This window comes from Alosa alosa, chromosome 21 (assembly GCF_017589495.1).
Source record: "Alosa alosa isolate M-15738 ecotype Scorff River chromosome 21, AALO_Geno_1.1, whole genome shotgun sequence".
NCBI lineage: Eukaryota > Metazoa > Chordata > Actinopteri > Clupeiformes > Clupeidae > Alosa > Alosa alosa.
In genome coordinates, this window is record NC_063209.1 from 1243558 (window position 1) to 1315646 (window position 72089).

Sequence of the window (72089 nt, forward strand, 5' to 3'; positions counted from 1 at the left end):
CGCAACACAAGCACGCACGCACACACACACACACACACACACACTCACTCACACACACACACACACACACACTCACTCACACACACACACACACACACACACACACATAACATAAACATAACACAAACAATCAAGAATTTCTCAGAATTATAAACAGGCAAGATGGAGGTGGGGTTGTATAAAATGAATTTTACATGTGTAATCTATGAACTAATCATGTTTTGGTACTTGTTGTCTAGCAGATACCAGTGAGAATTGAGTGTGGATAATGCAATTTAGTGAGACAGTTAGAATCATATAGGCCTTTCAGCGTGATTTCTTTTTGTGGAAAAAATGTGCTGGACTGGGCGGCGGTCATATTTTGTACCGCTCTGCGGTACATCTAGTTAACCACTGTGTTTGTAATCAGTTAAGCAGTACGTCTCCGGCTAGCCTGTTGTTTGATGAGCCACATGTAAGGGGCTTCAAACAATAAACTCAGAGACATGTCTGGGCACAACACCCCGCCTCTACAAAGTGTGGGGGCTTTTAGACCCCAATACATACATACATAATTAACCACTGTGTTTGTAATCAGTTAAACAGTATGCCTCCGGCTAGCCAACTATATGATAAGACACATGAAAGGGGCTTCAAACATCACACACAGTGACATGCCCGGGCCCAACACCTCCTCCAGGCATAGACCCATTTGGTCACACACACTAACACACCCACCCCACGATTCTAGTTATAAAATTACAGTACATGGGATTTGGCTGACACCTTTTTAACCAAAGCGCCTAGCAAAATGGTAACCAATTTAAACTTTTTATTTTATAAAAAATATTTTTTAGTCCATATCTCTCAACATCTCTAGGACTTATCAAAAAATAAAAGTAAACTTCATACTACTCTCAGCCATTAATATAGTTGCTAGGAGTGGGGGTCAAACCCACGAGGACACAAACATCCATTTGATCTTAAGTCCAACGCCTTAACCACTCGGCCATCCTAGCAGCACACTTTGTATTTAGCCCCATTTACCACTAAACATATACAACTCTTACAAAGTTTATCTGATCCCCCACTATCCACAAAACACACATGTGGGTTTGGGGGCCAATATGGCCGCCCAGGGGTATGACATCAGTCACATGACTGTCACATGACACTACATCCAATATGGATGCCAAGGGGGGGCGTGGCATTGTTTGACAACAGACACATGACTGTCACATGACTTTACATCCAATATGGCTGCCCAGGGGTTTGACACCAGTCACATGACTGTCACATGACTCACAAAACAATAACAATAACAAACAACACGTGGTGACAACCACATGGCTAATTTGCATAAAAATAGGTGTGGTTATGATGTGATTTATGACGTTTCAGGGGGCGGGGCTTATTTTTGACAGATAGTTCATGATAAGGACTACTTTTAGAAGTGGGGTTTGTTTGTTTGTAGTGGACACCTTCTGCTAACCAGTGCCTAACTCTTTTCTGTGAGGATGGGCACTGGTTTTCAGCGGCCCTCACAACCCCACACCACCACCCCACCCCTTCGTGTGAGGATGGACACTGGTTTTCAGCGGCCCTCACAACCCCCCCACACCACCACCCCACCCCTTTCAAGTGTGCATATTGTATATAGTTCTCTGCAAACCTACGGTGGCATCATTCCTTCAGTGTGCATATTGTATATAGTTGTCTGCAAACCTATGGTGGCATCATGCCTTCAGTGTGTCTTAAACAACCACACATAAAATGTATTATATTATATTGATATTTTATTGTATTTCTCTAAATGCATACTTGACTGTAGATAGATTTATGAGTAAAGTTACCAACACAGGAAATGTTCTATTTTGTCAGAATGCACCAGAATGCTTTGTTTGTATGTGAAAATCACAAACCCCACCCCCCTAAAATTAAATGAAATCATATTGGACATATTGTGACTCTCTAACTCTTATCTTATGTAGCTGTAGAAGCAAGTCTCTCTGATGTTTATGTTTCTGTTTCTGCTCTACAATGGGACTGTTACCACACTGCACATAACTGTACTGTACATATCTGTCCATATGGTTCATACCATATTTATTCAGCTTTTATTATAATATATTCTGTTCACCGTTTATACGGTGACGATGAAAAGAGAAGACGCAGAAGTGGCGTCTCGTCTTCATTTTTTTATTCGCGTTTAGACGAGCATTCTCAGGGGGAAATCTTTGTTTATATGAAGACGCAAGAGTATGTGATATTCGATTGGATATGCATTCCAGACCGCTGGGTGGTGGTGTGATAGAACCCCGGTACGTCACGCGCAGACATTCTAATTTGACAGTTTAGCCAGAGAGGTAATCAAGAATCTTTGGTTTAGCCGTTAAGACAGAAACGCAACCCGGGTCGTCTTCAAAACTCTACACTCTGGAAGGAGTCTTCAGATTTGTGCGTCTTCAAGCCCCGGGGTCGCCGTGTAAACGAAAGGCACTTATGATAAAATATTTTGTCGTCTTCCAGTGGCGTCGTTAGACCTGGGCATTCGGGGCTATAGCCCGGGATCCTCTGGGGATAGCCCCGGATCTATGGGCCGTCAACAACAAAAACTCTAATCGTGAATTAAATAAATAGCCCCGTAGAAGAGACTTTTGTGTTTTGTGTCCATTGTGTGCATTAACGGCAGCGCAAGAAAATCTGACGTGATCTGGGCAGGTTTAGAATCATTTGTTGCAAAATGTTGCAATTTCAATTATCCTCTACGCTTATTACGCATTGCTGTTTCGCGTGCTTCTACTAACTAGCCTTAGCTTAAATAAGTGTACAGAAGGACAAATGGATTAGAAGTTTCTTTAGAGAAAAAAAGGGCAGAGCAGGGACAAGAAGTGGAAACTCACAGTGTGTCATCATCTCCCGCAACCCAGGAGGACATTTCGATCAGCTCAGTTTCAATATATCGTGATTTACTATTGAATCACATGCGCAGTAAATATGGTAAACCTGACCTCGTTTGAGGGGGCTTCCAAGCAATGCATTTTGGGCTTGATTTTGACAGAATGGAACTTTTTCTTTGGGCAAAAGTTTGTGATAGCTTACACAACCCAAATGCATTGCTTTCAAGGCACCCATAGCCCATTAATTGAAGGGGATGACGTCCAAATGTTTATCCCGAGACGAACGCTCACACCTGTGCACTTGACAGAGGTGCAAGACGATGTTTATTCTACAGGCTATTTTAATGTCATATTTTGGGTGTTGTGTGTGGTGCACTTTGGCAGAAGAGACGTTCTCTCGTCTTTAAACATCAAAATATTCAGAATGCCGTGACGTGAGTCATTACAATTGGCCTTCCTTTTCATTCTCAAAGTAGGTTAAAATTGCATGTTCATCAGCCCGATTTTCAAAATCTCTAGGGGGAGAAACCCCCGAACCCCCAGACAAAAAGGACTTTAACTTCTGTGCTCTAGCCCCGAATGTTTTAAATAGCTAGCGACGCCCCTGTCGTCTTCCTTCGCAATCGTTCTCGTATAAACGGCCCCTTAGTCCAATCGTTAACAGCTCCATCACAGCAAGTTATGGTCCATCCCCAAAGGGAAATGACAGTGTTCGTTGTGCAATTGAAGCAACTCTTTCACAACGATCCATAAAAATAGTTTTAAAAATAGTTTTCATTTATGACACGGATATCCATGGCTGAGACGTCTTTAATTATAAGTTCTCGTAACACGGGGTAAACTTAAATTTACGTGTCCATATATATTATACTTCTTTGGGACACCCGTGATCATAACTAAACTATTTATTTTGTAATAATAGTATTTCTAACGTGAATTTGGTCACATCACATAAAAGTGATGTTAATGTTCGCAAAATAGCTATTTTTCTTGTTTCCTTTGGAATATCCACGATCGCTTCCTACTTACTGTCCTGAGCGGCGAGATTTCACTATCTGTTACGTAACTTCCGTTCTTAGCTGTATAGAGTGTCCCAGTGATTTCCGTTTTACTTCCGCTACAAGGGACCCATGGAGGCAAATGGAAGTGGCGTCACTGGGACACTCTATAGAGTGGTGAAGTCCCGCCCCTTCTACTTCCGGTCCATGGGACCTATCTTTCAAAAAATTATGAACGGGAGTTAATGGAGAGATAACAATTATGTTTTGGTCCAATTATGTTTTTGGCTCAGTGGACTACATCTCTCGTCTCGAACGGCATGGAGGCAAACGGAAGGGGCGGGACTTCACCACTCTATCCCATCTAGCCACAACCGTCAGACGCAGGTGATCTCGAACAAGCCTATTCTCTGGTTTTGTGCTGAGCAGCCCAGCGGCAAGAACAACAAACTCCTCAAACAAGAACAACCTAGCGGCGAGCGGCTCGCATGCGCGTGCAATGTGACGTCCACTTTACTGGCATTCACATACGGAAGTCGGTGATGTAGCTGCTACTTTTACTGTCTAGAACAGCAATTTCTTGGTACCGCTAACGTTAAAGCGTAACATAGACCTACACGTTCAGTTCGTAATGGTAAGGTGTCTTGTTAAATAACTTATAAATTAACTTGTTTATCAAGTTCAGCCTTTTAAAGCACCTGGTTGGTCATAGTATAGCCTACCTTTTGGAGTAGAATGCATACGTTAACTAACTTTACCTCAGTACTGTAACGTTACGTTAAAGTTAGTCAAACAGATGATGAAGATAGCTTTATCTATTGGCCACCTTACACTAAACAACTTTGACAAGATTTGGGAAAGATTCTTGAAAGATTGTAATAATTTAAGTCAACCCTGTAAAGTAGAACTAACGTTAGCTAACATAACGTAATGTTAACTCAACGTTACATTCGACAAACCACGGGATAACCTGGCGTAGAAGCTATCTGTGTTGCTAGGGGTTGCCAGCTTCTACTAGTTCTAGTCATGTGAACTGTGAAGGTAACTTTCCACTTCAAGTAGAAAAAATGTGTGGAAAAGAGTCAAAAGAAGTGACAATTAATTTATTGTCTATATTGTCTATAACGTATTATAATTAGTTAACGTTGACAGTTTACACCTGATGTGTGTGAATGAAATGCCACCTAACTTAAGCCAAGGTGTGATGTCTAACGTTAGCATTATTAACGTTAACGTTCCATGCAGGCTACTGGTTTTAGAAAAACAAGTGCCACCATAAATCAACGAAAGAAAGGAGGTTCCAAACCGGACATTACGGAGGAGCAGAAACAAGAAATCCGAGAGGCTTTTGATCTGTTTGATACAGATGGTTCTGGGACTATTGATGTGAAGGAACTTAAGGTAAGGTAACAACTAGGCCTACCACAGATGGTTGTCAACAACAACGTTAGACTGCCTGCATTTATGAGAAAATGCAAACCAAAGATTCTTGATTACTGAGCCTCAGTACTTACTTCAACCCTCTCTGTGCAAATTGTTGGCTACATTTTTACCGCCTGCATAGGTAGGACAGGTGAATAGGGTAAATAAATTATCTCATGGCTATCACCACACAACTTCTGCAGTTACTATACTTAGTTGATCACAATTAACCTGGCGTCGCCCACCTATAGTCTCCTTTCAAATGAGATACTAGTCGTAGTCCATGAGCCACAGGGGGTTGTCACTACCACTTGGGGGGGCAAATTCTCACTATATTTTTCTGAAAGCTACATATCTCTGGAGTATAAAATGCTATGATAGCAAGTTGGATCTTGTAGCTTTGTGGCTGTACAGGCCTTCAAAGTTGATCTGATTTGAAAGGAAATTCCGCCTATTGGCTTTTTTTGTTAAAACATTCATAAGAGCCCAGAAAATAATCCAAATCATATTATTACTGATGCATATGTGGTGTTTGATGTTGGCATACATATTTTGACTCATTATGTGATTTTGCTCTTCATTTTGGTTGATAAAATTCAAAATTTATGTGCAAAAAAAAAAGCTAATTTGAGTTTTCAGAGCAACATGTTATGGCAATACCTGAATGCAGACCTTATTGATCAATACTATTCTACCTTCCTTACTTTCAATTGTGAGTTGAAATTAATGTTAAATGATGACATACATAGGTCTGCAGTACAAATGTTTTTTAAATTGTAGCTGAAACGAGTACAAACGATCTTTAATCTATTCATTGAATTCATCGTCAGAACAGGAGCACAGAGGATGCCATCTCTATGGCACTTCACTCTGCCCTGTCCCACCTTGACAATAGCAACACCTGTGTAAGAATGCTGTTCATTGACTTCAGCTCAGCGTTCAACACCATCATCCCCTCCAAACTGATCACCAAACTCAGTGAACTGGGCATCAATACCTCCCTCTGTAACTGGATTTTGGACTACTTGTATTGCATTCATTGTGTCTACACTTGAGATAAATAAGTTTGGTTTTTCTTTTATCACATACACATATATTGGTAGATGTTTTTTCTTTACCTTGACATGTTTCGACGTATACTTCCATCTTCATCAGAAGGTCACACGGTGGAGTAGTGTGACGCGTTTTTGATCAGCTGATGTTGTTACGGAGGTGTGATCCACCTGTCAGTTTTTTGACAGGTGGACCACAAAAAAACATCTACCAATATATGTGTGTGATAAAAGAAAAACCAAACTTATGGATTCCGGACTTCCTAACCAACAGACCTCAGTCTGTTAGGTTAGATAATCGCACCTCCTCAACCATCGAACACCAGTGTACCACAGGGATGTGTGCTGAGCCCTCTCCTCTACTCCCTATTCACCTACGACTGCACACCTGTACATAGCTCCAACGGCATTGTCAAGTTTGTAGATGACACTACGGTGATCAGCAATAACGATGAGACGGCCTACGGGGAGGAGGTCCAGCCCCTTACATCATCGTGGTGCACTGATAACAACCTGGCTCTTAACACCAAGAAGACCAAAGAGCTCATTGTGGACTTCAGGAAGTCTAAAGCTAGCACACACACACCTCATCAACAGGACTGAGGTGGAGCATGTCACCAGCTTCAAGTTTCTGGGTGTCCACATCTCTGAGGACCTCTCTTGGACCCTCAACACCTCTACCCTGATCAAAAAGGCTCACCACCGTCTCTTCTTTCTGAGGTCCATCTGTCTCCTCAGATCCTGGTGAACGTCTACCGCTGCAACATCGAGAGCATCCTCACCAACTGTGTCACAGTTTGGTATGGCAACTGCTCTGCCCATGACCGGAAAGCACTGCAGAGGGTGGTGAAAACTGCCCAACACATCACTGGTTCCTCACTCCCCTCCATCAAGGCCATCCAGGGCAAGCGATGCTTGCGTAAGGCGCGCATCATCAAAGACTGTTCTCACCCCAACCACCAGCAGGTTCAGAGGAAGCTTCTTTCCTGCGGCTGTCACCCTACTGAACTCTAGCTCTGCATCCCGGTGACATCCAACAAACTAAGCCCCCATCACCCCCTGCCCCGCCCCCGCCTGATGCCTCCTTGCCTGTGCCTGTTGAGGTGACCATGGCAACCTTGACAGGTACAACCAGGAGGCAGACATCCCCTAGCCCCCCCCCCCCAACTGCACTACCCTATCCCATCCATCTATCTATTTACAAATGTACATATTGTAATTACACTTATACTGTACATGGCCATATTCTACTGCTTTTCATCCTGCACATACACTTATTATTAATACTATTGTAATGTTACTGTTTCTGCACTACAATGGTACTGTTACCACACTGCACATAGTTGTACATACTGTACATATCTGTCTATATGGTTCATACTAAATATCCATATGTATTCAGTTTTTCTGTAATATATTCTGTTAATACACTGCATATATCTATATTGTTCTTACTACTACTATAATGGTACCGCCACTACATTGCACATACCTGTACTAGGGATCGACCTATATGGGTTTTTCAGGGCCGATACCGATATCAATTATTACCAAAACAGGAGGCCGATAACCGATATGTAAAACCGATATGTCAGTTGTCAAAAAGGGGGGTAGATAGTAAAGGCTATATGCTGCAAAAATTTAATTCAAAATCATTTAATTATGCAAACGTTTCTTTCTTCTTTTGATACACAATTGTCTATCAACTTGCATCACTTTGCAAGTGTAAATCCTGTGTATCATGTTAATCCAAGAGCTGAGTGATAGCAATTATTTTCATAGAGTAGGCCTGCACAATGAGCTATGTGCTTGTTAAGGGACCTGTCACAAAGAGGATGCTTTGACATCGTGTGTGAGTGCACGAGAGGGAGAGGAAGAGGTGCATGCGTGATGGCAAGTGTTACGGTTGAATAGTTTAACAAAACAGTTTTAAAATAGTTCTTAGGCTATTTAAGCATGCAATTTGTGTCCATGTGTAGGCTATAAGCTACACCTTTGAGAGCCTAAAAGGCACGTTAATAGCCAGCTCAGGACGCGATTTTGTTCAGGTCGGATTAAATTACGGTTGGCCCTGGGTGCATGTAGTCTTTTATGACAGTCCGTTTCAAAAGGAGCAATTAGACTTTTGACATTAAGCTATCGCATAATTTAGGACTTGTCTGTACTATGTCCGCCGAGGTGTCCCGTTATTCACAAATAACGAACGAGGCGGAGGCAGAGAACTCCCGACGCGCAGCACCCAAGTTTGTGGGATAACTAGAAAACAGCATCAGTAACGTGCATCAATCGAGAATTTGCTAAATGAAGGAAGTGGGTGCTTTACTTATTGATCCGGATCAAAGAGACAATAGCTTACAAAGTGGTGTTTTTGTAACTTCAGTGTAGACGATTGTGATTCACTGCAACTTCAGCAAAGTAGGCTACCTTCCTTACCTTCGAAAAATAGCTCCGTAGGCTACAGCTGAAGCCCAGTCTGCCTCAGTGAGAATCCTAAACTTTGTCTGTGTTCAGTCTTCGATCCTGATTGGCTGCATTCGTGCTAACTAACAAATCAGACGGTGTAGTGGGCGGGACAATGCTCTTGACCACAGAGTAGCAAATTCAGGGAGTGAGAGACGCTTTACAGACAAAGTAGCGCGTTTCATTCTTTATCCATTTCAATATCGGCTTATCGGTGGAAAAAATGACCGATACAAATTATTATAAAAATGCTAAATATCGGCCCTAATAATCGGCCAGGCCGATAATTGGTCGACCCCTAACCTGTACGTTGTTCATACATTGTTCATATTACAGTACATAGCCATATTTATTCTGCTCTTATAAGGTAACTGCTAATATACTGCACATATTTATATTTAATTTATGCTACTCTAAATCACCTTCTGCAAAACAACTTTATACTACTGTCTACACTGCACTATATTTCTTGTCCTGTCTATGCACCACCTGCCTATACTGTGTATATCACATTGCACTTTTCTGCTTTTTTGCACTTCTGGTTAGAAGCAAACTGCATTTCGTTGTCTCTGTACTTGTTCTCTGCACAATGACAATAAAGTTAAATCTAATCTAATTTAATCTAAAAAATGATCTGCCTCTGCTTTGCCTCTTTACGGATCATGCTATGAATAGCAGCAGCATTGTCTGCATAAGTTGAGACATTGTTATTGACCTTCTGGACCAGAGACATTCCATCAATGATTGTTGCAGTATTATATTCAAATGGAAGATTATCTGATGGTCATAGGGATGTCCCGATCCAGCTTTTTGCACTTCCGATCCGATACCGATATTGTAGCTTTTAGCATCGGCCGATACCGGCCGATCCAAGCATGTATTAAAGATTTAAAGATATTTACTTATTTTGTTGTTATACTCATGTTGAAAAGGGTTTTACCAAAGTCCTTTTAGGCAAGTCCCTCCACTCGGCGGCCATATACCAACGTTTTATGGATACTCATTGGGCACAGTCTTTGGGTCGAACTGCGCGTGCGCAAGGCTTCACGACACCAATCTTGCTCCAGCGGCGAGATCACAACACATGATTGGCACGATGTCTTCACAACACACCATATGATTGGCGCAATGTATTTACATGTCGACGTTTTGCCGAGGAAGGGGTGGGATATGTGTAGACAACGGCCATATTGGCGTGACAAACTAGCCCCATGCATTTCTATGGAGTATTTTTTGAGTGCTGTGTCTCCTCAATAGAAAGTCTCTGGTTTTACTCTTAAGAACAACTAGCCAACTTAATTAGGTTAGTTTGAATAATCCACAGTGGTTGGTAATGAGAAGCTGACCTGTTTATTCTTAACAGGGTTAAATAAACACAAAATTACAAATAGTCAATTAACCACACAAACTGAATTAGCATCAGTGCTCTGCTCTTGAACAACAAGAGTGTAAACCAAGGCTTAGTGCAAAAGCCATTAGTGCAAACAATATTATAAACTGTATAAAAAAAGCAAAACACACAGAAAAGCTGAGTAGAAAATAAATAGTCAATTAACATCAATTGGCATCAGTGCTCTGCTCGAGTGTAAACCAAGGCTTAAAAAAGCCATCAGTGTAAACAATATTGTAAACAATATAAAATTATATATAAAAGTAACACACACAAAACCTGAGTAGAAAATAGTCAAAGTACCACACACACACTGAATTGGCTATAACAACCCAAACAACTGTCACGCCTTCTACAGTATTGCTATCTCCTCCACACTTTACTGCTCCATCTCCATACTCCCTTCAATTTCTACTGTTTGCCCTGGCTGCAGTCTGAGCATGATGGGGAGATTCTTCTTCTATTCACAAAGGTGATCTTTTCAACATGCTCAGGTGTCAGCCTGCTCCTGTGCTCATCAATGATAAGTGAGACTGCGCTAAAAAGCCTCTCACTGTTGCGTTTTAAAAGCGAAACTGATGCCACAACTGGTCTGGGTTTGCTGAAGTAACCTAGGCTACAGGCTGCATTTATTACAGAAAATCAAGCAACATAGCACGTAGGCCTATCTACACTATTTAGAGGAGCTTAAGTTTACCGCGACAACAGCTGTCACTAATTCACATCATTATTAGGGCTGCCCGATGCACAGACTAAACGGTAAAAAAGTTATGATAGCCTACTGGAAGCTTCTACCCTTTTGGATGTGTAGAGTTGTTGGCCTAGGTGCACTTAGTTGTTAGCGATTGACCAGGTTGCTTTTTGAAATGAAATGCGTTTATTAGGCTAGCCGATTGTAAAAATAGGGAAATTAAAGTGCGTGCTGTGCCTATACATTACACAAACAATCTTAAATCGCGGAGATAACATTCGTTAGACAGGCAAAGCTGTCAGCAGCAACATTACATCTCTAGATGGTGATGCAAGTTTCTGCAAGTGCTGCTTTAGAGGTTTTCCTTGGGGTCCCCTCAGGTGTCGCCAATGACCATGGTTAAGGTCCAAGAGGGTGACAAAAGACTTCTCTCATGTCCAGTCTTTAACATGGTCTTGCCATGTGCCTGTGTTTTCTTTTTTGACTCATGCTCGTAAATGTCTTTAATTTTTGCTTTGTCAATGTATCATGGAATTTGTGCTTAGGTGTATCTGACTCCAGCCTCTATGTCATGATCTTTGGCTGTAGTATGAGCCTGAATCAGATCATCCCTAACCTCTTGTGTTGCTTTGCCTGCTGTAGATATGCAAATGAACTCATGTTCCTCTGAAAATGGATTGATCCAATTTCAGTTTCTGTCTCATCAGATGTAACTGTGTAGAATTTTTAAAACTGTTGTAAATGTATGTACTTGTTGACAGGGATGGGCACAAATACATCAAAATGTATTTCCAAATAAAATACCAAATACCCACCTTAAAATTGTATCAAAATAAGCTACAAAATACAGCAGCCAAAAATGTATCAAAATAAAATACTGTATTTTTGTATTTTTAAAATACTACAAACTACTTCTTTCTAAAGAGTTAAGCTGTTAAGTTGCCAAAAGTTTGATCAACTAGCCAACTAGCTCTGCTGGTGGCAAAACACATGAGGCTCATTAGTTGTAGCGCTATCCTATTGCGTGCAGAGGGAATTTGAAAGACAACCGGTTATCCCGCCCCTCGGATTGAACACTGCCAATGGTGAGTTCCCAGACCCTACATCTTCATGTGAGTCTGGCTCGTCAGGCTATCCAAATGGATGATTTATTTAGAAATTTAAAAGGTTAAAATGCTACCTAGTTTAAGTTACATGTATTTAACACTATCACTACCACACATATGGGGAGTTTCATCACAGTTGAATAACTTTGTATACACCTGAAACTGGTGTGTGCACAACCTCTATCAATGTAAATACAAAATAAAAAGTAAAAATAAAAAATCAGGTTGTCACATTAATACCATCCAATCAGTTAAGCCAATTAGAAGCCAATAATTATGACATTATCAATAATTTCTTATTTCAAATGTGCAAGAGGTTGGAAATGTCCTTGTTTGAGGTAGGAAATTATCGTCACCATAGCACTGAAATATTTCACAGGTCAGAGAATAAATATAAAGTCTAGAAAAAAACCTGTAAAACAGAAAAAGAAAGGAAAATAGCAAACTCAAGTGTTGCGATCTAAGCTTGTGAAGTCCTTGTGCTGTCCTTGTGTGAGCAAACCTTAGCTAGTGGTATCTCCTCAGTTGATGCCTTAAAACACAACTAACTTCTCAAACACTGTTGCATTCAGACAACGCCTATGGAACGACTGCAAAGGAAAATAATCGCTCTACTGGAGCAGAGGGGCTTGACCATGTAATGGTGCCACAGACAGACAGAGACAGAGATTTTGTGCTTTATAGATAGTTAGATACGTGTCATCACAGTGTTTCACAGAAAGTATTTTTCAGTATTTTGAAAATACAAAAATACACAACACTGAAGTATTTTGATACAAAATATGAAGGCATTTTCATCATCTCAATAAAATACAAATTACAAAATAGTATTTTGTATTTGAAATACTGCCCATCCCTGCTTGTAGATCAAGTCTTGGAAAATAGTTATTATTTCTTTTCAATGGAAATGATTTTAACATCAGATGAAAGACAATTTTAAGTATGATGATGATGATGATGATGATGATGATAATAATTGTACATAATGATAACAATGTGTAAAGTTATTTTCACCAACCAGTTCATCTACATCTCATTCCCATATTCTTACTAGTCAAAAGTACAACTGAAATGTATAATGTAGATCATTTTAGCACCTGTGATGCAATTACCATCATTTCCCAACTATTAGCTGCAGCTTATACATTGATTTAGCAAAATGTCTTTAGCTATGAGGTTAATACACGGGGGCAGTTAATATGGTATATTGTTTTGTTTCTTTTAACTTGCATAAAACACTGTCCTGTGGCTTATACACAATACGGCTAATACACAGGAAATTACTGTATGTATTTCATGTGCCCTGGACATTATAAAATTATAATATTTATGTTAAGCTGGGTACATGTGGTGATGTGAACAATTTTCATATGGTATTCCTTGAATGTAAAGGTAATATGTGATTGGTAATCATGATGTTTTGATCTCTTGGAATATCTCTTATGGGTAGTTTTAATAAAATACTAATTTACTGAATTTTGGGGTGTTTCCGAATACAATAGTAAATAGCATAGCAATGCAGACCTATGTAATCATTTGTATTTCAAGTCTCTGCTGGGAGGTAGGAAGGTATAAATACATTGATTAATGAGGTTGTGGGCATTTCAATTAGTGCTGCATCACGTTGTGTCTCTGAAAACGTAGATTTGCTCATTATTACACATAAATCTTGAATTGTATCAACCAAAATGAAGGTCAAAATCACATAATGATTCAAAACATGTATGCCAACATCAAACACCACATATGCATCAGTAATAATGAGGTTTGGATTATTTTCTGGGCTCTTATGAGTGGGTTAACAAAAAAAAGCCAATAGGCGGAATTTCCTTTTTTCAAATCAGAGGTCAACTTTGAAGGCCTGTACAGCCACAAAGCTACAAGATCCAACTTGCTATCATACCATTTTATACTCCAGAGATCTGTAGCTTTCAGAAAAATATAGTGAGAAGTGTTAGTGACACGCCCTTTTTCAGCACTGAATAGTCTCGCTGGGGCTGTAGAGTTGTGGCAGAGATGAACGGGTAGGGTAGTTTTTCGATACAGTTGTGCTCATAAGTTTACTTACCCTGTACATGCCAACGTTGACTAAAAAGAAGAATAACAAAAGAAATCATCTTTTGGAAGTTGATCTTAATGCCTAAATAATAAAAAAAAAAATAGGAAAAATCATTGTTAAAAAAGATTGTGTAAAAATTAGAGGCTATCCGACCAACTCCCATTTGATTCAGAATCTCTTGCTCAAGGGAGTCCTGGTCAAGACAGCAGCATTATTGTTTCATTTTAAATTACAGTGTAAAACAGACAACATAAAACAGAAAAAGACAGTATGCAATTTAACATCATCTCAACATGATCACCAGCTGCACTCAGTAAAAGCACATGTACATTTAGTACTCAAATCGTTTTAAACTGTGTCATTGTTGGTAGGCAGTCTAATTTAGAATAATTTTGCAATTTATACCAGGATGAGGGTGCAAAAACAAAAAAGGCACTTTCACCAAAGACAGTTCGTGTTAGGGGAATGTCATACATGATTTGCCCACATGATCGAAGATTACAATTTCTGGAGACTTTAGGAGTCAGGAGAGAACATAAGAAAGGAGGCAGTTCACATAGAATGGCCTTATAAAGAAAATTATACCAATGCTTCAACCTGCAATTCTACAAAGACGCCAACCAACACACTCATACAAGCTACAGTGATGAGCCCTACTCATTCTTTTTCAGAATGTTCCTTATATCCATAACCATAAGTCTATCTTCAGTGAATTAGCAAGCTACCACCAAAAGCCAACAATCATAAAAATACCTGCGTGCGCATGAAAACTGTGTGTATTGTAGCCTAGATTTATTTGAGTTTTTTTGCTTTCCTTTTGCGACCTCATCACTTAATATGTTATTGATAGGGATGCACGATATATCGGTGGCCGATATATTATTGGCTGATAAGTGAAAAAATTAAACTATTATTATCGTTCCGATAATTCCGGCCGATAATTTGCACCAATATTTTTTTAAAGCCCTAATTTCCCAACTAGGCGTATGTAAGGCCCGTCTGGCTATACTGACCTACTTGAGCTTGGTTGGCTATACTTCCTCAAAATACTGTCAGCAGTGTGGATGTATTTCACCATACATCCACACTGAATTTGTGCAGCCCAAAATCCTTTCGTGAATGATCCTCCATTTGACCTAAGCAGGGCGGAGCTAAGCCTACCTAGAGCCATCTTTTGTGCTGGTGTGTTTGCACTTTACCGAACATCCAGGAGGTGTACCCCCTATGGGGAGATTCCATAGGCTAACAAGTAGGGGTGTGAATCTCTCATGTAAAAGACGATACGATTCGCATCTAGATACATGGGCACGATTCGATACAAGAAAAGATACATGTTTATAAAAAAAGATTCAGTACGATGCGATGCAATTCGATGCAGTTCAAGAATGGAAAGCATTCTGAAAGATTTTATCATTTGCTCATGGTGCACATTAATTTTATATTATCAATTATCATGGTCATATTAAGATCGTCTTAGTAGTGTATAGGTCTAATTGAGTGCCTGTCACTTTAAGACGTTCGTGAGAGAACCCTTGCAATTGTAACACAGTTAAAAGGCTGCTTATGTGTGGATGCAATTCATAACGTTTTCTACATAGTTAAAATAAAGGTTCGTACTTCTCCTTGGGACAAGCACTTTTGAATTTTGGAAAACACTTTTCCATTTACATTGGGATTTTGCAAACATTCAGTGTCAGAGTCAATAAAATGAGCCCTTCAACGAAATTGACAAGCAGCTGTAAGTAGGCTAAGCATGCTAAATTCGACATCCAAACAGTATTCTAACGTTAGCTTTGAGATACTGCTTGATTGCATAACTTAACTTAGTTTAGTCTCCTCAATGTAGCCTACTATGTTGTGATAAGACCTTAGCAGAGTTAACTTCAATGCAGCAGTTTTGAACAAATTTAAGCAGCATGGTCCGCGATGCTAAAAAGCCGATTTAATAACAATTTAGCCAGACGTCTTCTATGCAATGCTTCTATGTGGCAACAATCCTTCAACAATCGTGAATATTTTGTTAAATGCACATGCAGAGGAGGGGCAGCGGGCTACGAGAGAGAGCGGGGCGGGGCAAGGAAAGGCTGCCTGCGTAAAAAGTGCAGCTCAATGCAAGGATTTGATTTTATATTTAATTTAAATTAAATTGAATTAAACATAGAACGTTAATGTGTGGCGGCCGGTTTTGATTTCATGGCGCCCCGCCACAGATTAGTCAATGCACCACCAATGTGTAGCACTCATCTGAGTGATGCACAACAGCCATTATGTGCCAGAATGTTCACCACACACTAGTTTCAGGTGGAGAGTGAAGAAGTGAATGGACCAATAACGCTTACTCTTTGCGATAAGTGCCATGGGATCTTTAACAACCTCAAGTCAGAACCTCAATTTAACATTCATGCAAAGGAAAGCATCTCCTGCAGTACAGTGTCCCGGTCACTGCAATATGGCATTGGGATTGACATTTGTTTGGTGGCTTTTGGCCACAGCGAAGAGTGCCACCTATTGGCCAGCCGCCAACACCTCTTCCAGCAGGAACTTACTCTTCCAAGGAGGTCTCTTATCCAAGTACTAACTAAGCCTGCTTAGCTTCAGTAATTCAGCAAAGTCAGGGTATCTGCTGGTCTGGCTGCTAGCTAAAAAGAAAAGGTGAAAGGCATATATGATTCTAACTGTCTCACTGAATTGCATTTTGCACACTCAATTCTCACTGGTATTTGCTAGACAACAAGTACCAAAACATAATTCATAGTTAAAAAAAACATAGTTCATAATTCTGAGAAATTCTTGAAGTGTGTGTGCTTCTGTGTGTGCGCCTGTGTGTGTGTATGTGCATTCATGCGTACGTGGCGTGGGTGGTTGACATATAAGCCCAAACAAAGTATTTTTTAAAAACTTGACATATTATCCCTGAAATTGTTTTATTTGTGTTGCTGTGACTCTGGGATTTTCAAATATGTGGTCTTTTAGAATTTTTATGTCAATTTGCTGTATCAGCACCCAAAATTGTCATATGGTGTGACTTGAAAGCTATTTTATATAAAATGAAAATGAGTATTTTCTTTATTATTTTACTCACTTCACCATATATTTTTATTATGGCTGCTTTGATATTTAACATTTCCTTGTAAAAATATTTTACATTATTCTTCTAAATCATCATACGGAATACAGCATATCTCCTTAATCTTTCAAAGTATTTTAGATTATCAAAATGCTTGAGACTTTTGCTACAGGGTTCCCGCGGGGTCTTAAAAAGTCTAAAAAAGACTTAAATTCAGAAAGTTAAATTTAAGGCCTCAAAAAGCCTAAAAAACACAAGTCTGGGTCTTAAATTTAATTTACCCAAGTCTTAAAATTCTTACCTTCGTTCATTGTGTTAATTGTGTTCAAGCGTTGTCCGCCGAAAATAAAATAGTAAAGCGCTGTCGAATAATAAATTGGTTGTTTTGTTTTACGTGGTGATAATAATCCCATTGCGTGATCACTGCAGGTATAACTCCTGTAAAGTAGGTGGCGGTATGTAACCCGCCAATAAAATTAAGGAAGTTGCTTCAATAGGCTACCTGCCCGACGAATTCGTGCAACGTCCGGGCTGTCGTCGAGTGCGTAGTTTTCAAAGATCATGGGGAAGTGTGTGTTCAACGTGACTTGGCTCGATAAGGGCGAGTTTTGCAGCTGGTTAGAAGCGGTCCCCAGCAGTAGTTATGAAGCTCGCTGCAAAGTATGCAAGAAGATATTACAGCTAGGGACATTGGGGTGTGAAGGCGCTCGAGTCTCATGCCAAAGCGGACAAACACCAGTTTGCCATGAAAAGCCTTCAGCAGAGTCAAACCATCTCACTAGGGCTGGGATAAACGATTAATCTAGCGATTATTTTTTCAATGCATTGATTAATCTAACGATTCATTTTTTCAGTCCGATTTCGATTCGATGATCTCCCCATTAATTCACTAATAGCAACTTACACATGTTTATTTACACATATGAATGAAAAAACATGAATTCTTTAACATTGCAATATATGTTTATTCCAAAATAAAAGACTATACAAGTGCAAAGTAATGCATTCTTAGTCAGAGGTAGCATTCAATAAAGTTCAGTAGTGTATGTCTAATTGAGTGCCTGTCATTTTAAGACGTTTGTGTGGGAATCCTTGCAATTAACATTAACACAGTTAAAAGGCTGCTGATGTGTAAATGCAATTCATAACGTAGTTAGTTCAAATAACGGTTCGTACTTCTCCTTTGGACAAGCACTTTTGAGTCTTGGAAAACACTTTTCCATTTACATCGGGATTTTGCAAACATTCAGAGTCAATAAAATGAGCCCTGCATGAGTAACGAATAAGCAGCTGCAAGTAAGCATGCTAAACTTGACACCCAAACAGTATTCTAACGTTAGCTTTGAGATACTGCTTGATTGCATACTGTAACTTAACTTAGTTTAGTCTCCTCAATGTACTATGTTGTGATAAGACCTTAGCAGACTTTACTTTAACTTTAATTCAGCAGTTTTAATGCTGCAAATTTGCGCAGCATGGTCACGATGCTAAGCGGATTTAATAGCAATTTAGCCCACTGTGTTCTATGCAGTGCTTCTATGTGGCAACAACAATCCATCAACAATCGTGAATATTTTGTTAATGCACATGCAGAGGAGGAGCAGCGGGCTCGTTACGAGAGAGAGCGGGCGGGGCGAGGAAAGGCTGTGTGAGTAAAAAGTGCAGCTCAATGAAATTATTATCTTTAATTTAAATAGTAGGCCTACAACAGAGAACATCAATGTGTGGTGGCCGGTTTTGATTTCGTGGTGCCCAGCCACAGATTAGTCAACGTATGGAAAACACTGAAGGTGTAAAATTAGAAATATTTAGCAGCACACGTTATGCTTGACGAATCGACGCTCATATTTTGCGTCGACGTATTTTTTGCGTCAACGTCATCGATTACGTCGACGCGTTGTCCCAGCCCTACATCTCACAGTTCTGTTCGCCATCCCAGCCGCCGAGGCCTACATCATTGTCAATGCCTGGTCCCTCCGGATTCCAGGCAAATAACGTTACAGCTTCGTCGATACGGCCTGATCTTCGGACTACTTTCGGATCCACTGAGACCTCAAAATCGGAGGTACTTTGGATTCTCCACACAGTGACAAAAAATATGTCACATAACAGTAACGATAATATTAGTGACCTTTTCCAGGCAATGTTCCCCGACTCGAACATTGCGAAAGCGTTTACGTGTGGGCCGAATAAGATCGCTTATATAGCAAGATTTGGTATAGCGGACTTCATCAAGAGAGATCTAATAAACACCATTAGCGGACAGTATGTCTTGATGTTCGACGAAAGCTTCAACTCATCCACCAAGTCCAAGCAGCCGGACCTCCACGTTCGTTCCTGGAGCAATGGAGAGGTGCGGGTGGGATCTCAATTCATGGGACATGGGACAGCGCAGGACCTCCTGAAGCATATCGAAGTAAGTGATGGCCTACTTTACTGATTGGCCTTGGACGTTTACTTATCAATTTGTAGGGCATGCAATACAAATAGGTCTGCATTTGAACATCATGTCATAGGCCTACCCCATCTAAGGGAATATGCAAAAATGTAGTGCATGCATATTGTGTAAAATGTGCATGTCATCCTATGATCTATATGATGTAACATTTATAGCATCTATGAGACAATGTAGCCTACGGAAATTAAAGCCTAATTATTTTTTCAGTCTGCATAGTTTGAACATGCGGTGAAAGAGTAGTGCATTCCAGATTCACATTCATATTCAGCCTGCCAGTTTTATAGGCTATTTATATTTAACATACAGCTTTCAATATGTTGGTTTCATCTATGTACAGTCATTGGTTCCATTGAGATAGTTGATAGGCTAGATAATGTAGAAGGAGATTCAAATATTAGCCTACTTAAAATTCTTTTAAAAGCTTTGTTTGTTAAGGACACCTGTGGAGAGAAGCTCCTCAGCCTCTCTTTAATTTCTGTTAATTTCGTGATTTAATTTCTTTTAGTAATTTTTTAATGTCTGTTTTATCAGCTGCATCAGCTCCATACTAGAAGAAAGGTTGCCGTTTAACATGTAGCTGAATTTATACATTTATGTAATCTTTATTTCTTCTTATTTTCCAAAAGGAGGCATCGCATCAATTGGACCGCAGCAGGCTGATTTCAGACTCCATGGATGGACCCAATGTGAATTTGAAGCTTTTGGACATACTCCAACAGGACCATACAGAGAAGTATGGGGGTGCACAACTGGTGTCCGTCGGCAGCTGTGGACTCCACACACTACATAACTCCTTCAAGGTGGGATTTTCGATGTGGAATGTGGATAAAATTTTAAAGGCCATGCACACTCTTTTCCACAACGTTCCTGCAAGGAGGGAGGACTACAAACAAGTCACAAAATCTTTCCCAAGCCATTTTGTGGCCACAGGTGGCTTGAAAGTCTCCCAGTTGTTGAACGGGCGCTCGAAGTCTGGCCATCTCTCATGCTGTACATGGACGCTGTACACAATAAACAGCTCCCAAATCCCAAAACAGCATCTTTTGACACCATCGAGGCAGCCATTAAGGATCCCCTTACGACAGCGAAGATGCACTTTTTCATGACTCTGGCCAGGACCTTCCATCCGTTCATGAAGAAATACCAGACCGATGAACCTATGATGCCTTTCCTTGCCAAAGATTTGACTGAGTTAATTAAGGTAATTATTTACTGTATATGGGTAGTGTAATAATAATAACAAATAACAAATGAATCATTTTATTTGTTTATTTATTCATCTGTGATGCTTTTATCCAAAATAACAAAGTATTTGTCACAGTTTAGGGATTGCATGTAAAATGTTGTAGGGCCAGTCTCCTATTGTCTGTAGTGGTAGACGCTGTATTAAGAGAGAGGTCCTCCAGGGCATCACTCCCCTTCAGCTCACCAAGCTTGATACGTCTGACAAGACCTTGCTCCTCCTCCCCCAGAAGATTGATATTGGCTTGGGTGCTGAGGCAGCAGTCAAGGTATCATATTTGGTAGTTTTGGATATTAATTATGATCAGTATGTACGCTGAAAGTATGATTTTGCTAAGCATACTAAACGTATTTGTTAGAGATGCACCGATAGATCGGCTGGTGACCGGAATCGGCCGATTTTCACGTGATCGGCCATGACCGGCGACCAGCCGGTCAGTCTGAGACATGCCGATTTTATGCCGGTCAAATACACTCGTGCGCCGCAATTGTAATAACACCCAGCTGAGTTTGCAAAGTTTGAAGAAGCTAGCAACCAGGCCAACACTCAGGGCTGGATGTAGGGCTACAAAGAAAGCGCTAATAGGCTACTGAGTTTTTTCTATGCAGCAAACGCTGTGCTTTACCATTGGCCTACTGCGTGGAATTTACTAAGCTGTCACTTCATTAGGCTACGTAAACATCGCTCATCACCGCCCGTCATTGCCGCTAATTGCGTGCCCACAGCTGAACCACAAGCCTGCTGAACGGAGATAAACGACTGCGACATTAAAAATAATCAAAGATGTCCACAAGCGGCGACATACAGTAGCCCTAGTAGTTCTACTCCACTGAAAAAAAAATACTCTAACTATTTACTGCACGTAGACTAGGGCTATGCCTTAAAATACCCTAGTCTAGCAGATTGAGAAGTGGATGTCGTGAAAGTGAACAAACAAATTAGAAAGGCAAACAAAGTTGCTTTTGACATAGTAGCCTACAATGAAGAAAACTGATGCTCTGAATACTGAATCAGTCGTCTCTGAAAGTTTCTATAGCCTAATTGATGCATTTAACCGAATTTGGATTTCATTTTTTTTTCCGCCAAAACAGGCGTGCACTGTTTTCATATGGTGGAGCACCTAATCGCTATTAGCACTTCTCCCCTGTGTTTGCGTGATAGCCTAGGCTGCTACCACTTTTCCCTCGCCCTCCCATAAATTCATCAATGCATATGAAAATATGTTACATGGTAGTATGTTCAAATGTATCATGAAAATTGTTCTTAAATCTTTAGTTGGATATTGGATGTGAGAAGCATAAAATGGGTGTTCCATAACTTAACTTAATCCTTATTATACGGCTCTTCACAATGCAAGTAGAATGCTCCATTGACTTGAATGGGATTTCTGAAAGTTCTAGCGGTCATTATTTCTTGGGAAAGGACCTCTGAAAACAAGAATGACCGCTGTCAATGGCAACGGAGTTTGTGCTTGGAACTTCATTCAAAAGTGAAAGCAGACGGTTGATCAGCTGTGTTCTAAAAGAATGTTTGATTCAAGTTCAGCGTGTGTTGCGAACTATTTGTTTCTCAGCAAAAGCCACGGCGTAAACGGTAACAAATAAGTGTAAAGAGACATATCATGGAGTTTATTTTTTCGTTTTGGTAAGTAGCCAGATAATAAAGCGGGATAATGTATAGAACGCCCGGTCATCATGGGAAAATAAGTCCCTTCAGGGCGAAACAAGACCCTCTCGGCTGGTGCGTCGGGTCCGGGGTTAAATATTATTCGACTTATTTTCCCCATAATGACCGGCGTTCTATACATTATCCCTTACATAATTTCATACTGCATCTGACGTTAGACTTGAAAAAGAATCTGTCTGCTCACCGGTTCTATTTTTTTTTTAACAGCCATTTCATCATTGATAAGTTGATTACACGTCTATATTAACATGTTCTATCAAAGAAAAGATAGAAAATAACTATTTGTGTGTGTGCTGTAAAATGGTTAGAAGAAATGAAATCGGAATCGGCTAAAATCGGTATCGGCAGGTCAGACTCTATGGAAAAATCGGAAATCGGTATCAGCCCAGAAAATTGCAATCGGTGCATCTCTAGTATTTGTGAACTGTATGAGGTTTGATTGAAGAATGTTTTGATGGAACCTATATTTTTATACTATACTTTAAAGCAAATTATTTTGGATGGTGATTCCCCATAATGAAGTGTAGGTTCCCATAGATCATGTGAAGCAAGTATGATTCTTCTGAGACATCCCAAACACAGCAAATAAGACATTGTATGACCCCATTGCATAAAGTCACATAATTGACCAAAGCTACTTCATGCCATGTGGTACTTAAAACTCCATTTTGATATTACTGACATGTATTGTTTTATTGTCCAGGACAGTAAAAGTGCAGAGCTAAGGATCCTTGAATTTAGAAGGGATTGTATGCAGGGCCTCTCAAACATTGTCAGAAAAGCACAGGAGAAGAGCCCCTTGAAATATCCGACAGTTAGGCAGATGGAGTGTCTGGACCCGTCTCTCATGTTCAGGGACTCAGACAGATGCAACAATCAGATGAAGGCTCTTGTCCAGACATTCCTGAAGAACAAGCAGCTGACAGGAGGTGTACCTGCTGGTAGGAATGGTTTGGAAGGAGTTATGAACCATGCTCAACTATCCTTAGATTTTCTATTGGGCTTTATTCGGACCATTAGTTGCAGACATTTGCTCTTACAATTGACAATTTCCAATGTCCTATCAGGGTATTGGTTTAGCATGGATGTTTCACTTTTGTCATTTCCCCTTCTGATTGTCCTGTACCTGTTCTGTGTGCAGTGGCTCAGATGCACTGAATAAGTTTCATAATTTTATACAGGTTTTTGTTGTAGACATTTAGATATAGTGTCTTTACCTTACACAGGTATATAGGATTTGGTATACACATTTCCTTTATGTGCGTTGGAACAATACAAAAATGCAGAGAGAAAAAAGACAGGAGTGACAATATTTTCAGTCATGACTATGCATATTTGACTGACTTCTTATTTTCTCACACTTTTTTGTAGGGGATGCCATTGTCCAACAGTTTGAATCTTTCCTGTCTGCTGAGGCAAGAAATTAAGAATTTCTTTCCTTTCAGCCATTTGAGAGACGCTTAGACACCTTCTTGTATGAGAGATTGAGAGGTCCCACCCTGCTGCTTGGGGTTTTTGTCAGAAGTTACTGCTCCTTTCACATAGCCAGGCCACTGTTGAAAGGGGATTTTCTATCAACAAGGAGGTGGAGACCGAAAACATGCAACAGGACACAATTGTTGCACAAAGGCTCATATGTGACTTTGTTACAATGCATGGGGATGTCACTCAGGTCCCCCTTACCAAGGAACTTATGGCATCTGTGGGTGCAGCCCGGTCAAAATACAGACTCTTTCTTGATCAAGAGCGCATCAGAAAAGAAAAGGAATCTCAGAGCAAGAAAAGAAAGCTGGCTGAGCAGTGTCTGGTGGACTTTAAGAAAAGGAAGACAAACTTAGAAGATGTGTCTGCCTGTCTTGTCAGGGAGGCAGATGCACTAGCAGAACAAGCTGAGGGCAAGGCTGGCTCCAAGATGGCTCAGCTTCACTCAAAGTCCAATGTCCTGAGAAGGGCACACAAAGAAAAACCTGGAGAACTGAAAGCCCTTGAAACTGAGATTGATGCTAAAGGGGATGAACTCAGACATATGTAAGGTTAGGTTGCATGTACAAATGTTGTGTTGGGAATATGGATATCAGAAGTTCTATCATCCATAAGTATTTTCATCTGTTTTAATGATGAGTTTCTTTGATATATAAGTGTATCAAAAAATAAAAAAGAAGAATTGTCTAGGATTATTAGAATGTTTCTATTTATGTTGTGTCGGTCTTAAATTTCACACATAATGGTCTTAAAAGGTCTTAAAAAGGTCTTAAATGTAACTAACTGAAACCTGCAAGAACCCTGTTGCTAACACCATTTCCTTTGTGTTCTATTGACATTTTCATGATTTATCAGTAATGAAGCCTTTTTTTCCACACAAATGTGAATGTCATGCAAAAAAAACGGAAGAAAAAAACTCTTCTCCTGACTAAATCTATATGACTCTTTGCTGCACGGCAGTCATAAATACTGAAAAATGTATTTAATTAAAATACAAGTAATTAGTAAAATAAAAAAATGCCCACACAATAATCATAGTATACTAACTTTTAAAAGAAACTCCAAGGCCTATTATTGAAAATATATCCCCTAGAGACAATAAATACTATTTTCTGATTGGCTGGCAGAGGGCTGTTAATTCTGTACATTGGGGCTCCTATGAAGTAGATCTGGTAAAAGAAATGTAATCAGCGTCCCATATCAATGTAAACAATGATTGAACTGACAAGAAGCAGACTTTGCAACAGTGGAATCAACTGTAACACAGCAACTACCCACCATCATTTCCCAAACCAATGAATGTCGGGCGACAAATTGGCCAGCCTCTTTTTAAACTGAACTGCATTTCCCTCTTTGTGCTATAAATGCATAACCTGACTCTCGCCAGATGGATTTCGTTCCGCCTAGCTCCACTCATCCATCTGGGATCGATTCATTGGAGAGGTGTTTCAGAAGGCTGGGCCTGATCAAAAATCCTTGCACATGATTGGATAAGCCACTTGTCCGTCATCTATTGACGTGCCACTTCAACCACTCACATTGAAGCCAACCCGTGGCGCTGAGAACAGTCTCACAGTCACTTCTACGCTACGTCACATCTATGAAACTCCCGCCCTGCATCCTGATTGGCTCTACCATAAAATCTGGTGCCGAAATCACTCTCAACGGAAGCGATCCCAGATGGATGTGAGTGGAGCTAGGCGGAACGAAATTCATCTGTCGTGAGTCAGGTTAATAAATGCATGCCTATTGCCTACATGACTGGCAACATGGGGGACAAACAGAATAACACCCTGTAAGGTGTCCCGATACAGAATTAATTAAGTATACTCTTTTGATCCCGTGAGGGAAATTTGGTCCATTATTTCAGCATACCTCCCAAGACGGCCATTATTGCAAATTTGTTTGGCTTTTTTATGCTTGGATTTTGTGAACGTTAGTACATTCTAAAAATGTTGTTATTGTAACCCCAAAACACGTCTGAACTGCTGTGTGAGCCAACTATCTGAAGTTAGGAAGTTAGCTACAGTGGGTATCAGTTAAGTTTGGACGGTTTCCTGCATGAATCACGCACCCATTTTCTTGGCAGAAATGGCACAAACTGCAGTTGACCCAAACAACCACCAGGTGGCTCTTGGGAGTTCTGCCACTACTATTTTTGATGCAACTTGACTTACTACTTCCATGACGCATCCAGTTTCCAAGTCAGTAGAACAATCAGAGACAGTTGAGCCATTACCAAACAAATATGATAATACAATAGTGTGAGTTTATATATCTTAGGGGCATCGCCAGCCGATTTTGCCGGGGCTTCAGCCCCGAATGTATTTTGCAAATATGAAACCATTATTCGGATCATGCATTGGAACTGTGAGATGAGATGGACCTATTTATCAAATATAAAAGCAGGACACGGGTTTCCTCTCACTGTCCTTCATGCAGCAGATCTAACTTGAACGTTAGGCTACCTTAGGCTACCATAATTTGAAACGTAGGCTGCTTAGAGCGTGCACACGAGACAGTCAGTCAGTTCCAGGGTTGGGCATGTCATTGTTTGCATTTCCTATTTAGTGTAAGAAAGTTATAAGGAAATCATAAAAGCAACAAGGCAGGGGCGCCGGAACGAGTTTCAAAGTGCAGCCCAAAATCGCGTGCGCTTTTTCTCTTTCTTGCACAAACAAAATGTGTGCAAATAGCCTGCGTAATTCTGCTTCATAAAGTTGAACAAACGCATGTGGTAATTTTTTAGGCTGTTTGTTACCTTACTACTGAGTGGGAAACAGTGCACAACTAACTAATGACTAGTCTGATGTCAATCACACCACGAATTGATTAAAAAAAAAAATATGTTGGGCTATAGGCTACAAGCTAGGACTGCCACTGGTTTCAGTGTGAAGAAGAGCATCTAGTACAGTGGTCCCCAAACTTTTTCTTCTGAGGGCCAGCTCACTATGCCTGGCTCTAAGAGAGGGCCAGAGACTCCGAGTATATCAGTAACCATAAATAGCTTAGAACTGTGAACAGCAGCAGTCTACCTTAGTTGAATATGCCATTACATTTAATCACAGGCTACTGCAATTTAATACCATTGTTAGCTGTGTTTTATATTGCCATCATGCCATATCAGTGTAAAATGTAGCTTAAATGAAACAATACTAATAAAAAAGACTTAAGCATTTCCAAAAGTATTAGCAGGGAGTCTCAAAAGTATATTTTATTCAAAATGTGTGAACTCTGAACTCCGTGTCTTTGCCTACACAGCTCAAGTTGTGAACAAGCAATATCCTACAAATAATTTAAAGTTCTCAAACTATGAGAGGTTTATGAAGCTGGCAAAAACATCTGAAATGACCACTTTCACTCACCTGATGAAAACTTTGTGAATTGTGAATTTGAATGAACATTTGAACGAGTGAATAAAATAAATAATTATCCCAGAAAGTCCCAGAAATAAGACTTGAATAGAAGTTAGTTAGTTATTAACAATTAATTGATAAACGTTTAGAATACTTTGAGCACTGACACAGTCAGCATAGGCCTCTTACATTGTTTGCAGGTAGGCCTACATTTCATTCCATTTTCGATGGTAAACGCGAAACAGCGCCAAAACAACCACCAGTGGACAAAAAGAGTATGACATGTGTACTGTTAAAACTCGCCATAGAGAATGAATGGGGGAAATTACGGAGGTTATAGTTTGACGATGTCGTACTCCCGTGCGGACCAGATGCTATATACCACAGACATGTTTTGGGGGGCTACCCAAAATGAGGTGGCGGGCCGTATGGGGTGTAGTAGTCAAGACACTAGAGGACATCATAGATGTTTGGCATAGGAGTTGTGATGTGTGGCATGGGATTTGTGCACTTCTACCGAAGGATTTGTGAAGTTGTAACTGCTGTGTTGTGTTTGCAGGATAAAAAAAAAATCTCTGTGACTTCAAATGTACTGATACACATTTGTGACTTTTGGTACAAAAGTACAAAATCTATTACCACAAGTGCTAAGGAGTTTTGCACCAAATATACCTCCATACTGCTTGGACCAGAGGAGGCTCGTCCATTGAGGAAAGGGAGGACAATACTCCCTAAACCTTTCAGGGAAATTAAAGAGTAATAAAATATGCATATAGCCAACTCATAAATTAAAACAACATAGAACTAATTGCTTTTCAAACGCAATGTCACTGACTTACAAACAGGGTCAGATGTGTACAAAACTTCAATGGTAGCTAGGGTAAGTCTGTCAGTTAACTTAGCATTTAAGAAAAACAAATGAGAGAATGAAATGACACAAGTCCATGTTGCCTTGTACCCAGTAAATAAAGGAACATCTGAATGAAGACATTTTCTGTAGCTATTTAGGTTTAATTTAGTTAAAATAGTTAAAAATAATTTTAACAACGTTAACTAACAGTTAGCAAGCTTTGAATGGTAACCGTCAGTAGCTGAACTAGGGCTGGGCGATATGGACCAAAACTGATATCCCGATATTTTGGGGCTGATTGGTGATATACGATATTGATATTTCAAACAGAAAGAGCGAAGTGCTTGGTATATTCACTCAACACAACAATTATGACAACACAGCCCGTTTTAATTATATTCATTTCAGACTGCTCTAACAGAGCTGTGCAAAAAAGTGTAAACAATAACATAGGCTTACAATAGGCATAGGCTACAGTTGCTCTGATAAAGCTGTGCAAATAACAAAAGACCAAAAGTTGACCCTGACTGACAACGCAGGCCTACATTGTACTGCACAATGCAATAGGCTATTTTGGGCACAACAATATTGAAAAAACCTGCAGTTTTGTCACACAATGCAGTTTTTTTTACCTGTAAGGGTTTGATAGGGCCTAGATGACAAGCAAATGTAGACTATGATGGCCTAGACATGTTGCTATCAACAACAAAAATAGTTTTAAACAATTAGGCTACTTAAACAACGTAACTGAGACATATAGACGCTACCGTCGTTTTGTATGCGTTCATTTTTGCATGTTTCTGTTCGTAAGAAAAATCCCTATGCACGATTGAATGGGGTTTCAGGAATCATAAAAATGATGCCCTAACTGCTCGCGAAGTCGCGTGGCATATCCTCTTAATAAAATCAGCGTGTAGGTTGTCTCCCTGAGGACTAGATCTGCTACTGTATATCGCTAAACGCAAGCATTCATCGGTGTATTTAAATTAGCTAGGCTATGTACCAAAAATGACATTTTACCGTGAGTCGAAGAGCTGAAAACAGTTGTACACGCAGATTTAAGTTACTGTTGTAACTTAAATCTGCGTGTACAAAACCGCTTGGAGCTCCAGTGGAATTTTGATTTCACAACGAGAATTCTCGGTCTAGCCGTTGATGTGCCGACGGAATAGGCATCAGCACCAACCTCTGATCAAGGTAAACAAAATCTGACTCAGTGTCCGGCATGTTTGAAAGTTTGTAGTGCTGCGAGGGAGAACGTGCACACGCTAAGGGGCGAGTTGAGCAGAGCTGCGCTATCTGAATGGTCTGAACACAGAAGAGCAAGTGGCTTTGATAAAATGGCCCATTATTTGACATAATACCGGTATTACGATATTGTCTCAACTACATATCGTTTTCAAAAATATATCGGTCGTAGTCGTAATACCGATTTATCGCCCAGCCCTAAGCCGAACGTCATGATATGTACCGTTTTATAGGCAACAAAGACACTGTCAAGCTTAGATTTCATGAGAATGGGAGCCTCTAATAGCTAGATAGGAGCAAATGAGTAAAAGAGAGCTGGGTTGAAGTAAGCACTGAAGTGGAAGTCATGAGTAGAGGGGAAATGAGCATTTTTAGGGGCTGTTGTCTAGGCTAACATTGCTTGAGTATTTTTTAGACTAGCCTAATGTTACATGTCATGTCTGTGTTATGTTTTTGGGTGAAATCATGATTGTACAAATGGTAAGTGGCATCAAAGTAGAACCTGATACAGAGTTTATATGAATCCTTCCCTTTAGAAGCTTATTTGTCACTTCTCAGCATACAACATTTTCAAGCTGCTCACAATTCACATTACCAATGGGCTAAACGAGACTGAAAACTTTCTACTCAGAACTCTAGGACCCTTATCTAAATAAAAGTTTTACTCACACCAATCTGGAGTACAACTTATTTTATTTATTAATTCAAGTGTCCAGTTTCCCCTTAAATGTTGCATGCAGCTATATTTATATATTTTAATCTCTCTACTTCCAGGTTGCAATGCGTGCCTTAGGGTTTGAACCAAAGAAAGAGGAGATTAAGAAGATGATAGCAGACATTGACAAAGAAGGCTCTGGGACCATTGATTTCAATGATTTTCTTTGCATGATGACCAAAAAAATGGTATGTTATTCAAGATCTACATATAAGACTGGGAGGGGCGGTAGTAAAATTACACCTCAGAACAGAGGGCATAATATAGCAGGGCTCTAAGAGTGCGCACATGCGACAACATTTTTTAAGGGTGCGACTCAATTTTTTCTTGGGTCGCACTGGTGCACCTAACTTCATGCGTGAGCGCCTAGACTTTCCTTGCATCAGCTGTCTCTCCACGAACTAAGCGTTTGTTCTCCTTTGACTAGTGTTGCCCGATTCACTGTAGTAGCCAATAATGTAATAACGGGCAATAATGTTATAAAAGCCAATATTGTTATCATTTAATAATGTAATCAAGCCAATTATGTAATAACTTGCCTGAACCAATAACATAATAACTTTTTGCCAATAATGTAATAAGTAATTACATTATTGGCTGGTTATTGCGTTATTGGCTATTTTCATAAACGGACATTTCACCCTTTCAATTTTCAGAAATATTCCCACAAGGTGTTTGGGTGCTCTGAAAATGAGAACCAAAATGATTTTTCAGACTTGTGAGGTCTGCTGTTCAGACCCAGAAGGATTTTTTTTTCTGTTCATTGCTTTTGGTGAGAGTGTTTCTACTTATCTCAATAAGGAACATAAATCAAGAGCCTAATGTTGAGTGCAAATATGTCTTCTAAAGGCCTAAACAGAGCCCAGCCAAAAACTCCATATGACCATGCAGGATCATCCAGACCAAACGTGACGATTTTGCTATATACTATTTATCCTATTTATGTACCAGCATGCAAAATTTGAGCCTCCTACATGGTTTAGTTCTTGCGCTATGGCTTGTGAAATTTGACAAAAGAAGAGGCCGAACAAAATTGACACCCCCCTCCCCCCGTAAAACTGACTGTATCTTGGAAAGTTTCGATCTTACATAAAAGTAATTTTACAGTGTGTCTCCTGGGTAACATAGGTACACCTGGTAATTCTTTCAGAATTTTTTGAGACCTAAGTGCGTGGGCCCTGGTTGAATTGACGTGGAATGACCCGACAAGTATAATAGTTTAAAATCAATATGAAGCATTGAAATTGCGAAATATTTTTAACTATTATCAATTATGTAGATCATAAAATATTATAAATTATTAACACAATATATAAAGTTTATGAATTCCAAAATATGAAATAGAAACATATGACATAAGTCGTCATTTTCCGTCTGTGTGTGGAGGGTCGAGCAGAGTCTAGGATCGCCACTGATCTGAATGATCACAGAATATTCAATATTATTAATGGCGTCAAGGTGGTGGGGGCCCCAAAATCAAATCAATACTATCATTCCTGGTCTATGGTCTGACAACAGCTCAGACACCGAGTGAATATGGAGAACAATAAAATGGTGACCTTGAAATTTTGGCGTCAAAGGCGGCAGGATGTTCGGTTCACCTAAATAAAAAAGTTAAGTGCACCAGTGCAAAAAGTTAGTCTGGAGCCCTGTACAGTATATTTTACTGTTGCACTACAACAAACTAAGCCTGTATACATACTGCTTCATGTTTTAAATCTTTTGTCAGAGTGAAAAAGACTCGAAAGAGGAAATTTTGAAGGCTTTTAGACTTTTTGATGACGATGGCACTGGAAAGATTTCTTTTAAAAACCTCAAAAGAGTTGCTAAGGAACTTGGAGAGAATTTAACCGACGAGGAATTACAGGTGAGTGTACCCTTGACTTCAGCAAAAACACTGTTTTGAATGACACATTTTAAAGCTGCAGTAGGCAAGTCTGACAGATTGAGGGGCCAAAAGTTTGAATGTTTACAACTCTCATGCCCCTCCCCCACTACCACCGAGCACTCCCTCATCGAGTTTGTGCCCGTCAGTGTGCACCAGACTGTGATTGACAGTCAGATCTCACACAGCCCTGCTCTGATTGGACCAGAAGAACCGGGAGCTGTGGAATTTTGCAAAACAAATAACAGGCTCTAGCTGGAGGTAGAAGTGCGGGGTTTTTTTCTAAAACCGGCTGATTTATGTTGTTCTGTCGGAGCATAGTGTCGGTTTCAGTGAATATGATCAAAACAATCTTGCCAACTGCAGCTTTAAGAGGCTGTGATTAATTCATAATGCCTTGTTTCTTTGTTGGAAAGGAAATGATTGATGAGGCTGACCGAGATGGAGATGGAGAAATTAATGAGCAGGAATTCCTTAGGATAATGAAGAAAACAAGTCTGTACTGATCTTTGAATTTGTATGTTTTGTTTTTCTCCTCTTGTGACCTTTAGTGTTATTTATTTTTGTAATATGAGGAAATTTGTGACACTTGGTGATGGTTTTCTCTCTGAGGTTTAATAATTTTGTATGACATTAAAATAAAAAAGGAATATTTGTAAACCATTATATATATCTTACATTCTTTTTTTTCTTGGATTAAAGTGTAATGTACAATTTACACATATAGAGATATCAATGGCAAAGTAGTTTACAAGGTACACATATAATATAAAATGGAAAGTAGTTTACAATGTACACATATAAAGATATAAAAGCCAAAGTAGATTACAATGTGCACATATATAGAGATAAGAGGCAAAGTAGCAGTAACATTTGCATATTTTATTAGGCAAAGTGTAATACAAAAAGCATATTTCTGCTGAATCTGGTAGAAATGTATGGGGATATCTATAAAGGGGAAAAAAAGTCCCATTTACCTGTAGTGTGATAATAGTGTCATCTGTTGTGGTCATTTTCAGGACTTTCGTCCTGGGTAGAGATTTTGGCACATCCCACGTTGTTCAATGGGGTCATATTAGTCTATAACAGTTGAGATATTCTCCGCTAAATGAAGTGCATACAAATCTTATCCAGGACCTCTACTAAAAAGAACTAACCAATATAACAAATAAAAAATAATAATTAGATAAAGACTAATGCTTGTGAGGGAACTCTGCCAGCTCAAATGTTCTCAGAGTTAATTACAATAGATGCTGTGTAATCTAGAAAGGGTGTCCAAGTTCTATGGAAGGTGCAGGGCTTAATTTGAACCTGAACACGCCGGAACATGTTCTGGCACCTCCGACGTTGGATCCGGAACCTTTTTTTATTGGATCCGTCAATTAAGTCAATATAAAAAATAAATCGCCTAAACGAAAAATAAATAAATTACTGTTTGTGTAGTGTTCAATGTTGATATCTTTCTTATTAGTATTTAGAAATGGGGGCAAGACCAAACAGGATGCAACAAGCTAATCGAGGATTTGAAAGTGCTTTATCCACAATATTGGTCACAGGAGGGTGACGCGCTGTTCGGGGAGAGAGAAGTTGAGACGCTCTGCCAGCAGTTTTGCATCGATAGCCCGCGGAATGTCATCAGGTGTGTGTGTGTGTGTGTGCGCGTGAGTTTGTGTCTCCCGCTCCCTCTCTGTGTCATATTAGGTGTCAGTTCCGATGTGTTTTGATTGGGGGGAGGTGTTCAGATAGGTCAGATGTGTCTATCAGAAATTACTTATCATTCCACGCTGTATCTAGTTGATTATTGATTACTGGGCGGTCATCATTGCAATATATAGCATACTATAGCCTATATGTTTTTATTTCAGCCTATGCGTAGAGTGTGTGGATAATTGTTTTTTTTTTTGTTTTTTTTTACATTTTACACCCATGCAGTGCAGTGTGTTGCAAGTTCTGAAGTTAATAAACAATAAACATTGCCCTGGTGTACACACCGCATTGTTTAGTTTTGTTTAGTCAGAGCTATGTACGCAGGTTTTTTTGTTGTTGGTCCGTAACCTCAAATCCCCGTTTTGAGTTTCTGGATCCACCCCCCCTTTGCGCTCCGGCACCTCCCACTTTACAAATTAAGCACTGGGAAGGTGTTTAGGGAGCCTCTTAAGGAGAAACGCATTTTCTCCAGTTTCACACTTTGTAATATCTCCCATATCCATCCATTATGAGTGGGTGGAGATACATGCTTCCATTTTAAAAGGATAAGACGTCTTGCCAATCAAGTTGTAAAAGCCACCACACGTTGAACCAGAGCAGGTGTTTCAGGCCTGGAGGGAATACCAAATATCGCGGTCAAGGGATTGGGGTCTATAACTGAGTTAAGGGCACTCCCAAGGGTTTGGAAAATCTCTGACCAAAATTCTGTTATTCTCGGGCAAGACCAAAGCATATGCACCAGATCGGCTGGTGACCCCTTGCACCCATTACAAGTATCACTATCAGGGTATATCCTAGCTACAGTGGGCATTGCTTCAAATTGGCTGGCTTCACGCGTGATTCGCACGTGACCTCATGCGGGATCACGCAACTTTAATTTGTATTTATCCAGTGATGCTGCAACAACCCAAACAACCGCCAGATGGCTCTTGTTAGCAGGGTGTCTTGTAAAAAGAAATGGAGCCTGGAAAACCCTACACAGACTTCACTACGGACTTTAGCAGACTGGTTTAGAAATAATTTAATAGCCAGAAATATGCCTGCCCTGCCCTAATAAAGACATATTTGGTTAACTGCGAGTGAATTCCGTTTGCAGCCGTAGAAGAAATGTATATGCCCTGGCTGTCAGTAGACGGAGGAGGAGCTGCATCTAAGCAATTTAAAATGGCTCAAAACCACTTTGTATTAAGTTTTAATGACTCAAAAATGAAATTTTTAGAATCAGAAAATGAACACATCAGGTTCATTAAAAAGTATTTTCTATGTGTCAGGAAAGGCTTCAGAGGGTGGGTTACAGTTAACACGATAGTACCCAAATTCCAATAGCCACAGAATGGACTTCGTTTGGTAGGCTACTTCAGCAGATTTTGTTAGTTTATTTGGAGCTCCTTAAAATAGGCCAATTGTTTTTCATAAGGGTTATAGGTTTTCAGAACAGACAAGTCACATACAAACCACTGGGGCAGGTAAGAGCTAGTATACCCCAAATATACAATCAGATACGGTGGAATTTGTATAGGCCCTGACGGTTAAAAATAAGAAAGTATATCGGACAGATCATGTAATGTGCAGTAGCCTATAAGGATAAATCACGCTGATTTGAAGTGGCCTATAATAACTATCAGTGAACCGCAGTCTCCCTGCAGCTGGCGCAGCGCTTCACTAGCGCACCACACACAAAAGCACAGACTCAAGATAACTGCACAAACAAAGCATTTACTCTAATGAACTGTCACTGCTTTTCGGTCCCCGGAAAAAAAGCCACTCAACTCTTTCACCAGCCACTATAGATACGGTATAAAATGTGATGTGATATGATTAGTCAACAGAACAGCATTCATATGCCATAGTGTCATAGTGGTGTGGCTCCTTTAAGACAATCATTGGCATGAGTTCTGGAGCTGTCTAACTTGATCTACAGTAACTGTTAGAGGAGTTCGGTCTCATACCAAACTACTGAGGTGCCTGAGCCCGGGGAAGGCCTGGCTGACGCGCTAGATGTTAGAGCTACTCTCACTTGATTGCCCTGTGCTAAACAAACGCATAAGACAACGGTTGATGCTGATAATCCAAAGTGGTCCATTTATTCCATCAGTAGCAATACAACGGCTATGCCAAGAAGCGTCAAAAAACCCTTTGCCCTTCCGGGTCAGACACCTGCCAACAACATAGTATTTGCTACCTTTATACCCTAGACATGCGCCACCCAGTGTTAAACAAAGGAACAACAATCTGAACACAGCATTTGGCTCTTACACACCGGCCCCTAATTGTTGATGGCCAGCAGACACAACAATTCAAACAAACGAAACAAAAGGAACCAAAATGTTGCAATACCATGAGATAAACAAGATGATACCTTCACAGTTATACCCCATACACTAAACAAAGTTTGGTCACAGGTCTTTTAATGACATTAGATTTTGTCTGTAACTTCACAGAACGGACTAGGCCCCGTTTACCAGGAAAAACCTCAAGTACTCTGGCGAGTGGCCAAGAACCACAAGGAGCAGATGCATCCATGATGACCACAATATCTCCAGCCTTCAAACTCCTCTTCTTGTCGTTCCACTTTTGCCTCTCTTGAAGTAGAGGCAGGTACTCCCTCACCCATCTCTTCCAAAATAAGTCTGAGAGATATTGCACCTGTCTCCACCTCCTTCTCACATAGAGGTCATGAGGCTCGAACAATCCAGGTGCTAGGGCTGGCTTCCCTTTAAGCAGAAGTAGATGGTTAGGTGTAAGTGACTCCAAATCATTTGGATCGTCTGACAGCTTGGTAAGTGGCCTGTCATTCAAGATGGCTTCTGTTTCACAGAACACGGTTTGTAAACAATCATCATCTAGCGTCTGCTGACGTAGGACAGAACTAAGGACTCTTCTTATGATGCGGATCATCCTCTCCCACACACCGCCATGATAGGAACCGGCTGGTGGGTTAAAACTCCAACGAATTCCAGCTTGCGAGAGGACTCCTTCAATCTGCTGATGGTTCAGTGCAGCAAGAGCTTCCTTCAGTTCTCTGCTCGCCCCAACAAAGTTCGTACCGTTGTCCGAAACCAGGTGAGTCACTTGCCCTCTTCTGCTTATAAAGCGCCGCAGAGCATTGATACAGGCATCCGTCTCCAAAGATGCTGCAACTTCAAGATGGACAGCTCTGCTGGCAAAACAGGTAAGTATAACTCCGTACCGCTTACAAGTTCCTCTTCCTTTCCTCACTTCCAAGGGACCAAAAAAGTCCACTCCCGTGTTGGTAAAAGGGGGTAGATCTGGCTGAATTCTCATCTCTGGAAGATCAGCCATTTTTTGCTCAAGAAGACGTCCATTGTAGCGCCTACAGAAGCTGCACTCCGTAATAATTTTTCGGACAGCCGCGTTTGCCCTGGTAATCCAGAAGCGCTTCCTTGCTGATGACAATGTGTGCGCACGTCCAGCATGGCCCAGACTCTGATGAACATATCTGAGGATGAGCGTTGAGACATGCTGCTCCTTGGAGAGGATAATAGGATGTTTGACTTCCTCAGGCATCGCTCCCCTACTCAGCCTCCCTCCAACCCTCAATAGTCCATCAACCAGGACAGGGTCCAGCCTGTATATTGGACTCTGACGACTCACCGCTGCCTTCTTAGAGGACAATGCTGCAATCTCCTCCTTGAATTGCTTCTGCTGGCAATATCTAATTACTGCAGCCTCTGCTTCTGACAGGTCGTCTACAGTCAGAGTTTTACTCCTAGGCATCACAATAAACCTTTGCCCATCAATCTGCCTTGAACTGGATCGACTGGTTTCGACTGACTGGTTTACCACAGGCCCCTTCAGTTGTTTTCTCCAGTGAGCCCTTTCCAACAACACTGCCTTCAAACGGAGAAACCAAGCAGCTGTCCTCTTAAGCTTCCTCCAGTCAGAAAAGTAATGAACGAGCTGGTCAGTGGGCTTGTCTAAGTCACACACATTGATGGCATTTATGGTGGCCTCTCTTCTCACCTCTTGGTCATCAGAATTCAATGAAGCATCCAGGGCAGTATTTGGCCAGTCCTCCTCCTGTTTCCATAGAAATGTAGGACCTTTCCACCACCTACTGGTCTGTAGAAAGTTACAAAGTAGAAAGTAACAACCGTCAACCCCCTCGATGAGTCATCAGCTGGATTGTCCTTGGAGCAGACATGCCTCCATTGCCAGGGTTCTGATGCATCTCGGATGGTTGAAATTCTATTAGCCACGAATGTGTGAAACCGTCTATCTTCATTCTTGATGTATTTTATAACTGAAGTACTATCTGTCCAAAAGACAGAATCTTCTAACCTGAATTTTAGTTCCACCTTTAGCATCGAGTCTACACGTACAGCAAGGACTGCTGCGGTCAACTCTGATCGTGGGATAGTTATGGCCTTCAGTGGAGTCACCCTAGCCTTGCCGAGCAGCAAGGAGACTTGGGTGTGACGTTGTTGGTTCAACATTCTCAAGTATGTGACTGTCCCATATCCAGCTTCACTGGCGTCAGCAAAGTGATGTAGCTGGGCCTGTACAACCTCCCCGAAGTCCACTGGCTTGACACATCTTGGTACCTCAAATGCATTGAGTTGGTCCAGGTCTTCCAACCATGCTTTCCACTGGCTTAAGATGTCAGGTGGCAAGGCATCATCCCATCCACATCCTCTTCTGCATAGTTCTTGCTGCATCACCTTTGCAGGCAGTGTCACTGGTGCCAGAAAGCCTAGGGGATCATATACTGAGCAGATGGTTGACAGCATACCACGTCTGGTAAGTGCCTGTTGCCTCACTTCAATCTTAAATTTGAAAGAATCAGTTTCTACGGACCACAGTAGACCCAGAGCTCTCTCCACTGGCAGTTTGTCTTGATCCAGATCCAATTCCTTCAAATCCTTAGCCCTTCGCTCTGTTGCAATGGCCTGCAAGACAGCTCGCCTGTTACTAGTCCATTTCTCCAAGACAAACCCTCCCTTCTGGCACAGTGCAGTTAGGTCCTGAATCATCTGGATAGCCTCCCCTTCAGTGGCTGAGCTTTTCAAAGAGTCATCCACATAAAAGTTTTTCTTGACAGCTTGACATACATTGGCAGCAAACTCAGACCGATGATCATCAGGGCTTTTCCTCAGCGCATAACTTGCACAGCTTGCACGCAGCACCAAACAAGTGGACGGTCATCCTATGCTCCACCAGGTCCTTAGTAACATCTCCGTTTGGCCACCAGAGAAAACGGAGGAAGTCCCGGTCGTCTTCTGCCACTTTTACCTGGTGAAACATGGCTTGTATATCGCCTTGTATCATGTGACAGTGGGTAGGAGTCATAGTTGATGACAAGTAACAGTTACAATGGCTGAACAGTTAAAAAGTTCAGTAGTTTAAAGGGTTAAATTGTTTAACAGTGAAATATTGTAGTGAGGACTTTTATTTTGAAACAGTTTTTGGCAGAGGAAGCAGTTGAACAGGATGTGTAGTCTTAATAGGGCCAGTTTGTATGCTTAAAGCCCGAGACTGGCAGTTGATCCAGGTGGCCCAAACACCTGCCATAGGATTCTAATTGCTTAACGGTCGAATTGTGATGTCATAATCATAATGTTAAGTCAATGGGGAAATTTTTATTAGTTTTTAATTAATAGTTTAAAAAGTATAAAAGTTACAAAGCTGAAAAATGCATAGCACACATGTCCTAAGTAAGACCTATGTAACATAGTTTGAATGAAGTTTCTACGTTAAACGGTTGAAGCTGCATTAAGTGCGTTAGAAGAAGAAAAATAATAAGAACTAGAAAAGCATTTCCTGAAGGAAATACAGTGCATGAAAATGCAAAAAATATGATGCCAAATATCATACAGAGTAAAAACAAACTATATTGGTTGCTAAGTAGATGAGGTTTAATATAGTTGGAATGACTGAACAGTTAAATAAGTGGATAGTTTATATAGTTAAATGATTTGCTTGGTAGATAAGGTTTAATATAGTTGGAATGATTGAACGGTTAAATAAGTGGATAGTTTAAATGGTTAAATTATTTAGGTAGATAGTTGACGATAACTGACACTTGGAATGGCTCTAATGTTTGCTAGCAGTTATGCTAACTATGTTAACAAAGATAATAATGTTAACCAAGTTACTATGCTAACTAGCATGCTAACTATGCTAACCATGTTACTTAGCTAATCGTTTTTAGTAGTTTTGCTAAAAATGCTAACTAGCATGCTAACATGCTAGCGCTAGCATGCTAACTATGCTAACCACGTTACTTAGCTGACTTAGCTAATCGTTTTTAGCAGTTTTGTTAAAAATGCTAACTAGCATGCTAACTATGCTAACCATGTTACTTAGCTAACTAGCTACAGTGGGTAGGAGTCATAGTTGATGACAAGTAACAGTTACAATGGCTGAACAGTTAAAAAGTGCAGTAGTTTAAAGGGTTACATTGTTTAACAGTGAAATATTGTAGTGAGGACTTTTATTTTGAAACAGTTTTTGGCAGAGGAAGCAGTTGAACAGGATGTGTAGTCTTAATAGGGCCAGTTTGTATGCTTAAAGCCTGAGACTGGCAGTTGATCCAGGTGGCCCGAACACCTGCCATAGGATTGTAATTGCTTAACGGCTCTATTGTGATGTCATCAGCCCATGTTAAGTCTATGGGGAAATTTTGACTAGTTTTTAATTAATAGTTTAAAAAGTATAAAAGTTACAAAGCTGAAAAATACATAGCACCCATGTCCTAAGTAAGACTTACGTAACATAGTTTGAATGAAGTTTCTACATTAAACGGTTGAAGCTGCATTAAACGCGTTAGAAGAAGAAGAAGAAGCCTAGGAAGAACAGTACAGTGCATTTTCATGCACTGTAATAAGCATAAGAATAAGAAGCCTAGGAAGAACAGTACAGTGCATTTTCATGCACTGTAAAAAGCCTTGGAATAACAGTACAGTGCATTTTCATGCACTGTAATAAGAAGAAGCCTAGGAAGAACAGTACGTAGTAACGTACAGTAACTAGAAAAGCATTTCCTGAAGGAAATACAGTGCATGAAAATGCAAAAAATATGATGTAAAATATCATACAGAGTAAAAACAAACTATGGGGTCTATGGGGAAATTTTGAGTAGTTTTTAATTAATAGTTTAAAAAGTATAAAAGTTACAAAGATGAAAAATACATTGCCCGGGTGTCCTAAGTAAGATCTACGTGACAAAGTTTGAATGAAGTTTCTACGTTAAGCGGTTGAAGCTGCATTAATTGCGTTAGAAGAAGAAGAAGAAGCCTAGGAAGAACAGTACAGTGCATTTTCATGCACTGTAATAAGTCAGAAGAAGAAAAAGCCTTGGAATAACAGTACAGTGCTTTTTCATGCACTGTAATAAGATGACTAGGAAGAACAGTACAGTGCATTTTCATAGACTGTAATAAAATGCCTAGGAAGAACAGTACAGTGCATTTTCATGCACTGTAAAAATAATAGTACATAATGATAACAATGTGTAAAGTATGAATATTTTCACCAACCAGTTCATCTACATCTCATTCCCACATTCTTACTAGTCAAAAGTACAACTGAAATGTATAATGTAGATCATTTTAGCACCTGTGATCCAATTACCATAATTTAGCTGCAGCTTATACATTGATTATGCAAAATGTCTTTAGCTATGTGGTTAATACACAGGGGCAGTTAATATGGTATATGGTTTTGTTTCTTTTAACTTGCATAAAACTCTGTCCTGTGGCTTATACACAATACGGCTAATACACAGGAAATTACTGTATGTATTTCATGTGCCCTGGACATTATAAAATGATAATATTTATGTTAAGCTGGGTACATGTGGTGATGTGAACAATTTTCATATGGTATTCCTTGAATGTAAAGGTAATATGTGATTGGTAATCATGATGTTTTGATCTCTTGGAATATATCTTATGGGTAGTTTCAATAAAATACTAATTTACTAAATTTAGGGGTGCTTCCGAATAGTACATTTACAAATAGTAAATAGCATAGCAATGCAGACCAGTGTTGGGCAAGTTACTTTAAAATCGTAATGTATTATGTATTACTTATTACTGTCATTTCAAAGTAATTTGTTACATTATAATATTACTGTCTGAATTGTAAGGCATTACACTACTATTGCATTACTTAAGTTACTTTCACCAAAATATCTAGAAATATGGATTTGGCATTCTAAATGCAGTTTATTACGCTCAATGCAGCTCATTGCTCTTCCAATGGAGGGAGATGTGGTATAGCATAATTACTGAGCTAGGAATGCAATAGGAGCAGTGCTCATGATGCAATGCAAGGAACAATCAGTCAGAATTTTGTTAAAAACCGACAAAAGGTCAAAGTCTGGTAAATTGTGATAGAAATACTGTAACTTTAAGGCCTAGGCCTTCTCATTAAAATCAACAGAGAGCCTAAATCAAAGCTTACATAAAGAAATGTCAAGATGGTGGCCAGCTGGCCATTTCGGTGCCCAAGGTGGGTGGCTTTGAGTGAGTGACATTTAAATGATAACTCAAACACCTAAAGTAAAATAAAAAGGCTTATAATTTAAGACCATTACTGTATGTTTTTAAACATTAATTGCTGAAGAAATGCTGTTTTACTTATAAATGGTGCACTGTCACTTTAACAACATTGATCTTTACGTTCTCATAATGCCCTTTTGCCAGCTCTTGTTTATTTGAGTTACATTGATAGCACAATATTAACAATAATATGCACAGTGTTAAGTTGTTATAAGCAGCCTTCATTGCTTTGGAAATGGAAGTGTGCAATGACATGTTGCTTCACATTTCTTTTTGCAATTAAAAGTGAATTATGTGCCTGGTAGCCACCTAGCTATCTGAATGGAATGCGTTTCAGTCGACTCGGCATATCATGTGCTTCATGAAATGCTTGGAAAACGAATTATTGAAGACCCACCAATTCCATTCTAGTACTACGTGGTAGAGATTGAGAGAACCCAAAAAGTATCAAACTTGCATGTAACATGGTGTTAATGCATTTTGACATTGTAAACGTTATTGAGTGAAACGCCGTTTGCAGTAAAGCTACTTTTCATTGGCTATATTTGGGTGCCCCCTCTGTCCTTTGGTGCCCTACGCAAAGTGCATGATGCGCGTGGTGGGAGCGGTGGCATTGCCAGGCTACACAATCTTTTTCTGCATTTCTATCCCTTTATTCTCTTTAATTCAAGTTCACAGCACAAAGCTGACATGCACTACTAAGAGCATAGTTTGTGTTTTAACAAGAATCAAAAAGATTAGCATGGCACCACTTTAGATGTTTCATTAAACTACTTGTGCTATTTTCGCGAGGCATAGAGATCTTTTCGTTTAGCACACAAAAGTGCACTTACTTAACTAGTATGTTCTTCATATCCTTGTCTCTGACGAGCTGAAAATAATGAGCGTAGGCTTATGTCTATCCAGCAAATAATCCGACTTCGAGTCTGCTGCAGCCACAGTCATCTTCAACTAGTATCAGGAGATAATGTTCTACTATTATGCGTGATTTTTTCTTCTCTGTTGTTCTTGAGGTGGTGTTTGCAAATATGTATTAAAAAAAAAACACCACTTAATTTTGGGTTAAAATGCATTGTAACGCGCGTTACTGAAGTTTGTACCGAATAAAATATTACCCAATTTTGTTTAGTAATGCCTTACATTACCGCGTTACTGCAAACAGCAATATATTACAGTAATTACATTACTTTTGTAACGCATTACTCCCAACACTGATGCAGACCTATGTAATCATTTGGATTTCAAGTCTCTGCTGGGAGGTAGGAAGGTATAAATACATTGATTAATGAGGTAGTGGGCATTTCAATTAGTGCTGCAACACGTTGTGTCTCTGAAAACGTAGATTTGCTCATTATTACACATAAATCTTGAATTTTATCAACCAAAATGAAGGGCAAAATCACATAATGATTCAAAACATGTATGCCAACATCAAACACCACATATGCATCAGTAATAATGAGGTTTGGATTATTTTCTGGGCTCTAATGAGTGGGTTAACAAAAAAAAGCCAATAGGCGGAATTTCCTTTTTTCAAATCAGAGGTCAACTTTGAAGGCCTGTACAGCCACAAAGCTAAAAGATCCAACTTGTATCATACCATTTTATGTTCCAGAGATATGTATCTTTCATAAAAATATAGTGAGAATTTGCCCCCCCAAGTGGTAGTGACACGCCCCTTTTTGGGCCTGTGGCTCATGGACTAATGAATAACTTTGAACACGCAATTTTTCATAAAAATTTTAAAAAAGATACACACTTATGTTTTTACCACATTGTCTTGCAACCTTTTGGCATGTGCAAGTGTCATTTTAAGTAAGAACAAACATATTGGTCAAGAGAAAATCAATATTTGCCAGGGGTATGAATCATTTTGTTCCTAACTATATCTTAAAGTCTAAAAAGTGACATTAAAAAGATAGCTAGGCTATCATAAAAAATTGCATTGTTTGCATGATAAAATGTAATCAGGTAATCCCCAACAATGTAACTGTAATCTAATTACACATTTTTTTTTATTATAATCTGGGCTAATTATAGTTACTTGATTTTTGTAATCTAGATTACATGTAATCCGTTACCACCCAACCCTGGTTATAACACTAACTTTGCAAAGTTCACTTGAATGCATCAATTTTGAACAAAGCTGTGTAGGCTACACCGCGCCAGTTGTAGTCTGCATGAACAGTTCTTGCACAAGACACTGTTTTGATTTGCGTAGGGGAGGTGCGGGCTGAAGCCAACCTGTTTGAGGGAGAGCGGTGCAAGGAGAGAATGCGTGCTCTATCCTGCGCATATCTCTACAATGAAATAATGTGTCTAGGCTAATCTATATTTTCAATAAGCAAGCACTGCATGCCTATGGAAACAATAAGTCAATATATTAGAGATATCAAGAGTAACGCAGGAATGGACGTTACAGTTATTCAGTAACTGTAACGAATTACTGAAATTTGTACTTTGTAACGTGTTACCCCCAACACTGACAATAACGTAGACAGCAAATTAAGATATTTTTTCGTTTTGTGGAGCAGCACCGGTAGGCTATCAAAGGCAGATTTCGATTTTCGTTAACCACTGTGTAGCCAAGCCTTATGCCATACCTAAGTAGCCTAAATCGAGGTCATTTTTAATTATGCATGATTTATTTTGTTATTGAATTCGTAGGCTGGGATTTCTCTCGGCAACAATTAGGCCTATGTTTAAAGGTAGCCTCCTGCTTTTTCAGAAGGGGCGGCAGGCAGGCTACTGACAGAGTGACGTACAGTGGCAGAGCGACGCACAGTGGTTGAAAGTGGTACTAAAGTTTCACGCAGCTTCACGTCACGTAATGCGCGAATTAAGTGGCCCTTTCAAAGTAATGCCCACTGTAACTTAGCATTAGTAAGTTGTGCTCTATACAAGATCTTGCATTGCAACAGGCCATGCCTAGCACATTTGGAGGGAGAGTGAACCAGGTCAAGCATATGCTCCCACTGTGTCTCTGAAATTGAAATGTTCCCACACGTTTTTAAGGACTTTGGTAGGGTCTGCGTGTAGAGTATCCAAGTAGCTATAAATAGTAGAGATGAGGCATCTTTGACTAGAGTTGAGGGATAGGAGAGAGTCGATTTTTGATTCAGGGGGATGTTCAGGGGAGTTGGGAAATAGCTTCTGCACAAAGTGTCTAATTAGAAAATACATGAAGAGGTGGACATTAGGTAGACTAAATTTAGCTGACAACTCAAAAAAGGTGAAAAAAAAAACACCTTTATTGTAGAGGTCATGTATAGTGACAAGACCGTTAGTGGACCAGAGACGAAACGAAGGGTCGGAACAGGATGGAGGAAATAAGTGGTTATTGAAAACAGGGGCAACGGTGGAGGATCTATTCAAGCCGAATTGCTTTCGAAACTGGGACCATATTTTGATAGTATTCAAGACAATTGGATTTGTAGTGATATTGTTTATGAAGGGTAACTGAGAGGAAATCATTTGTGAGTAATTTGAGGAGGAAAGTTCTGTGTGGACCCATGGAGGTTGACTCTCAAGGTTTTGGTCGTTGACCTAATAAAGGAGCTTATTTATATTGCTGAATGATAAGAATGTTAAGAAGCCTCCTGGTGTTATAGAAGGACTGTCTCCACAGTATAAAACCAGTTTGGTCTGGGGAGATTAAAGTAGGCAATACCTGTTGGAGGCGCCCAGCCAGTACCGTAGCTAAGATTTTAACATCAACATTTAGAGGCGAGATTGGCCTATAACTGCTGCAAACAAGGGGGTCTTTGTTCTTTTTGAGGCGTAGAGATATGGATGCCTCTTAGTTAACACTGGGGCCAGGATGGAGGAGAATGTCTTATAGAACTCTACGGCAGAGTCCTGCATGGGTCCAATTTTTTAAATTACCCGTCATGTTTAAAACCGCATCCGACCCGTTTTCCGACACCAGAGCTAGTTAAATTCCGTAACCGACCCGACCCGCATTAAATAAAACCGACACCCGACCCGTACCCGAGTTAAAATCAGTCTACCACCCGAGTTAAACAGACACGTTTAAGGAACTAATTACACAACCATTAACACTGCAGATCCAACTGAATGGGAAAAAATGTGGCCTATCTTTTCCCACGCATAGGAGAAATCTTGCTCGCTTGCAGGGATTGCCATAGATCTCACAATCTAAGCAATATTGGGAAATAAACGAGCATGCTCTCTCTTCCATGACAAAATGTCAAAAGAGTCATCTTTAGGTGTTTTTTAATCAATGTAAGCAGCCACTTCGTTCTGAAAGACTGCAGGCAGATCCCGCTCATGTGTTTTTTTAAAAGTGAAAGGCATCTAGAGAGTTTTGGAAAGGCACGTAGGTTACACACGAAATATGCATTTCAAATGCTTTTATCAACTTAAATTGCAGGCATATTATTTAGGATGTGTTACTATGTATAAAATATGGTTACGTATGCACATGATGTTTATGAAAGGCCAATTCCGATTTAGACCCGTGTCCCCCCGTGTCCGACCCGACCCGACACAGTAGAATATTTTTCACCCGTTTCATCAAAATGTGCGGGTCACCCGTCGGTCCCTGAACCCGTGCAGGACTCTGCTCTACGGTATATCCATCAGGTCCAGGGGATTTCCCAGATTGTAAAGATTAAATGGCCTCCACCACCAATAGTTTTCGACAACCTCCTCATCGACTTTGGGATACAGTAAATGATAGAGTGGATTAGAACTACTGCACAGGTTTTGGGAGTATTCAGATGTATAAAGTTTGTAATAAAATGTGGTTTATTTCATGTGGAGCTGTGACAATTTCACCATTTGGCGATTTTACTCTGGGGAGCAGTCTGGAAGTGCTTATGGCTTGAGCCTGTTGTGCCAGTAGTTTACCAGCTTTAACCCCCTGTTCAAAGTAACGCTGCTTTGTAATCAACATTTGTTTTTCAACTTTACTGGTAGACAGCAGCTCGTACTCCAAGTTGAGCTGTAGGCGTTTCTTATATAATGCCGGAGAGGGTGTGATGGGATACTCACTGTCTATCTTAAGAAATTCACTAGATAATTAATTTAATCTGGATCGCCCTGCCTTATTAACCTGGGATACAAAGGATATAATCTGTCCACGTAGACAGGCTTTGAAGGCTTCCCACAAAACATCCCTACAAATGTCCGATGTGTCATTAATTTGGAAGAAAAAAAGCAATCTCTTTTGAGCGAAAATCAGTAAAACTTTTGTCAGATAGCATGCCTGAGTTGAGTTGCCATCTTCTAATGGAGGGTTTACCTTGGGGGAAACTAATATCTACAGAGGTTGGGGCATGGTCAGAGATAACTATACTGTGATATTCACAGGATTTAACTAGGTGTAAGAATCTGTCGTCTAACATAAAAAAGTCAATTTGAGAGTAAGTATGGTGGACATGAGAGAAAAATGAGAACTGCTTACTTTTGGGAAATTTGGATCGCCAGGGATCTGACAGATCTAACTGGCTGGCATAAGACTTCAATGCCTTGGCAGAGACAGTGTCAGTGGCTTTGAAGATGATCTGTCAAGATGCGTGTCCTGGACAAGATTAAAATCTCCTCCCACAAATATGTGGTGATTATCCACGTTAGGAAGATCAGAGAAGAATATGGAGATGAATTTATCAGCATCCCAGGTTGGAGCATATACGCTGGCCAGAATCACTGGAGTATTTTGTAGCCTACCCGAGACAATCACATACCGCCCATTGGGGTCTGAAATAATGTTAGCAGGTTCAAAGGCTATGTTTTTGTGAATAAGAATGGCAGCCCCTCTTGTTTTATTTGAAAGACGAGAGATATCTGATGTGTGAAGATAGGTTTCTTGTAAAAAGACTATGGGTGTGTTCGAAACGGGTGAAGTTGCTGCCTTTTAAGATATCTAACTGGGGAGCAAGGCAGCAAGTGCGGTTCGAAACCGAAAAAACAAATTCTGCTGCCTTTTAAGATATCTTAGAATTCCCAAATAACGGTCATTTATGAAGGCAGCATCGATGCACACTTCATGCTCCCTCCTACCCATAATCCCTTGCGGCAATGTCTGAAACAGCTGTGAAAGGTAAACAAACATGGCGGATGACATCGGTAATGGCTGCTGAATCTGTTTAAAATGTCATTTGTGTGACCTTATTTTGCTTAGATTTGTAGATTACAGATTAGAAATAAACAATTTACTATCTGATTATGCCATTGTTGTAACCATTAATAGCGTCTGGTCTGATATATCTGCTGGCCGTAAAACTAATTTATACCGTTAGCCTGCTAGCTTACGTAAGCTAATTTAGTTTAACGTCAGGCCTTTGCTAACGTCATACCGTAGTGTTAACCAAAGATTCTAGAGTGCTACGCTCATTTTTACAAGATGCATTTAATCCAAAGTCATGTCTAGTGAGAGAGCTCTCTATGTAGGGAGGGAGGCAGTAGGCAGCTGTCTCCCGTTTCGAACACACCCTATATCTCCTGTGAGGTGTTGAATGTGTTAGTACCTTATTAAGTGTGGTGAGGTTGTTCAGCCCTTTGACATTCCAAGAAACCAGACGCACAGTCCTATTAGCTGGAGTCATAATACTAGACATCTATATAATTGGTTTGGATTGGTGAGCTGTTTGCACAGAGCCTGAGCAGTGAAATAAAGGGAGGACATACAAGCATAACAAAATTCGGATTCGGAGCCTTGCTGGATAAATAAGTGAGGGCTTGAAACACTGTTGGTAGAGCTCCGTCATTACCTCCCTGTATACGCTGCGCTGCTCCAGGACCTCAGGGGTGTAATCCTCGTAGATGGCAATGGGTTTGCCCTCATACCGCAGCTCCCCTCTCCTCTTGCGAGCCTCCCGAATCACGCTGTCCTTCACTTGATAGCGGTGGAAGCGCAAGATGACTGCCCTTGGCTTCTAACCTGACTCTCGCCAGATGAATTTCGTTCCGCCTAGCTCCACTCACATCCATCTGGGATCGGTTCCGTTGAGAGTGATTTCAGCACAAGATTGTATGGTAGAGCCAATCAGGATGCAGGGCGGGAGTTTCATAGATGTATATATACTATTTTGATCCCGTGAGGGAAATTTGGTCTCTGCATTTATCCTAATCCGTGAATTAGATGTGACGTAGAGTAGAAGCGACTGTGAGACTGTTCTCAGTGTCACGTGTTGGCTTCGATGTGAGTGGTTGAAGTAGCACGTCAATAGATGACGGACAAGTGGCTTATCCAATCTTATGCAAGGCCCAGCCTTCTGAAGCACCACTCCAATGGATCGATCCCAGATGAGTGGAGGTAGGCGGAACGAAATTCATCTGGCGAGAGTCAGGTTACTTGGCTTCTGCCCTGGATGTGGTTTGGCAGTGTGGGATCTGTGAGCTCGGTCCAGCTCTGGTGGAGAGGGCAGGGTATCCTCGCCGAGGACTTTATGTAGCAGTTCAGAGAAGAAAATCGTAGGACGCGAACCCTCAATGGACTCAGGTAGGCCCACAATTCTTATGTTGTTCCTACGGCTGCGGGACTCAAGGTCAGCCGTCTTAGCTTGTAGCTTGGTGTTGGTGTCCAGTAGCGTAGCGCAGGTCTTTTCCAGCTCCTGGATGCGAGTGTTAAATGTGTCAGCTGCGGTTTCAATGCCGGCAATCCGCTGTTCATGGTCAGTCACTTAATCCTGGACTCCATCCAACTTTGCTTCCAGAGAGGCAATCGCTGATCTGAAATCAGTGGACAGCGCGGCCCTGTGTTCTTCCAGTAGGTTAACCAGGCAGACATGTCAAAGTCACCGGGTGTAGCGGGTGTCTCAAGGGAAGCATGTCTTTGACGCAGGAGATCTTTTTGCTCTGTTTTGCCGACTTGGAGGTCATTATATCAAAGTACCACAATTGCAACAGATAAACAGATAAAAGGCGCCAGTGCACGTTGTCTGTAATTTAATGTTTAAGGCGAGACACTATAGATGAATAGGGTAAATTTTAAATAATAGATATCACCATGAAACTTCCTCAGTTGATTACTTGCACAAGTATGAACAAAAAATGCATTACAAGTTTTTGAAATTTGAATGTTTAATTATGCAAATTAGGCACTATCTAATTAAATATGCACGATTTTGCATATATTTTCGGTAGATAGATCTGAACATATGATAAAGCCAGGTACAAAATTATTTTTTTCATTTTGTTTACACACAAGATGAAAATAAAATTACAGAGGGATTTCAGGATATCTGCTCTCATTACCTAGGAAATCAAAATATATTGTCCATAGCCTTAAAAAATGTCACATAAATCAGACCAGGAATGATTTATTAACAAATCCCTCTGTAAATATCTTCAGAATACTGCTTAATGTATAACTGGAAGGTTTGGTGTACATAGGTGCTACATAGGCTGAGATGTTTCTACTGTAAAATTAGAAAATCTCGATTTGAGAAAACAGCCTTGAAACACAGCCAATGAGATAACGTTCTCAGCCTAGACTCGCCTTTGAACTTTCGTGATTGGTTGCAGATACAAAGGAAGTGTCCATATTTGGATTGCACAACGTTATGTAGGAAAAACAGAGCTTTCCAACGGTACTACACATGATATTGTAACGATTTGATAGCGACACACACAGTTGTCCAATCAAAAGGTTTAACGAGAGCAGAGACACAGAACACAATACAAACAGGGCAGGTCAAGTAGACACACACACACACTACACATACAGGGGAGGACGCAGCCCCCCACACAAAAAGGATCACACAAGAGGGAGAACTAAAAGGGGAACATGTTACAATAAAGACGCTAACATTACACTCAAAACTAAGGTGCAATACAGACATAAACCCCCCAAATGTTCGCTCTCGTATCCCTGCGCGGGAGAACGCTAGCACTGTCTTTTGCGCCGACGTTACAATATGTTTCATATCACGGTCGCGGTAGAGCATGAAACGTTAGAAGGCTAACTTTTGGTGAATTTAGGAGAAATATACAGGTGCGAGTAGACTAAATGTAATGAGAAAAACACCTAAATGTGTAAATCGGACTTTGTTGTTGTAGTAGTGTGAAAGAATACATGCTAAGGTAGCAAATTAGCCCAATATCTTGAAATTGACTAGTGCATGAAAAAACAATTTTTTCACCTGCCGTGTCTCGCCTTAAATGTGAAAAAGCCCAATTTACCAAAATAATGAAGAAAAAAAAAAAACTCTAATTAACTCTAATTAAATGGGTTAATGTGTATAACTGCATCAAAAAAAAATTCACAGACCAGAGATAATTTTGGAAATGTGTATTTCTTAACCCAAACATACAAACTTGTAAAAAAATCCAAAACTTCTATAATACAGTTTTCAAAAAACACTTTCACATTTTACAAAATTAAATAAATAACAATAAAAGAAAATATATAATAACATATATAAATAAATAAAATAATGGCATCTCTGCAAACATTGTTTTCAAAAAATACAACTATAAGTAGAAAAATACATCGAAAAAATCTTCGTTCAGCTAATGCTCAAATAAACAAGGGCATTTAGGAGCATGTAACAAAAATGTATGTAAACATGGATTTCTTTAAGTTGTTAAAACCTTTACAGCTATCTATTGTAGGCCTAGACTTTTTTTTTTAATCAAGTTTTACCTCCATATTCCAGTTATCAGCACATTCACCTTGTCTGGTTTTAGACATGAGCGATGAGCTGATGCAACATTACCACCTGTGATAAAAGCTCTCGGATGCAGAGCTTGTTGCTTGTGTGCACAAATATTTCTGTGCTAGTTTGCACAGCCGGGGGACATTTATTTTGTGTTATTTTGTGGCTCTTCACCATTTCAATGGATCCTTACCATGGTCTAAAGGGGGGATGTAAATGTAAATATTGAGGTCAATATTGTAAATATTGAGGTTTTAAAAAATGTAATTGTAACACAAGTTAAGTATATATTGTGTGAGTGTGTGTGGTTGCACATACCAACAACTCCGAGACCACTCGTTCCTTTATGGTCTCGGTCTCTTCCGCACAGATGTACTGCATTCGGAACCTTGGGTCCAGGAATGTTGTCATGTTCATTAGGTCTTCTTTCTCTTCATATTTTTGGTTTGACGTAGTTAAGAATTTTTGCTTTTATATATGTCAGGACAGTGTCCTCTTCCTCTTCAGCCAGTACTGAGGTATTCAGAAGATGAAGAACAGGCTTCAGATAAGATATGCTCACATAATCTGATAGGGCATCTGCATACCTGCAAACTCAGAACATACAAGGATACAAGGAAGTTTATTGTCACATGCATATAGTTACTGGAAGTAAGAAATGCAGTGAAATTATGTCTGGTGTCAGCCTATTTGTGCATTAATGGGGGGCAGGAAAAACTCCCTTACCAAGGAAGAAACCTTGGGCAGATCCACGGCTCAAGGGCTAACCCAATTGCCAGGGTCTTGGTGTGTGTGTTGGGGGATGACAGGGAGATGGGATAGTGTGCTGTGTATGTGGGGAGGGGCAGTGTGCAATATGTGTGTTGGAGAAGCTTCCTGATGAAATAATGTGCTGTGTATGTAGGGGGGGGGGGGGGGCAGGGACTTACTATTGCAAGCAGAGTACTGTATGTAATGTATGTAAGTGATGACAGTGAAGATGTGTGTGTGGGCGGGAGGGGAGTGGAGCAGTGACTGTGTGTGTAGTGTGTGTGTGGGTAGGTGGGGGCAGTGTGCTGTAAGTATGTAGAGGATGTGTGTTGGAGAAGATCCTGAAGACAATGTGCTGTGTATGTGTGGTGGGGGGCGGGGGGGGCAGTGTGCAGCAAGTATGTAGAGGAGGCTTACTGTAGCAAGCAGTGTGCTGTATGTATGTGAAGTGATGACAGTGATGATGTAAGTGTGTATGTTGGGGATGGGGGTGGGGTGGGGGGGGCAGAAAGGCTAGGCAATCAAGGACATGGGTAGATGGATGAGAAATCAAAAATAATAAATAAAAAGTTCTATGGAGATGTGCAAAAGTTGGAGAAAGTCAGATATGTGTGGGTGGGTGCGTTCGAAACGGGTAAAACTGCTACCTTTTAAGATATCTAACTGGGGAGCGAGGCAGCGAGTGCGGTTTCAAACCGAAAAAAATAATTTTGCTGCCTTCTAAGATATCTTAGATTTCATAAATAACGGTCATTTTTGAAGTCAGCATCGATGCTCACTTCATGCTCCCTACTACCCAAAATCCTCCGCGGCCGGCTGTGAATTTGTCAAATTAAAAGAATAAAGATGGCTGACCAGGTCGAGAAGTCCGACTTTGTGTACAAATGTAAGTATTTTTTTGGACTTTTCTTACATTTTATCACTTCTATCTCTATAAAGTTACTGAGAAATACACAAGATACTATCAGAAAATATCGCTATTGTATCCAGCAAAGTTGGTTATACATGCGAATTTTACAATTGTTAGCCAGCTAGCTAACATTATAACAGGAATTAACGTAACCGCAACGGTAACAATGTCCGTGGAAGCAACACAGTAACATTAATAGAACTTCGAGTTAACGTTAACGTTTGATCTTTGGCAGTTTCATGATGCCAATGTTTGAATTCACAATTGAGCTAACTCGTTTCCAGATATGATAATCTGAATCCAAAGCTGCTAGCTCAATCTAGTAGTAAACAGTAAACTTGTTGATTAACGTTACGATAATAAGAGTAGGCAAACCACTCTTTACTTTAACATAATTTCTCACATCACGTTAGCATCAACAGGTTGCTGCCACCGCTGCCTAGGCTCGACAAACAAAGCATTATGTTACCAAAATAGTTACCTGATTAAGACCATCAAGCTATCTTGTAGTGAGAAAATAATTAACTAAAGTGTTTGACGGTTATTTCCCGTAGGGACATCCGATGACACTGCCAGGTTCATCCAGGCAAGGGGGGAGGCAGATCGGCTGTTCACAGGCCAGAGGAACAGTGCCATGGATGGCTGGAAGTAAGTTTTAGTTAACTGTTAGAGGGATGCTTTAAAAACAAGTGAGTACAGTATTGAGCTCTGATTCAATTTACTGTTTGTGTAGACAGGTCCTCAGGTCTGTTGGCCTGGAGGAGAAGGTGACCCCACAACAGGCCCGTAAAAAGTGGGACAACCTAAAAAAAAAATACAAGGTATGACCAGACCATTGTCCCAACAGTAAAATGTTTGTTTCAATGTAGGATAATTTATGAACCAATAGATCATTAAGTAAAATAAAATTGTAGGATAAAATTGTTTCAAATTAGTTAAGACTACTACACGGCCATCTGTGATTCTGTTACTGGTTACAGTAAATTATGTTACTGGTAGTTAGAAAACTGTTGTCCATTCTTCTATTGCTAATTACATACTCATTTATCTGTAGGAAATGAAAAACCCCCCCACAAGAACAGGGACAGATGCTGGGGAGGACACAGCAGCCTCGTGGCCATGGTTCTGTGCCATGGATGAGATTCTGGGGCAGAGGCACTCTATCTCCCCACCAGTGATCCGTGCCTCCATGTCCCCGATCTCATCCAGGGAAGCAGAGCCATGCTCGTCAGGTGCTGTGCCCCTCCCAGCAGAGAGAGAACTGCAGGGAGAGGCCAGGGGCCAGAAAAGAAGCAGCTTTGCTGCTTTCTTGAGGGAGCAATTTGAGAGAGAAGAGCAAATGGAGAAGGAGAGGCAGAGGGCAGCCGAAGAGCGCTTTGCACGTCTGTTAGCGGTGTTGGAGAGAATGGCAGACAAATAAAAAAATATTTTTTTATTAGGCATACTGTATTTTGTCACTTTTGAGAGCTATAGGTATAACAATCTTCAAGTGAATTAAGTTAAGCTAGGCAAGAGGGATATCAACATGATATTTACTGTAAAGTGTATTTTTTACAAATAACATGACACAACAACAGAGTTTATATAAGTTTAAAACCCTTTATTGGATTATTATCTATCTATTTCTAGATTCTAAAATCTAGTTTTTTTAAAGCTGCCTAAGAAAGCCAAATCTCTACACCAATTTCAGTGGCGAGGGAAAACTCCCACACGGAGAAACCTCGGGAGGGCCCAGACTTAGGCAGCGACCACCCTCCTTGGTCATGCTATTTAAAAGTAACCCTCAACTATAAGCCCGTGGCATATAGTTGAATCTATAACTGTATCACTATCTATCACTGCATAATTTCACCAATGTGTTTTATACATACCTCTATTGCGTTTTTTTTACTGATTAACTGTAGCCTATGTTTGTGGTATACTTATCAGTGAGCTTTCTGGCTAAAAGCGACCGAGTATTGACTTCAATAAGCAGTAGCCTACAGAAACATCACAATTAACAGTTTATAGTATAGCCATACGGGCGAAATCTAGCGTGATCGTTAGCAAAGACGCTCATATACTGTTAATCTCGATAATTACATAGGACTATAGCCTATATATTTGACCTACTAGGTAACGTTAGCCACTGGGTCTGTTACCGCTACACTAGCTGCTATTTTACCTCAGGAGTTCACATTAATGTTCTGGCTTAAGTTGCCGCTGGGCTCACCTCGATATTCGCCAGATGCCAATACGCAGCTAGCATCTTGAGACGTCTCTGGTGGGCTCGTCTGCAGAGGGTTTCCTCTTCTTCCAACTCCATTAGCTGGTGAAGGACCAAGGCAGTCATGGTAGTCTCCATACTGACGGTACCGGTACACAAAAAGTGGTGGTGACAGTTGGAAAATGACGGGACGTCTGACGGTCGGGACCCAAAGATCTTCGAGCGGAGTATAGAATGTTTAGGTACAGACGTAACGTTGACGTGATGACACCACACATGACAATGTTGACGTGATGACACCACACATTGTCGCTATCTAAATAGAGAGTTCGAAACCAACTGTCTGTTAAGATATCTGACAAGTCATGTCTAGTGCGACAGCTCTCTATGTAGGGAGGGAGGTAGCAGGCAGCTGTCTTCCATTTCGAACACACCCTGTGTGTGTGTGTGTGTGTGTGTTTTGACGTGTGATGAAATAAGAAAATAAATAAAAGATCTGTAGCATAGGGAGAGGGATGTAAAAGTGCTAAAAGTCATGTAGGTGTGTGTGGGGGCGGGGGGGGTCATGAGTGCTGAGGAGTGAATGAGTGCAAAGTCAGTATAGTGTGAGTTCAGAGTTCGGATGGCCTGGGGATAAAAACTTCTCCTGAGTCTCTCAGTTCTGGCTTTGTGACTACATAGGCGTCTTCTTGATTTCAGTGGTACAGTGGGCAGTGCTTCGACTTGGCCAGCTTCACTCGCGGTCCGCGCGTGGGATCACGCGACTTTAATTTTTTTATATTTTTCCAGTGAGATGCTGCAACAACCCAAACAACCGGTAGATGGCTCAAGTGAGCAGGGTGTCTCGTAAAAAGAAATGGAGCCTGGAAAACCCTACACAGACTTCACTACAGACTTTAGCAGACTGGTTTAGAAATAATGTAATAGCCAGAAATATGCCTGCCCTGCCCTAATAAAGAAATATTTGGTTAACTGCGAGTGAATCCCGTTTGCAGCCGTAGAGACGCAGGACAAATTAAACATTCTGGTTTTCTCCGAGTGCAACGATGATAGACATCATTTGGACAAAATATAGAGTATTAACCTCCGTTGCTCAGCCAAATGCCTTCCTGTTACGCCCCTGTTATCACGGAGTTACAGGCTTATAAACGATTTTTGATGGTCACAAGTTTACTTCATTAGGGACTGTTCGTTATTTATTTAAGGGGCTACCGGAGGAGTTTTGGGAGCATTAGTCCAAAAAGACGTGACCCTCCCTCGCCAGCAATCCATTTTTCTATGACCCTCCAAAGTGATTATGAAAAATCACTGTCAACTTTTTTCCGGTTTATCGAAGTTTATCGCCTACTGTATTTTAACGTTTTTCACATATTTGGCCATAAGCCGCTTTATCATAGGCTATCACGAAACCAAACTACAAAGGCTAACACTTTAACAGGGGGAATTAATTGGGCATGAATCATGCTGAACGCTATTTCGCTACCTTAGAATAATAAGGTTCTATCTATGCTTTGAGTAGGTACAACCGGACAATTGAAACGGGACGAATGAAACATTCCGGTTTTCTCCGAAAGTGCAACGATGATAGACAGTCATCATTTGGACAAAACATGGAGCATATTAACCTCCGTTGCTCAGCCAAATGCCTTCCTGTTACGCCCTGGTATCACGGAGTTACAAGCGATAAACGATTTTTGATGGTCACAAGTTTACTTCATTAGCAGTTTATTTTTTTGGATTATTAAAGAGTGTTTTTCATTTAAAGGTTTGACTTCGTGCTTATTCAGTAGAGCATTTAGTGCTCTCCCCAATCCCAGACGCTCACATTGCATGTTTGTTTGTAATGGATGCAACCGCTGAGATAGGCTATGCGCTTGACAATGAGTTGTTAACAGAACCAAGACATATAGCCCAGCAGCAATCTAGGGACTGATCGTTATTTATTGAAGGGGCCACCGGAGGAATTTTGAGTGCTTCAGTTGGAAGTTGCATGACCCTCTCTTGCCTGCTAGAAATTGTTCAATGACCCTCCGACGGAATTGTTAAAAAGACATGACCCTCCCCTGCCAATTGTCTTCCCCAGCGCCACAGCCACACACTTTGTGATAACGTTCTTAAATCAATCTTTCCCGTGAGCTTGCATGCTACCAGTCCTTCCTTTTCAAATGTGTTGCGCCTGTTTGCACAATTTCACAAATAATCATATGTGATTAATAGTATGACAAATAATTCCTGTGCACGGGTACCAAACAATGCATGCCAACTTTTTCCGTGTTTATCACATATTTTAACTTTCCCCGCTGTCTTGCCGCTTTTAATGTTTTCCCCGTAGAATATCCCATATTTTAATACTCTCAAAACAGCCCTGCCATCGGGCCTGTCTCTGTGTTGCCCTGTTGCTACCCACTTGCCCTTCCAACGAAACAGATGTCTTCAAATCATCGCTTTTCCTTGCTTGAAGGCTTAACTTAGAGTGATGTTAACCTATTTAAGTTTAACGGCAGCGCAATTGTCGTGAGAGCACGATTCATTGGCGCTTGCATGTTCGGCCTTATGTATAACGCGCACCTGAGGCTACTCAGCTGCAAGAGAAATAATTTCCCCTGTTTGTATGTTCACTGCAGGTTGGCCTACCATAACTTACCAACTCTGCACTGTAGACTGGCTATTTATATTTTTCTGTGAAATAAGCAAATGTATTTGTTCAACTTTATGAAGCAGAATTACGATAGGGTACTTGGAACATAATACATTTGACAAAGGACAGATGAATGTTGCTAGTGACAAAATATTAACTTTCAGTGTTTTACGATGTTTTTGTCATGGGGAAGTGTTTTTCCCCATGCATTTATTCTAGGTTACTGTCAGTGACTGCCGTGGAGAGAAGCATTGGGCATACCGTGCCGTGTCGCCCACAGCTCTTCAGTTCTGACAAAGCCAAAATTACTCCTTTTGAAACAATGAGTGCAGGAAGCGCGTTTGTATGGTTATATTGCTTGACGGGGGTCCTAAGCAGCTTTCAGCCATAAGGCTACTTTGAGAACATTTCAATTCACCCGACACTAATATTCAAAATGTTGAAAACTATTTCGCATAGCCTATAAAGCAGTTTAATTAAATGGAATGTTAGTTGTAAAGGCTTGGCCTCACAGATCACAGATGCTTCGTGCCTTAGATGGCAGGAAAAATCTTCACGATAGGCCTATTAACTAACCACCCGATTCACGTTGGCTGGGGGGAAGGGGGGCCATCAGACAATTGTGCCCAGTTAATCCGCCCCTTCCCCCAAAAAATCACACCTTCCCACCTCTGACAGCTTAAAAGAAGTCAAGAGGACTCCTTACTCACAGACCTATTCACAAACCTGCGGTTTTGAAATCCTATGCAGCTACAGGAGCTTCCAATCATGAGGAAGCAATTTTGCATTGTAGGCATAACTAACATGCAATAACGCCAACAACAACCAAAACTAGGCTAATCATTGTCAACATGTAAATTAAATGTAACATTAGTGTGAATCAAATTAAAATGTTCTCTTTTGCAAACGTAGGCATAGTAACAGAATAATTTAATAATGTTACAAAGATACTACATCAATCCATTATATTTCATTGGGCTACTAGGCTATTTGTTTTGCCTTGATTCATTTAGGCTAGGCCTTTTATTCAGGGGCCGATTCACAAAGAATTTTAAGGCTAAAAGTAGCTCCTAACTGGGGAATTTAGGAGCAACTCCTAAAAATAATGGGCGTGTCACTCCTAACTTTAGGACTTTTTTCACAAATAGTAATTCACGAAGCATTTTAGACCTAAAAGTAGCACCTAAGTCTGGGACAGCTTAAGTTGAGAGGACTCCTAACTCACTAAGACCTATTCATAAACAGCTTTTTTTGGCATTTTACGCTATGATGTTTTGAAATAGCCTATGCTAACAGGAGCTTCCAATCGCAAGGGAACAATTTTGCATTCATAAAAGGGATGCAATAACGTCACCAACAACAACCAAAACTACTCATTGTTAACATGTAAATGAAATGTAACGTTTCATTGTGAATCAAATTAAAATGTTCTCCTCTTTGCAGACGTAGCCTAGGGATATGGTGACAGATTCATTTAATAATGTTGCAAAGGTAGGCTACTGCATCAATCCATAGGCCTATGTTTCATTAGGCTACTAAGCTATTTGTTTTGCCTTACTTTTATTCATTTAGGCTAGGCCTTTTTATTCAGTTATTAATCATCTTCCGCCCTTCAGACTACTTAGCGCGACGCATTCTCCGACCTGTCACCTGTCAGTCATCATCGGAAGAGAGGTGTTTGGAATTCCCGCTACAATCGTCCAGCCAATCAAGGTGGTCACTTCAGTCAAGCTCGTGCATGAGTAATGACGCCATCCATAGCCACTTAAGACTCACTCCTAGTTTAGGAGTTGTCTGAAAGGCTTTGTGAATAACTTTTAAGAGAAAACTCCAATCTAAAATCTTTAAGTGCGATTTAGGAGTAGCCTACTCCTAGTAGTAAGATAAAAGCCTTTGTGAATAGCCTACGGCCCCAGTTATTCATCATCTTCCGTCCTTGTGTAGCGACGATTCTGAGACCTGTCACTCATCATCGTAAGGGAGGTGTTTGGAATCATGCCCACGTTACAATCATCAGCCAATCAGCCAATCAAGGTGGTCACGCTTTGCCCATTTACCCAAATTAATGGTCAATATTACTGATGATCATTGTTATTTAAGAACATGCAGTGTGCGTGAGGGTACCAAAAAACATCTTGCTCGTAAAAGCATCATAACGCATTATTCTGGCGGGTCTGTTATTTACTGTAGGCTGCGCAAACCACATGCCTTTATTTTGGGCAAGCCTGCATTCATTCATTCATTAAAACCTTTATTTATTCTTGAGGGTCATTGAGGGAAGCCCTCATTTTCAATGAAGCCGAAATTACAGAAGCGAAGCAAAGCCCACAAACAAGACAACATTCGAGGCCTTCTGTTGAAGAATTTTATATAAAGCCTGGCGCTGACAGTAATCCTCCTGCCCCTGATAGGCCTACCACAGCTGTGGATAGTGTGGAATGTTCAAGTAATAACACAATCCAATGTGTGTCTCAATTGTCCCCCGCTGACCACCTCACACATTTCTCTAGATTTTGCAACGAACTTACATGACACAATGCCATAAAATATGCCAGTTTTAGGACACAGAATAATGTTTGTAATGATACCAGGTAGGCCAGGTATTGTCGAAGGTGCATGGTGAAGTGAAATTTTACTTTGGAAAACAAACATTTGCCGATATCATCACGATCATCAGGATATTGCAACAGATTCTGTGTTCTGGACTGTAGGTAACTTGTTAAGCCAGTGGTTCTCAAACTTTTATTTCATTCCCCACTTTGATCAAGGGGCATGACTGATGATAGTGGAGATAACGTGTTATCCCGAGGCTTTTGCAAGTCAGCATCTTCGACGGTAGTCTATTAAAAATATAAGTTTTTGATGTCCCAAACGGAGAGCCATACTTTATTGTTTTTAACGATCTCTATGCTACTCACAAAAAATGTAGGCATGGGGACATGATGAAGTAGGTTATCCAACTGTCGGTGTGTTAAATTATTGTGATTACGAGACAGTGGTTTTCAAACATTATCGCGACTCGGACATCTAACTAACTGCAACAGGCTCATATCGTCCCGCATTAGCAAAATGAGGACCAGTGTTTTGTCAAATTGCAAATAGCTATTCGTTTTAACTATTTTTTTTTTATGATAGTAGCCTATACAAAAAGCACTTCATACTATCTCAATCTTGGAATATGGGGAGGGAAGTGGCCTGCCTGCAGTCAGCCAAATATGAATGTAATTCTGCGCATAAAGCAGATGTAATTGTTTATTGTACAGAAAAATAAAAATGACATGTCAAGCAGTCAATTGACTACATTGCAGTCAAGAAGTAGGGCAAATTAATTTACTTAAACCAAAACGTGGGTCATAGTTGTCTAAGCCTCTATTATGAAGCCTGTTAAAAACGCCGCCAGAAAGTATTAAATCGGCAACAACATTGTTTTCTGCAGAAGCCTACCCAAGGCTACAGATTAATTCTGAACAGTTATTTCTCTACTGGCTCAATTATCACACCACTGTTTTGATTTATGAAGTTCGTTAACCCCAACACTGACAATAATGTAGACAGCAAATTTCGATTTCGATTTTTCGTGTAGTCAAGCCTTAAGCCATACCCAAGTAGCCTAAATCGAGGTAATGTTTAATTATGCATGATTTATTTTGTTATTGAATTCGTAGGCTGGGATTACTCTCGGCAACAATTATGTAAGGGACGGCAGGCAGAGCGATGTACAGTGGCAGAGCGACGCACAGTGGCTGAAAGTGGTACTAAAGCTTCACGCAGCTTCACGCCGCGTAATGCCAGAATGAAGTGGTCATTTGAAAGCGATGCCCACTGTAGGAATAATCCATTGTTAGGATGAGAAGAGTCCTTCAGAATCTTTTGGGCTCTTAGGAGTACTCTTCTGGAATAGATATCTTGTAGAGCAGGGAGTTGAGTTCTTATAGTAATGCTCAGCTGAGCACTACTCTCTGCAGAGTACTACAATCTCTAACTGTGGAGTTCCCATACCAGGTGATGATGCTACCAGTTAGAACACTCAACCACTGAAGTGTAGAAGGCCTTCATGATGGATGTAGAAACTTTGAATTTCCTTAGCTGACGAAGGAAGTAGTCGTTGTCCAGTCGTTGTCTGGACTTCTTCAGAACATATTGAGTGTTAACAGTCCATGTTAAGTCTTCAGTAATGTGGACACCAAGGTATTTAAAACTTGTGACTCTCTCTACAGGTTGCCCGCTGATCATTAGTGGGGTGTAACTGTAGTTCTGCTGCTGCCTTCTGTAATCCACTACCATTTCCTTGGTTTTATTGATATTCAGTGTCAAGCTGTTAGATTGACACCACTGTGCCACCTCATCAACCTGATCCAAGTAGAGCTGTTCATTGTTGTTACTAATCAGGCCCAAGATCACTGTGTCATCTGCAAACTTGATGATGGAGGTATGACTACTGTTGTTCGTCTTGAACATCTCCTAGTCAGCGTTGCTAAGGGCGTCCTGTAGCCTGGCTTCCGATTGGTCAGTCCAGTGCTTGACCTCCTTCGTCACTGGGGGGTCCGTCCGACTTCTCTGTTTGTACATAGGCAGTAGGAAAACAGTGGCATGATCTGATTTTCCGAAAGCTGGTAGAGACTTCGCTTTGTAACTGTTCTTGAACTGTGTGTAGCAGTGATCCAGTGTGTTGTCACCACGTGTAGGGAAGTGAATGTGTTGAAAAAACATATTTCCGAAAGAACCCCAGAAGCCCACACGTAACATGTAAATGAAGGGATATCGGAAAGATATTTTCAGACCTGTCATCCTTGAAGAAATTTCTTGAGTACTACCTCAAACCAGGGAAAAAACATTGCTCACGTTGGCCTTCATGTATGCAGACAAAAACAGACCAAACAACATAAATGTTGACAATCTGTTTTAAAGCCTAATCCTTATCTATGAAAATCACAGGTGTTGATAGAAAGGGACTGTGGATGTCCATTTTCTGGTCTCTATTCTAGCACATCTGTTCTATTATTACCTCTTTTCAATCCATTATTATGTAAAGGATAATGTATAGAACGCCGGTCATTATGGGGAAAATAAGTCCCAACAGGGCGAACCGGACCCCGACGCGCCAGCGGAGGGTGAGAATTTGAGGGTGAGATATGAGACTTTATGTTGTCAATTTTGTCAATAAAGAAATTGAGAAACATCTCACAGGTTTCTGTTGTAGCAGACAGAGAGGATATAGTGGAAGGAGGATTAATGATAGAATTAATTGTGTTAACACTTTAGGTCTGAGCATTATTATTAATAAACTCAGTATAGAAATCTAACTTTGCTACTTTTATTGTTAGTCCAGGTGATATGTGCCAAATTTGTGGTGATATGTTCACTTTTTCATAAAAGCATGAAACTTGGTACACTTGTACAGTTTGGGGCCCTGAACATTTTCAGAAATGGAGCCATCGCTAAAAAGCCTCGTGGTGGCCATTTTACTTTCCGCCCTAACCAAATTATGTATTTTGCATCATTTCTCCTGAACAGGGCTCTCAAGTTTTGAAGTTTGCAAGGAGTGAGACTTTCTCAGGGGGGAGGGGGCGTGGCATTGGCACAGTGTGCACAGTGGCTACACAAACAGAAAACAACCAAATGAGAAAAGGCACATTTAGCCCCAAAATGGTCTCTTGAACAGTGGTGGTTCTGTCCGTGTGTGTGTGTATGTGTGTGTTTATGAGTGATGTTGTGTGTTGCCAAGTGTTTGTGGCAGATTTTGATGCCTTGATGACTGATACAGGGGGCTCCCATTTAAAGCACTGTGGTTCAATGTCAGCCATTTTCACAATCATGAGGCTATCCTTAAAAATATTCTTGTTTGCAGTAACAGCCAAAAAAATAAAAAAATGGGTCGGTAGGTAGGTCAATATTTTTTTTTTTCAAGATTCAAAGTAAAAAAAAAGTACAATTTTGGTCATGGTGATTACGTAGGTATGAATTTAAACAAATGCATATTGTGACTTAACTGACTGGGTCCTCAACCCGTGCCTTCAGGCGCATCATTGCAATCCTCAATCTGATGCAGGTTATGTAGACCAGCCTTTCTCAAACTTCTTTGACCTGAGGCCTGCTCATCTACACGTACCCAACCCCACTCCCTCCAAATCAAATTGTCATTATCATTATCACAATCATTATTATGCCTATATTGTTATACATGCACTTTCACTTAAATGTTTTGTGACGTGTTATATTCTGCTCCTTCTCACTCACTCGGGCTACAGAATATGTTAATTCTGCCCAACGGGGCAATACTTTTATTAGTTTTCTGGGACACGTATACAATCAGTGCAGTCACTCCTTGCCCTGTCTCAGGTGTCACACTTTAACAGGCCCGTGGGACAACAATTCCTATTGTTACATCCTTTCTCTTTTTTTTTTTTTTTTTTTTTTTTTTTTAACTGTGTGACTTAATAAATTGTAACAATGTAAACATCTCTGTAAGGCACAACTCATTCTGTAAAATAAATCTCTTCTTAAGATTAGATAACAGGAACAATACTCCACTTTGATATCCACTCAGAGTTAAACACAAACATTTCAAATTCAAAGTAGAAGTTCTGGAGGATCCAATACATAACCCTTTGACTACAAACATGTTTGTAACAAACAACCCACATTATCATTTTTTTTTTTTTTTTATCCCCCAAAGTCCGTGAGTGGTCCACAACAATTAACTTGTAAAGTCCATGTAGCGCTGCGGTCTGACCACTGTACGACCAGCCCTTGTGATCACAGGTCCGTCTGTGGCACCAAGAGTAGCTTTGTCACCCAAGTCTGCGTCTGCGTGCGTGTGTGTGTCAGGGGTAGTATCTGTCGGAATGACAGTCTCTAGGTCCATGGGGTCACTTAGGGCCGGTTCAGCAGCACGCCTGAGGTGTTTCCGATTCCTCCTGAGGACCCCACCAGACTGTAACTGGACGTCGTAGGATCTCGCATCCACAACTCTCAGTACCTTGCCTGGTCTCCAGACAGTATGGGGTTCAAACGGCTGTATTCGCACACGGTCACCTGGTTTCAGAGAGTCAAGGTCTCTGGCTGATCTGTTATAGTAGTCACTCTGGCGCTGTTGATTACTTTTCAGAGCTCGCTGTGCCTGTTCCACTTTTGGCTGTAGAAGGCTTGCCTTTGTGGGCAGCAGTGTTCTGGTCCGGCGGCTAAGAAGTCTTTGTGCTGGACTAGTGTCCAGTCCTTGTGATGGTGTGTTACGGTGATCCAGAAGAGCCAGGTAAGGGTCTTTCCCAGCCATTTTTGCTTTGAGCAACAGTCTCTTGGCTGTCTTGACTGCCGATTCTGCTTTACCATTGCTCTGAGGATGCCCAGGCGACGAAGTCTTATGGAGGAATTCCCACCGTTTGCTAAACCTATGGAACTCGTGTGAAGAGTATTGCGGTCCGTTGTCCGAGATGACAATGTCAGGGATGCCTTGCCTTGCAAAGTGGGCTTTTAGTTTCTTAATCACTGTTGTAGATTTTGTGTCTGAAAGATAATCTATTTCCCAAAAGTTGGAATAGTAATCTACTGTGATGAGAGAGTCTTTGTCGTCAAATGAGAACAGATCCGTGCCCACCTTAGCCCATGGCCTATTAGGTATCTCGTGTGAGATCAGTGTTTCTCTTTGTTGTTTGTAGTCCACTGACCTGCAAATGTCACACTTGGCTATATAAGTTTTGATCTGGTCATTCATGCCGGGCCAGTAGACACACTCTCTGCCTCTCCGTAGGCACCCTTCCACTCCAAGATGAGAAGAGTGTAACTGGCAGGTGATGTCTCTCTTTAGTGCATCGGGTATGACAACGCGTTCACCCCGGAACACTACTCCATCTTGGTAGCTTAGTTCATCCTGGAAAGGGTAGTATGGCCTAATGTCGCTTGAAGTCTTTGTCTTGTCATTTGGCCATCCCTGTAGTATGGTTTCGATCAGAGTCTGCAGTGTTGAGTCCTCTTTTGTGGCAGAACGAATGGAACTGAGGCTGTCTGCCGAGATGGGAACATGATTTAACATGTTAACAGTCTCTATTTCAGCTTCTACTGAGCCATATGCTGAACATTCAGGAAGATAAGCTCGGCTCAAAGTGTCTGCTAACACCATGTCTTTGCCGGGTAGGTACACAACATTCACATCATACTTCTGAATGCGCATCATCATTCTTTGAAGTCTTTTGGTGCACTCAATAATGGCTTTCTCACTATGTTCTCTAGCGGTTTGTGATCACTCTGTACTGTTACCTTATGGCCATCACGTGTACTGGTGGAATTTTTCTAAACTGAAAATCATAGCTAAAAATTCCTTTTCTATTTGGGCATAGCCCCTCTCTGTCTGTGTGAGTGCTCTGCTTGCAAATGCTACAGGCTTACCCCTGCACCAGTGCTGCACCCAGACCCGGTGTCTGATCGTCACACTGCACAGTCAGTTCCTCCTCTGGGCTGTAGTATTTGAGCACTGGCGTGTTCGAAATGGTCTCTTTCAGTTTGAGAAACGCCTCCTCATGCGGTTCTATCCACTTCCACTCAGCGTCTTTGTGTGTCAGTTGCCTAAGTGGCCGACAGTGGTCAGAAAGATGAGGACAAAACTTGGCCAGGTAATTCACCATACCCAACAGCCTCTGAACTCCTTTCATATCCGTTGGTTTTGGCATTTGCTCGATGGCGCGCACCTTTTCAGGGTCTATCTTCAGTCCATCTGCGGTCAGGAGGTGTCCTATGTATGTAGCCTCCTTTTGCCTGAGCTTGAACTTATCTGCATTGAGTTTGATGTTTTTCTGTTTGCATCTATTCAAAAACAATCTCAATTTCTCATCATGATCACGCTGTGCCATGTCTTGTGTCTCACCTTGTCCAGTGATCAGCACATCATCTGCAATGATGTACAGACCTGGCAGATCCTCCAGCGCTTGTGTGAGCCTTCGCTGAAATACTTCAGGTGCCGGACTTATCCCCATGGGAAGTCTCAGCCATCGGTATCGTCCAAATGGAGTGGCGAATGTAGTCAGAAAGCTTGACTCCTCATCTAACTTCACATGCCAGAACCCGCTTTTGACATCACATACTGTAAACACCTTGGCTTTGGACAGATCTGGGAGAATGTCCTCAATTGTTTGTAGTGGGAAGTGACTACGCTTCAGCGCCTTGTTCAAGGGTCTTGGGTCAATACATACCCGTAGCTTCCCATTCTGCTTCTGGACAACAACCATCCCATTAATCCAATCGGTGCTGCAGTCTACTGGCGTGATGATTCCTCTAAGCTGTAGGTCTTGCAGTTCGGTCTTCAGTGGTTTCATCATGGCGACTGGCACCCGGCGTTTTGGCAACTGCACAGGTTTTACTGAGCTGTCTATTTCCAGTTGATATTCTCCTTCAAGGCAGCCATCCCCAGAGAACACATCAGCATACTCTGCTTTTATCTGGTCCATTGTCCATTGTCCCCTTGTAGTCTTCATTCCTGGCACAACTGTGACAATGCTGTCAATCGCCAGGATATTCTCATAGTGCACCTTTATCAGCTGCATGCCTTCACTAGCTCTTTTGCCAAGCAGTGGCACAGTACCACCTCTATCCACCACTTGGAACTCTAACTGGTACAGCTTCTGGTTCCTCGGGTTCCTCAGTTTCAGCTTACATTTACCCAGTGGCTTCAGTTTGCTTTTGTTGTACATCACTAATACACTCTTTGTGTCTTCCACCTTTGTGTTTGGATCAAGCAGATCAACCGGAATTATATTACACGTAGCACCACAGTCTATTTGGAATTTCACCGTTTTTTTTCCTAAGAGCATGACGGCAAAAAGCTGTTTGTTGTGCCATTTATCAGTGTCCACTGCACTCACATTCTCTATTTCTGCTGCAGTAACACAAAGAATTTCTTCAAATTCACTATCGCATTCAGCCACACTGTGCACTTGTCTCTTTTTCTTTTCTTGTGTCTGCTGACTTGCTTTACATTTCGTTGCAAAATGATTGTCTTTGCCACATTTTCTGCACTTCTTACCGAATGCTGGGCATTTCTGCTTGTTCATCTCATGTGATTTCCCACAGAACTTACAGTCAATTGTGTTCTCAGGCTGTCTATGTCAGAACGGCCCTTGCACTCGCGTGCACCTCTTCCACTTTGGGTCCGGAGATAGTCTTCACGTTCTCCCGCGATAATTCCGCGGCTCTGCACAGCTGTATGCAGGCGTCCAGCGTCAAATTCTTCTCGCGGAGCAGGCGCTCTCTAATGCTAGCGTTGTTGTTCCCACACACGATACGGTCACGAATGAGCGAAGTCTCAGAAGTTCCAAAGTTGCATCGTTTTAAAGCCAACACTCTCAGTTCAGTCACATAAAAGTCAATAGTTTCACTGGAGCCTTGATTTCTCGAGAAGAAACGATAGCGTTCCACAGTTTCATTGATACAAGGATTGCAGTAAGCATCAAATTTGTCGACTATGTCCTTAATTTTCCATTCCTCTTTAGCCGTCTCACCCATCAGTGTGTCCAACAATTCTCTGCCACTCTCGCCGACAAGATAACTGAAAAGTTTCCCCTTGGTCTTTTCGTCGTCATCGTCCATGGTTAAATCCACATAAAGCATAAACTCTTCTCTCCATGTCTTCCATGACTTCGCAAGGTTACCCGAGTCCATGCACAACGGTTGTGGAGGTTTCAATCCTTCCATGACTGGCGTTGGTATGCTAATTCTAGCTTTGCCGCGCTTCCCACTAAAACACTGAAAACAGCTGAACTCTTAATTTCAAATTAGACGGTCGTAAAACAGGTCAAGTCCGTGACCGCTGCCACCATGTTATATTCTGCTCCTTCTCACTCACTCGGGCTACAGAATATGTTAATTCTGCCCAACGGGGCAATACTTTTATTAGTTTTCTGGGACACGTATACAATCAGTGCAGTCACTCCTTGCCCTGTCTCAGGTGTCACACTTTAACAGGCCCGTGGGACAACAATTCCTATTGTTACAACATGGACATCAGAGGACTGCTTTACTAATGTAAGATATAATTAGTTTCGTTGCTTTTGCATGGTTGCATGATGCTTGCATAAGAAAAGAAATACTTCTCAAAACAGCAACAATTATATGGGTGCTATTGTTTTGGGATGTTTCCCTCATGCAAGCATCATACATTGGTAGGAAATAGAGGAAAAAAATACATGTTTAATTTTAATGCCTGAATGTAAGGATTCAGGAAACACAATACCAGCTTTTTTGGTGAGCAGATAGGCGTAAATCACTGATCTGTTGATCTTTAACAGATAGAAAGAAGGCTACAATAGCTTTTGGCCACGTTATATTCAAATTTGACTATACAGGTTACAGGTTGAGCGGAGCTTTGATACCAACGGTCTCGGTCCGCGGTATCTTGATCAACTGCGCAGCAAATTATCAGACGAAGCACCGGGCCTAATTTCACTCCACGACTCCGCGGACAGTCTCCACGTTGCAGACCCACATCAAAACAAAACTATTTCCTGATTGGTTGAGAAATCCTATTTTCTGATTGGCCGATAGGTTAGTAACTGAACAGCAGCTCTCTGAGCTGAATGAGCGCACAGACTGCAACGTTGTGTGACACGTTTGTAAAATATAGCCCTTAGAAATTTCTATGCGGGCAAGTTAATAATTTCTCGGAATGAGAAATGCCATGTGTGGCGTGTGAGTGTGTGAAGTCATTGAAATGCGTGTGTCTCACGTTCAATGCGTGAGACTTGAGAGGTCTGTCATACAGTATGAAGGCTACAGTAGCCTAGCTAATGTTAACTAGCACTGCTAGCAGCATTAACGTTACCAACCTCCCTGCTTAACTCACCACAACTTTGTAGGTCTTGTCCCTCATGCTGGCCCTTACAAAACCCACAAGCTGACTCTCGGACACACAACAGTCAATAATGTGACCCGATTTAAAGTGGCTTTCACCCTTTGGACACTCACTAAAACATAATATATTTCATACCTGTGTTGCAGCATGTAGGCTAATGTTAGCTGCATTATGTAATGACATACAATGTTGTAAATGCTCAAGGTTAGCCTGTCGGCTACCTGAAAAGTTTGAGTGTTTAAACTAACATTTACAGTGGTCTATTTGATAGTGTATTGGCCCTGACTAAGTTCGTGTGATGTATAAACCCCAATCCTTGTTGATACAAGTACCAATATAGGCAGTAAAAGACCATCTTTGTCAATATTTTTCCCTGAGAAAGTTTCAAACTATGACCATAACGGCCTTTCCACCAATCAGAGGCATCACTGTGGGATTGTGGGATTGTTCAAGATTGTGGGTAATGAAGTACTTATCCAAGAGATCGCGAATAAAAAGGCATTTATCTCAAAACAAGGTTAGTGCCCCATGAACTCTTGGTGTCTAGGAGCATATACAATCGCTTAGTACAGCCGTAGCTGGTTTTAAGTCTATCACGTGCAGTTACGTTTTTATGGCTTATACCACAATTGTCAATGGAGAAATTGCATTGAATTTTTACATCCGGCATCGGCTGTGGGCGGGATTGTGCAGCTCTATTATGTACTTAACAAAAAAGTGTGAAATAACTGAAAACATGTCTTATATTCTAGTTTCTTCAAAGTTGCTATTTTTTTTTTATTTATTTAATACCATATTCAGCAAGCCATAACTTGACAAATATTCATCTGTGGGCCAAATAACTTTGCATTCATTCATAGTTTTGATGCCTTCAGTGAGAATCTACAATGTAAATAGTATGAAAATAAAGAAAACGCAATGAAACGAGAAGGTGTGTCCAAACTTTTGGCTTGTACTGTACATGCAGATATACATATACAAGTAAATACATTTTGTAGTTGCGCCCTACATGTTTAGCCTACATCTTTCTACAGATATCAGCAACTCCAAGAGTAGGCTACAGCCCAACTTGAATATTTTCCTAACCACTTTGGGGGAAAGAAGACAGAGCTTCAGGCCAAACTGGTATAATCTTCATCCATGGATTGAGTATTCTGTCATGACGGACTCTACATATTGCTATGCATGTAGACATTTTAGCACACCAAATGCCCCAGTTGTTTGTTTTATTGAGCCATACAGGGAAGTTTTCTTTGAGCTCTTTAGACTGTGCAAGATTGCTGTAACCTTTTCCTGTAAGCCTCTGTTACCGTAATCTATATTTCATTAAAATTCAATTGATCCAGCATTGTGCCAATTTAAATACTTAAGTGTGGACTCAACTGTGGAATTGACACCCTGTACTGTATTTTTCATTTTTTATGACCCTACCTCTTTTCCACCTGCACTCACTCTTGTACAAAATAAATGTATATATGATTTTAAAGTAAAATAAAGTTTGTAATCTTCAGATATCATTTGTTGCCATTTTTTAATGTGCCCTTCTGGTTAAACACTGGCCCCTCCTTGGCCCCTGTAGTACAATTTGTCTAGAACCGCCACTGTAGTAGATCCTCATCCTGCCCAAAAAGTTGATGTTTTAGGCCAACGATTCTCAAACTTCTCCATGTCGGGCCCCCTCAAACCATTCTACAGTGCGTGAAGGGCCCCTTGACCCCATTTTGCGCTGCCACCACCATATCTAGGTGGTTGGATGGATATGTAAATACTACTACTAATATAGGGTTTGGTGATGCACTGACCACTCTTTTCCCACAATTCTGGTATCTCAGTTATACTCGGTATTA

At 40.7% G+C, this 72089-nt stretch overlaps 1 protein-coding gene across 1 annotated transcript; it reads left to right on the forward strand.

The window, feature by feature from the left end:
* The first annotated feature begins 4261 nt into the window (after positions 1 to 4261).
* On the forward strand, positions 4262 to 32713 carry cetn4 (centrin 4). Its single transcript, XM_048231840.1, has 5 exons — positions 4262 to 4511; positions 5123 to 5278; positions 30222 to 30350; positions 31892 to 32029; positions 32464 to 32713. The coding sequence occupies exons 1-5, from the start codon at positions 4509 to 4511 to the stop codon at positions 32551 to 32553; spliced, it is 516 nt and encodes a 171-aa protein (XP_048087797.1). The 5' UTR covers positions 4262 to 4508; the 3' UTR covers positions 32554 to 32713.
* Positions 32714 to 72089: the final 39376 nt, after the last annotated feature.

Excerpts from the sequence above, each read along its gene's own strand:
- cetn4 (XM_048231840.1), top strand. Across the intron at positions 30,351-31,891 it reads GCATGATGACCAAAAAAATG|AGTGAAAAAGACTCGAAAGA; the intron begins GTATGTTATTCA and ends ATCTTTTGTCAG. Across the intron at positions 32,030-32,463 it reads TAACCGACGAGGAATTACAG|GAAATGATTGATGAGGCTGA; the intron begins GTGAGTGTACCC and ends TTTGTTGGAAAG.